This window comes from Parus major, chromosome 3 (genome assembly GCF_001522545.3).
Source record: "Parus major isolate Abel chromosome 3, Parus_major1.1, whole genome shotgun sequence".
Taxonomy (NCBI): domain Eukaryota; kingdom Metazoa; phylum Chordata; class Aves; order Passeriformes; family Paridae; genus Parus; species Parus major.
The window spans coordinates 3,677,138-3,747,505 of NC_031770.1; the positions used below are offsets into that span (position 1 = coordinate 3,677,138).

The 70,368-nt window shown below is 41.6% G+C and overlaps 2 protein-coding genes and 2 long non-coding RNA genes across 15 annotated transcripts in view; 2 read left to right on the forward strand and 2 right to left on the reverse strand.

Moving 5' to 3' along the window:
* The first annotated feature begins 674 nt into the window (after window positions 1-674).
* Window positions 675-52,529, forward strand: LOC117244123. Of its 10 annotated transcripts, none has more exons than XR_004496616.1 (13): window positions 1,231-11,955; window positions 12,593-12,835; window positions 14,674-14,775; window positions 16,120-16,173; window positions 16,465-16,544; window positions 16,729-16,921; window positions 18,290-18,358; window positions 28,821-28,921; window positions 35,268-35,394; window positions 36,060-36,152; window positions 47,149-47,224; window positions 49,569-50,876; window positions 51,966-52,529. It is a non-coding gene; the product is annotated as an uncharacterized LOC117244123 (long non-coding RNA). The 10 variants fall into 10 exon arrangements; XR_004496613.1 differs by having other exon boundaries at window positions 1,231-9,635; window positions 11,196-11,238; window positions 11,900-11,955; window positions 16,120-16,921; XR_004496619.1 differs by adding an exon at window positions 675-1,223 and having other exon boundaries at window positions 11,900-11,955; window positions 16,120-16,921.
* Window positions 52,530-56,898: 4,369 nt separating this feature from the next.
* On the reverse strand, window positions 56,899-65,864 carry FAM161A (FAM161 centrosomal protein A). 3 transcript variants are annotated; one of them, XM_015621879.2, is made up of 7 exons: window positions 65,704-65,864; window positions 64,298-64,545; window positions 62,685-63,866; window positions 62,070-62,237; window positions 59,971-60,070; window positions 59,388-59,539; window positions 56,899-58,767 (listed from the first exon to the last, which is right to left on the reverse strand). In XM_015621879.2, the coding sequence occupies exons 1-7, from the start codon at window positions 65,839-65,841 to the stop codon at window positions 58,146-58,148; spliced, it is 2,610 nt and encodes an 869-aa protein (XP_015477365.1). In that variant the 5' UTR covers window positions 65,842-65,864; the 3' UTR covers window positions 56,899-58,145. The 3 variants fall into 3 exon arrangements, with proteins under 3 accessions (XP_015477365.1, XP_015477366.1, XP_015477367.1); XM_015621880.2 differs by lacking the exon at window positions 62,070-62,237; XM_015621881.1 differs by lacking the exon at window positions 65,704-65,864 and having other exon boundaries at window positions 62,685-63,810; window positions 64,298-64,421.
* On the forward strand, window positions 63,145-67,220 carry LOC107201893. The gene is made up of 4 exons (XR_001520465.1): window positions 63,145-63,237; window positions 63,355-63,477; window positions 64,246-64,336; window positions 65,326-67,220. It is a non-coding gene; the product is annotated as an uncharacterized LOC107201893 (long non-coding RNA).
* Window positions 67,113-70,368, reverse strand: part of CCT4 (chaperonin containing TCP1 subunit 4) — a 6,090-nt gene continuing 2,834 nt past the window's right edge. The window contains exons 7-14 of the mRNA XM_015621882.3: window positions 70,199-70,331; window positions 69,726-69,865; window positions 69,415-69,511; window positions 68,995-69,105; window positions 68,600-68,730; window positions 68,273-68,507; window positions 67,631-67,744; window positions 67,113-67,328 (exon numbers count right to left, since the gene is read on the reverse strand). Of these exons, the coding sequence (XP_015477368.1) occupies window positions 67,311-67,328; window positions 67,631-67,744; window positions 68,273-68,507; window positions 68,600-68,730; window positions 68,995-69,105; window positions 69,415-69,511; window positions 69,726-69,865; window positions 70,199-70,331 (979 nt within the window). The 3' untranslated portion in view covers window positions 67,113-67,310. The remainder of the gene's footprint in view (window positions 67,329-67,630; window positions 67,745-68,272; window positions 68,508-68,599; window positions 68,731-68,994; window positions 69,106-69,414; window positions 69,512-69,725; window positions 69,866-70,198; window positions 70,332-70,368) is intronic.

Below are 70,368 nucleotides of genomic sequence, written 5' to 3' on the forward strand. Positions count from 1 at the left end.
CCGCCCTCCCCGCCCGGCGCTCAGTTCGCCCCCATTCCCGCCGCCCCCCCCCGCGGCTCGCACTAAACTTCGCCCCCTCAGCTGCGGGTCCCCTACGAGCAGGTCACACACGCGGCGGCGGCGACGGGGACTGAGCGCGGCGCGTCTCCCCCTCCTAATGCCACAGGCTCGGAACCGGCTCAAACCGGTTCAGACTGGGAGATTCCATCTCGGTTTAGTTTTCAGCCCATGGCGCCGCGGAGCGTTTGGAAACCTCGGAGGCTCCGCCCATCCGCCGCTCCCATTGGCCCCGGGATATGCCGCCGCGAAGGCGGCCGCCACGCTGATTGGTCGGACGGCCTGTCAATCCGATGCGCGCCTCGGATGGGCGGGGGGGAGCGAGCGGCGGCGGGGGGGGTGAGCAAAGGGACCCGCCCCCTCTCCAGCAGCGCTTTGCGCGCTAAGGGGGGGGCTGCCGCTCTTCGATAGGCCGAGCCGCGCTGTCACTCAGAGAGGCCCCGCCTCCATGTTCGCAAAGCGCGGGCGCGGGCCTGGCCGCGCTCTCATTGGCCGGCTGCCGTGGCGGCGTGACGCGCGCGCCTGAGCGCGGCTTTCGGGGCTGCGGCGGGAGGGGGGCGGGAAAGGCGCGGCCGTTGGGCGCCCCCGGGCGCGTGCCTGAGGTTCAATGGCGGGAGCGGGGCGGGCGGCCCCGTGAGGGGAAGGGGCTCGGGAGGAAGCTTGATCCGTGTGAGGAGAAAGGTTTGGGGGAGGGCTCTGTTCAGTGAGGTGAAGGGACTCGGGGGTCTTTCCTTAGTGAGCTAAAGGGGTTTGCGTGAAGGGGTTCGTGGGGGCTCACCTCACTGAGGTGGAAGGACTCAGCCGTGCTGGCCCAGGAGGGGAGTAGGTTCGTGGAACTGGCCCGTGAGGGGATGGAGTTTGGGGAAAACGATTCGGGTCGCTGGTCCGTGAGGGGAAGGGGTTCGAGCACCATCCCATTCGTGCTGAGGCGCTGTTTCTGAGGGCGTGCAGCGACGAGATGGGGGCACCTTCTGTGTGGGGACTGTGTGGCAATGGCGGGCGCTGCCCCACAGGTCTCTCCGTCTCTGGGCGAAGTGGAGTAGAATATCTCCGGTGTAGAGAGGGCCCTATGAGCAGCAGGAGCACCAGCCCCCGGTGGGTGCTTGCTGTCCCTTACCCCAGCAGTCCCGTGCTCTCCGCCGGAGCCTGTGCAGATTGCGAGTGAGGTGTGTGTCCCCTCCGGTAGGATGCCTCTGCCCATGGGGTGTCCAGCTTCCTGCAGCCGCCCTCCAAAGTGTGCTTCAGGCAAGGCTGGCTTTAGATTTATCCAAATGTCGAGCTGCGTGAGGTGTTTTAGGTAACCGGATGGGAACAGGGATGATTCTTGGGGTTTTTCTGTGGTGGCACAAACTCACCAGGCTATGGTTGTTCATCTCATTGCTGCCTGGAGGAGCAGAGAACGTGCTTGCCAACTTTCACGTGGAAAAGCTCCTACAAGTGAATGTTCTCTCTACCTACATATGCATATTTTTCAGTCTTACCTCCTTAATTGGAAAAGCCCTGGCTATAGAAACTCGGGACTCGCTTTTATGAGGAGGCTACTATTAGGAAGTATTTAAGAACCTTCTAGGAACAAACTTTCATTTTCATCACTTCAGTTGAAGCAGTTACTTTGTTTTTGGGATGGCATTGCAATGGTCAGTGAAACTTGTAGAAGTGATACTTTTGATTTGTGGAATGCTCTCTGGGTGGCTTCCAAGGAAACTATACCTTTGTTGAGGTGGTGTTCACCTGTGCTGCTGCTGGGGGTATGGGAGGGATGCTTAAGCACTTTTGTAGAGTTTTAAAAGGAAAAAAAAGTAGTGTTTTGTGGTGTGTAGACTGCTCGGGAGTAGTGGCTAAATTACAACTGGTGCAAAGTTTGTATCTAGCAGGCAGGTGCTGTGCTGTTACTATAGTAAGTCATAAGAAGGACACTTAACTAGCTTTTTGAAGCCTTTGTTGGCTTTCTAACTTCACAGATAGTGTGTTCAGCCATGTAGCTGCTGGATGGGGCTCAAAACCTGTATTTCTTCCATGGGAATTTTTAAATCCATACCTTCTGTCGGGCACAACAGTTTAAAGTTGGGCATCTGTAGTCACCCCAAAAAATTGCCAATGCAATGAAAACCACAATATGCTTGAATAAATAAATACAATTACACATACTTACACTGTTCTAATTGCCTGACCAATTCTAGGAGTGCAGTGGGGATTGCAGTCCCTCAATCTTCATTTTGTGGGTGTGTGTTATGTGGTTTCTTTATTTTCTTTCTGGGACAACTGGAGAAATCTTGTATTCAAAGACACATTTGTGTTTTGAGCAGAATCTCAGAGGATGCAGGCAGGTGTGGTGCCAGATCAGATCCTGTGTGATGTAATACTGGCTTAATGTGATGTATTACTGTGCTTAATTCCTCAGTCAAGTTTCTTGGGAAAATTTCTGCAGCATTTAAGGCTTGAAGAGCTGGAATGTGAATGGTCTCTTTTATATTTTATCACGCCTAAAAGGAACTGCATCCTGTTAACATCTATGTCAGGGTGGTAACAGTGCTTTGTTTAATTCAGCTTGTTTGTCTTGCTCTGGTGGGTTGGCCTTTGCAGAGTGACTGTAATTGAAGATAGCACTGGAGCTGCTGGGATTGAATTTGAAAGTGATTCCAGTAGAATGCACGGGCATAGCAAGCTGTTGGTGAGTTAAAAGCAGGGCTGTAACTCTAGCACTTAGAATAAACAGTTCCTATGTGTGTTTTGATGTTCTAGCTAGCTCTGGTGTTCAAAACAAACTGATGTAAGAGACCAAAAAGACAGATTCTTTTAACTCCTGCTTGTGCAGAGGGTTCACTTCTATTTTCTTTGTGTATGTATGTAAGAGACAAATGTTTAAACCTTTAAATTAGTTTCTTAAATTAATGTTAATTATTCTGGGAGTCGATGCAGCCTCACAATTTCATCAGGTGTTGGTAATGCCCCAGATTGCAATGTGGTTTTAATAAATTGCAGGAGTAACAAACACAGCAGGGGTTGGCTCTGCCAGTTTTTTTGCTAAATCCTGTGCTTGGGTAGGGGAGAGTTCCTGCCTCATCGCTGTTATCTCAAACAACACATTAATTTTTTCTAGAAATAGCCTTCCTATCTTTCTGCAAATTGGGAAAACCAAACTCTTCCCATCTCCCTTCTGCTAGGAGCCAGGTGAAGGCTGGTTCAGAAATTGAGAAACTGGCAACTCAGTCAGTAAAATGCAGCTGTTTTAGCAGGGTGGGTGTATCTGATTACAGCTTTTCTCCCACACATGCTGTCAGGAGTTGTAGTAAGCTTGTGCTTGCTGTTTTGTTGCCACTGTTCCCTGTCTGATGGCTCCTTTATTAGATGTTCAGTCTGGTATTTCGGCCTTGCTGGAATCAATAGAAAAATTTGCTTGGGTTTCAGGTCAGCAGTGTGGCCTGGTAGTGATAAAAGCTAACTGCACACTAGGCTGGATCAAAAGGAGCATAACCAGGACATCAAGTGAAGTGATTCTTTTTGTCTGCTGGTCACTCAGCAGCTGCATCTGGCACACTGTGCCTGGCTTTTGGTCCACCACCACAAGAAAGATGTGGAGAACCCTGTGCAAGTCCAACAGAGCCTGTCTTTAAGGTGAAGGGACTGAGGGAACTGGGCTTCTTCAGCCTGGCAAAAAATAATGGGTGAGGGTAGACCCAGCAGCACAAACCAAAGCAGGGAGTGGGTATGGGCAGAATTAAGTAACTAAGTTTTTGTGGTCTATTTGTTCTTCACAAGGGCCCCACAATTTGTAGAAGTTAACGTATTTTGAATGCTTTTTTAATCCCTGCACACACTATTTGGGGATGATGGGCTGTGCCACCAAGGTCTGAGAGTGTCACAAAATAAAAGCTATGTGGATAGGCAAGCAGTTACTTGCCTAGTAACTAGTAACTTATTAACTTTGACCCCAAAATTGGAGAGATCTTCCTTTTACCTTTTATGCAGTTTTTTTTACTCTTTAAAGCTTTTTTGTTTGCTTTTGGATATTCTTCCTGTAAAATTTTCCTTAGCAGATCATCTCCTATAGCTCAGTCAATTTGGTTTTTCAGAACCAGAATGGTTTTCTTGGGTGGTGTTGCCAGCATTAGGGGTTGTGCATCTGGGAAAGCTGAGGTTCTGATAGAGGAACGAGGCATACAAATAAGAGAAAAATATCAAGTTGGTGTCATAATTTCTTGACTGATGAAGTAGGACTTGTAAATGGAAAGACCAGGGAAGAGAATAAAATAGAGCTGGGAAAATAAGGCAAAGAGAAGGCAGGTGTTGAGTGAGGCTGAAGTGAAAGGAATGAGGCATTCACAGGAAATTGCCAGCTGTAAATTTTCAAGGATGTCTGGGCAACACACAACTGAAACAATCTGCTAATGTCGAGTGTCATTGTAAACAGCTCCAGCCTCCACCTCATCCTTCAGGAAAGGTCCTTTCCCCATCCATGTCTTTATGGGGGGCGTGTCCTGACTGCAGAGTTTTCATTTTACCACACTGTGTCCAGGGCCAGAGCTTTCTTCTCAAAGCAGGGAATGATTCCTTGTAGTTTCCACTTTCTCCTGCAGCTGTCCCACTTTGTTCTGGGATTATTGATGTGATAGGACCAGGAAATATATTTGGCTAATGAAAGGAATGCAGAGAATTTGTTCTGTCCTTCCACTCTTGCTTCGTGTCATTCTAGAAATGGCAGAACTAATCCTGCCTGAGCATCCCTCTTCTCACTGAGCATCTGCTGCCATTCTTAATTGTTTTCTTTTTTCTTTGGAAGAGCTTCTAATGTACTTTTTTTATTCTTTAATTACTTTTGTTTGACTCCACCTTTACCGTGTCTTTGGCCAAACAAGTTTTGCATTTAATTTCATTTATTCTTATGTGGAAGAAAGCAACTGTCTGTTTTGATGAATGTCCCAGATCAATGATTTCTGAGAGGCTGGATGTAAGAAGAATATTAACAGCATTTGCAGACGATCATAAGCCAGGTGTTACAAACACAAGTAGGAAGAAATAATACAACATAATCTAAAAATCTTGGAAACGGGAAATTGAATGTAACTGAGTGGAGAGAAGAAATAAAAACTGATGTGTCCTTGTGGGGGCTGGGGGGGGGGGTGGTGTGGAAAGTTCAGTCCAAGGGAAAACTTGGAAAATAGAGCTGAGGGAGAAAGTGGAGAGCTAATTAAATATTCCTTTGCTTGGTGACAGGGCAAAGGAAAGGACAACATAATTAGGGAGTAGCTGTGGGCATTGCTTGGAACAGCAGCAGGGTAGTGGCCTAAAGTAATTTCAAGAGCACCCAGAATATTTTAACTGAACCTGGGTATCTCATTATCAATGTGTTTTACACAGATGGGCACAATTTCAGAGACAACTGGTGATTATCATTTGAGAGAATAAAGGTATGAAATGTGTAAAACATGACTGAGGAAAAGCCAGGTAGGGATATATTCATCAATAAACTTCCTGAAGTGCTGATTGATGAATGTTTTGAGATAATTAAAATAGCCCTCAGAAAGGTTTAGGCATTAAGCTTCAAACTGTAAAATAACTTTTCATTGTATGTGCAAATCAATGAAAAACATTCTAAGAAGGAACTGGAAAAAAACACTGGGAAAAAAACTTCAGTATTACAAATTCTCCATCTGCAGTCTTTTAAAGATCCCATCTTTTTGATGTCTCATTGATAACTGGATTCTTCTGTTGGCCAAAGCTTTCTTGCCATATTCATGTGAATTGTGTTGATGCTGAATTGAGGTCAGGACACAAAGGTAAGAAATTTCCCCCTCCCTCTAATAAAGTTCAAATAAGTGAGTTTACAAAATCCTTACTGAAAAAAGTCTTTAATGTGGGGCTCTATGTAAACAAGTGAGCACAGTGAGATATGAATATTCCTTTTGCACTGTGTGGTTAAAGTAATACTCATAACTTAAGAGAGATCAGGTGTTCTTCAAGAAATGTTTAACTGTAATAAACTTGGCACAAATTCTGTTAGGCTCAGCTCTAGGAACAATTCTAGAATCTGCAGCTGTGAACCATTTTCTGTGATGCTGTGACTCAGTCAGGAAGATGGTGTGAAGTCTGCTGTGTGTCCCAGCAGAGCTGTTCTGCTGACACAGGGACTGCCATAAAGCTATGTTAATAAAATCTTGCAAGGAGGCAAACCCCAAGCTGTCACCCTTTTGTTAAACCAGATCTGGTCATCTCTGAAATATTCATTAGTTCTGGAAGTGTTTGGGTTGGTTTTTTTTTTTACTTTTTTTTTTGTGTTGTTTTGGGTTTTTTTAAATACCTGCTTTTGATACAATTTCTTAGCTTTATTTTTTGGTCTAACCCATTGCAACTTTTGAAGGACCTTAAGGGTTTGGCTTTTTTAAGGAAAGCTAGTAGGATTTGTGTTCCAAAATATCAATCAAACTGTAAAATTCAGGAATCTGGGCTAAAATATTCCATAGTGTCAGTGCTCCAAGTGCCATTTGCAGAGACTAGTGATTCTCCCCAATAAACTTTACACAGTGTTAAATCTAACAATTGTCTCTGGTCAATTGTCTGGTACTTTGGTCCACTTTGTATTTAAAATGGAACTGCTAACTTCATTGTGATAACGACTTGATTTGGGGCACTACTTGATCTTTCAGCTTTTGAGGCAATAATCTTCTCTCTCTAACAAGTAAAATAGCTCCAGATGGCAATTGAGGAATAGCTCCACTAAAGATGATTGTTTTGTCTTTAGTAAATTCTTGATATTCGCAAGGTTGGTGAAGCCCTGTCCTCTTTACATTTTAGTTAGGCATGTGATAACTTTCAGCCATTGATTTAAACTGGAAAAAAACCCACTTTGTATCCACAGGTTACAGTAATGCCCTTTCTGGAATAAGTCAGCCTCTTGCTCCCCTCTGTAGCTGGGACTGTGGATCACAGGAGATGAATGCCAGGGTATTAATGTGAGGGTGGTAGGTGTCACTTCCATGGTAATCAGTGGCTTTAGTGGCTGCCAAATTCATAAAGGCATCAGGATAAAATAAAGGTTATGGCTCCAAGTGAGACTGTTTTATAATTGATTTATCTGAGCTGTATAACTGAGCCTAAATTCCAAGGTGTGCCTCAGCAGTTCCAGGTGTTTTTAATGCATTGCCTTTACCTTCCATGCTGTCATATGTACAACTTGGCTATCCCTTCCCAGTTCTACAGTGAACAGCCTTGAAATGAAAATGTATTCCTCAAGTGATGAACATGGGGCTATAATTCAGAAACAAGCTCCTTTAGTTTGCTTCTTTTGGAAATCAGAAACATCTCTTTATGTTGGGAAAAGAAAGAGGTAGAAGGATGGAAGGAGTAGAAACCAAATCACTAAGTTTTTCTTGGAGAGGTGATACTAAGAAACAATTTGGCAGAAAATGCAGCTTTCAGTTTTGGGCAAATAACACTGTGCTGAAGGAAAAGCTCTCACATGCTTTTCAAGCTTTTTGAAGATGAGCTTGTAGCTTTTTGAATGTATGTAGTATGTACACAATCATCTTCCAATTCATTAGGATTCTTGGTTATTATTTTTTTGTGTTTTCACAGTGAACTTGATTTTACATATTGTTTTTTTTTTTCTGTTTAAGCTTTACCTGTTTTTTCACTCATTTCTCTATTTCAGTCCATAAGTTATTGTTCAGCCTTTGGCAAGCTGTATTTTTAAACTGCTGCTCTCTTCTGTCATACCTGTGACTAAACTTAGTCTTTGATCACGTTCCTTTGTGGCTGGTCTTTTCCACTGTGAAGGGAAAATTAGAACTAAAAAAATAGAACTTAAAAAAAAAAAAAGTATTTCTATCCTTAGAATCTTTTTTCCCCAGTGAACATCCTTTGGAGAATTTAAGGAAGCATCCCTGCAAGCTCTGTGTTCAGGTAGCAATAAGCAATTCTGTAGGTGGGGTAGAACGAGAAACTTGGCATCACAGGCTGAAAACAACAGGCCTGCCCCAGAAGCTGCCATGCATTCCTTGTGTCACAGAGGTCACCAGAGTCCCGAGGGGCATGTCAGCAACACCTCCCACGGCAAAAGCCAACTTCACTCCTTCCTGCAAGGTAGGATTGGGTCCAAATACCTCCAAGTTACTTCCCAAAATATGAAAGATGCTGGTGTAGGTAACCAATTTGTCTGTGGAATTTTGTCATTCCCTCTTTCCTTCCAGGACTGCAGCAAAGATGCTGCATGTGTTTTCTTCCTGGGGAATTAGACTTCAATGATTTGGGAAATGCAGGTCTTGAGAGCTGCCTGCACAGAGAAAATGGGTAATTAGAAGCATGTGTTGTGCTGTGAGTGTTCCAGGGAGCTGTCTGGGCCAGAGTGAAAGGCTGGATTAGCACAGTGTGACAGCACTGTGCAGATGTAAACCTGGGGTGCCTTTAACTGTTCTAACCTCATTACAAACTTAGTTGAAAACAGGGGATATTTATTCATAGAGTCTCCAGTTTGATGATTTTAACCCTGGCAGGATCTTAGATGAAGATCTATATTTACATATAACTTTTTGACCAGCCTGTTGTCCAGTTATTATTATAAGTTATTATCAGTTATTTCTGAAAACTGACTTTATAAAAAGTAAAACTAAAATACTGGCATTTGATTCCAGCTGTAGGAAAGAAAGGTTATGATTTAGTTAGGTGTCACCTAACAGCAAATTAGCCTTAAAACCAAATCTATCTAATATGTCCTGGATTGTAGATGGAAAAGGACTATGGGTTGGTTTCAAGACACCTGTTAGATACAATCCATAAAGCAGAAAAAAAGTTTCTAGGACAGTGTACATGAAATAAAATAGCACTTTTCCTCTGCCAAGTCTTTCATTCTTGCTCTGTTTAAAATTGGTATTGTGGGGAGGTAGCAAATGACTTTGTGGTGTGTTTCAGCCAAACATGCTAGTGGTTATGGCTGAGTAATGGGCAACTTTTATACTGATTTTTTGTTTGTTTTGGTTTTTTTTGGTGAAGGGGTTCTCAGAGTTTGAAATACCCTGTAAAATCTTGGGTTAAATAGAGATGCCACCTCCTCTTACAGCAGAGATGTGCTTTGTGCTTAATGCTTTCCCTCATGAAAATAATCAGCATGTAATGCTAATATTTTTAATATTAGTTTCTTATACAGAGGGAAGAAAGGCATTCTGCTTGTGCTACTCTAAAGATCACTCAAGTATGATCAATAATCCATTAGCAGGAATCTCTGTTCCATTTAACACCACTAACAAGTTTTTCCATCCCTTCCAAGTGTAAAGCAGGACAGAGAAGTAATCTGGAAGGTTAAACTGTGGAGGAAGTCAAAATAGCACCAAAAATAGCTTAATCTAAAGGTACTTAGCAGAAACCACATCTAAATCAGCTGTATTTTTAATGTCTTGTAAGGCTGTCTGTGTCTTCTGTGCAGGGGAATTTCTTCAGTAAATAGTGGAGTGTCGTAGCCATGAGTGCAACAAAACTGCTTTACAGAGATTTACAGCACCACACTCCTTGGAGAAGTGTGGATTGTATCCAGCCTGGAGGAGCAAGTAATGACAAAGGATGATACAAGTACTTCAGAGTTTTTAGCTGTGAGTGACTGGCAGGATGTCCAGCCCTGATGATTTAATAGATTAACTTGGTGAATTGGTGATCATGAGTTTTATCTAGTGTTGGTATGGGATTATCACTTTACTATCATTTGGGACAGCAATTTAAGGTCAAATCCTATTTTTCTCTGCATCAAGAATCCCACTGTGTCCTTATGCACAGGAAGAAATGTAGGAAAAATAAATCTTCCTATGGGTGTTACTGTTTGGCACAATCTAAAATATATCTAATAGCTTTTGCTTTTTTTTCTGGACTGAGGAATCAAGTTTGAAAGCAAACCAACAAAAGAGGCATTCATGGTTTGTTTTTTAAAAGCCACACATTGTCCTATCTTATTCAAAGCAGAATTTTTCTAATAACCAAATTCTGAGTCTGTGTCCCAAAGTTATGCAATAAAAACAATTGTCAGATCTATTATGATAGTCTAGACTAGACACAAAAGGGGAACTCTGGGGCAAACATGGAGATTTTCTCACGGAAAATAGCAGGAAGACTAAATTCTATTCTTCCTTTAAAAAAGTAGTCCAATCTCTAACCTTTCAGAATAGTTCAGTTGTTTTCTTGGCGGGGAGAAATGGCTGCAGTAGATTGTTCTAGAAGAAAATGTGCCATTGTCAGCCCTCCTCTGCTGGGTGGGTGATAAGGGCCTGTAAAAGCCCTGTGTTGTCTCCCAAGTAGTCCAGAAGCAAGGCTTTTCCTCTCCTATATGGATCCTTGTGTGTGTGAGATAGATTAATGGCTTGTCAGAGGAGCACAAACCAAGCTATGGAGTTGAGCTGGAATGAAATGGTTCTGTTTTCAGAAATCCTCAATGGAACAGATTTTCTAAATGGGAAACAAAGGCATCTCCTCAGCTGTGCTGCCTATAGTGGGGACCAAGGAACAGCACTGCAAGATGGGCCTGGATTTTTTTGCATCTTCCCATCCTGATCCTACACTTCCCTCTGCCTCCTGACCCCAGTGGAATGAGGTGCACATGAGGCCAGGACTGCCAGACCAGGAGAAGTTTGCTTAAAGCTCACTCTGCAGAACAGCAGTAATTTGTGAGCTGGAGCCCATTGCAGATACAAACTGGGTCTCCAGGGGGATGGGAATTTGTTCATGTGCGCTGGTATTTGGGTCACAAGCCTGATGGAAGGGGACAACACAACCCATCAAGTTTGGGAATGGGAGCTATGAAATGTTACAGCAGTGGGGTCATCCCTTGTGGCTTCTGGTAATTAGATAAAATTTGCTGAGTAACGAGGCCGTAGTTTCACATATGCTTTAAGCCAGCACTGAAATCTCACCTGACAAATGTGATTAGTTTTAACCTGGATATGGAGCACTGTGCATGTAGAAAACATTCTTTCCAGTAGGGATGGGTATTTGAACTAGGATTAAGTGGGAAGGAAGGTGCAGGACATGTATATTTCTGGATTCTGAGAATACAAAAAAAACTGAGGCGAAAATAAGACAATGAAATGTATCCGCTTGCTTTTAAAGATTTTTATCTTTTCAGTCTCTCTTACTCAGACCTTCTGCTGTACCTTCCATTTTAGGTTAGGTGAGGTCATTCCCAAGCCAAAGGCCACCTGATCTCAGGTAGTGATGTGGTGTTTGCTCTCCTTCCTTCACACTGAGCCAATTGAAGTACAAGGCAGTATGAACCCCACTCAGAAGTATACAGCTAAAAAGCCAAATTACATTCAAATACGCATAAAGTCACTTCAGATGTACAGGGAGATTTCAAATTATAAAAATCTAAAATTATGAACTCAAAACCTTTGAGTTCAAGGGGTGTAATTTATTTTTTTTCTACAATGCATGGTCTAGCATATTCTAATTTGGGCAGCACTGTTTAAAAGTTCATTAGTATATGTAAGTAATTAGCAGGCTGGCTTGATGGCATAAAGATTAAACTAAAGGTACGTATTGCTGATCTGTGGGATAGATATATAACCCATATAAACAGCATGCATGGATTGCTGTTTTTTTCCATAATTACTACAACTGTAACACTAAGAAAGCCACTAGGAAATAGATTTTATATTTTATATCCAAAAGCTATCTCAAGGCATGTGAGGGAGACAATGAAAATGGTAATCTTAATACAGTAGAAACCATGAAGGAGACAGTTCTGTACAGGATTTAGTCATTTCCCCCAACTTTTTATTTCTAGTGACCTCAATCTTTTTCTGTCAGTTCCACCAATCCTGTAGATGGAGTGGGAGTTGGCACTTTTGAATATTTCTTTCTCTAATAGGAGGAAGGGATGGTGAGAGCAAGGAAAAGAGCTTAATTGCTACACTGCTGCTGAAGGTAAGGGTTGCAGAAAATTACTTTTTTAGTAGCTGGGCAGGGTTGGTGGCACTCACAAGTTCTGGGTGCAGCCCAGTGATCAGCAGAAATGTGATGACTGTGTCAGAAATGACACAAATGTGTGGTGATGAGGCAGGCTGGAGGTCAGGAATCCAGGGAGTCCACTCGAGTCAGGCACAGCAGGGACAGGGCTGAGCACAGACCTCAGGGAAGAACCAAGGAATTCAGCCTGAGCTGAAATGTGTCAGTGGCCAGAGTGTGGGATGGGGGTCTCAGGGGAGGCTCTTCAGGGAAGTGATGCACTCAGGATCCAAACAGACTCTGAACTTCTCCAGATAGCTTTTATTAGCAGGATTGCTTTTCCTATAGGGGGGAAAAAAAGCCTGCTTTGCACTTGGATTGAACTTTAGCCACTTTAATTTTCACCCCAGCAGATCTCCCTGTTACAGGCAGATGAAGCAGTGCCAAGTGCTCTCACTGAGAACACCTGAACAGCACATTCTTTGTAGAAAGTTTACCCTTCCTATTAATTGAGGTTAATTGTAGCCTTGCAATTGCTACCCACAAGAGGAAAAGAAGAGAGTTTCTACCTCTGAGCTATAATTTGTATTTATATATTTTTTTACTGTGATTGAAGGTACAAGTTTTAGGTAGTTGAAGACACAGTGCACACTCAGAATCAAAGGCTGATGACATCCCCCCCCAGAAAATTTACCAAGTCAGAAAATAACGTAGGAAAAAAGTCTCTCAACATCCCCAACTCAAGTGAGTGCTGAGAAGTCCCTGAACTGTGACTTGCTTATGCTCAGTGCAGAAGAAATATTTTTGACCTGAAACTGTGAAGTCAAACATGTTTGCTACAGGACCACTGCAACAACAGGTGAGATGGTGGCCTTGGAAGGCATCCAAGATCAGTGTGTTTCAGGGAGAAGCTGGCAAGGCTCCAAAGAAATAGGTTTTATTTTGCTTTTGGGGTGCTTGTTTTTCCTCTGCAGATTGTAGCCAGCATTTATCAATTAAGTTATTTTGCATTTATTTTCATTGTTCTGAGACAATAAATTCTCAGTTGCAAGAGCTGCTAAAATACTCTAAGTATGGCATTTATTTCTCTTCTTTGACTGGAGAAAAGCTCTTTAGTTTGTAATCACTCTTTGAATAGTAGTCTGTGACCCAGGGAAGCTAATTTCAGCAGCAATAAAGGCTGTGTCTTTTGTGCCTTCAGAAAATAAAATTTTAAGGACCTTGGAAAATTTTTGGAACTTGACCAATCTGCAAATTCAATATGCCTATTTCTGTCTCCCAGCATTGGGAGAAGGAACCCCTAAATCTTTTCAGGGGCCTGGAATAACTTTTATTTTTAAACTAACTTCCCTTTGTGATGTAGTTCATATTTCTTTTGCTAGTAAAGAGAATTTTACTGAAGTTTTGGGAAGATAGTAGCTAAATGACTTACCTCTAAATCTTAATGTATGACATTTCTGTGATCTGGGGGGGGGGTCTGTTCAGCCAGGTTTGCAATTAAACAGCCAACAAGAAGAGTATTTTACTGCTGAGCTGAGTAAATCATCAGCTCCATCATCTTGCATCTAAAACACTTGTGAATCTAATAATTATTTTTGTCAGCCAGTCCTTTGTGCTTTCCATCTCAGCAACACTCACTGTCAAATAGCAATTTCACTTGTTAATCCTCCTCCTGTCTCCTGCTGAGGTTGTCTTTTTGGCCTATTTCAGATCCAGCATGTTCCTTCTTCTTTTGACAACGGGATTTGAGTTTTGTTCAAACTCAGTTTTTTTCCCAATTGCTTCCTTGGGGGGGTTAGAAAAGAAAAAAAAAAAAATCTGGTTTATGGAGATTCACCTATTGCAAATCTGCCCTTAGATTGACTCCTGGTGCAAAATTCCAACTTGCACTTTGAAGCAAGGTGTTAGGGATGTTGATGTTTTACAATTCACTTCTCTGTCAGCAGCATTAGGATCCTGGTCTACAAAGTTCCAAGTGTGTCCTGTAAATGTGGGTTTATAGTCTCAGTGCAGGCCTAGCCAAAGTGTTCCCATGCTCCAAGTGCTTTCAGGTTATCCATGCTCCAATCCATTTCTGTGTTTGTACAGACATCTTCATGAGGTACAAAGATACTCTTGCTGTAGCCATCAGAGAAATGTCCACTGCTACCACTTCCCTTGACTCCTGAAGATGCCCAGTTTGTCTGGTTTAGTTTGTGCTGTGCTTTGTGCCCCCCTCAGGAAATCCCCACTGACAGGATGCCTGGTTAGAAGCAAAACCTCAGCCCTGTGACCCTCCTGCTGCTTTTGAGAGGAGCAGTGGCGGTTTGCCGAGTCTGGAAACACATTTCTCTTATCTCCAGGGCAAGCACAGTGACTGTTGCCTGGTTCCACCATGGAGGACTATCAATGCTGTTCCATCTTGGTTACAGACATGACTAATCCCTCTTACTACTTTTTATTTTTTCCCCCCAGGACTGCCTATTAAGCTTTTTATATGATCATTCTCTAATATAAATCAAATGGAGGTGGGTTACTATAAACAGCCCTACTAGTAGGTATTCTCAGTGCAGCTCATTTCAGCAGAAGTGTGCTACAGAGAAATTGTGAGTTAGGTGGAGAGGCAGCACAGAGCTTCAGGCAGGAAGGAATTCACATGTCCTGGAGACAGACAGATATTTGCCTTCCTGTTCACTTTATCTCTGATTCCCTCCTCAGTCCTTTGTGGGTTGATCAGAACTGTGAAGGTTGCTGTCATTGCCTTCCTCAGCAAACCAGCCCTTCAGAGCAGGAGCAATTCCGTTCCGTGAGTCTTCCATGGTGAGTTTTAAGATGAGACGTACATAGTGAAGCTTTGAGTACAAAGGATGTAATCACCAGGTTCTCTAGGATCTCACTTCTCTAGCAGCAAACATGGCCAACAATCACAAGAGACATTTTTCAACTTGTTACTCCCAGACAGAATCCCAGAATATGGGTTGGGTTGGAAGGGGCTTTAAAGCCCATCTCATTCCAACCCCTTGCCCTGGGCAGGGGCACCTTCCCCTAGATACCCTTGTGGATATCTGAGCTGCTCAGGAATTGAGGCAAACAGCCCAGCTGTCCATAGCAGCAATAAAACTGGGGTATTTACCCTGCAAAATGAGGTTGTCACAGCATTGCTTTGAGACCGTGACACTAAATTTCATGAAGTCATGTGGCTGTGCCAGTATGATTTCTTTACAGTGGTGGGCAGGTCTGTTATTTCTGGGTTTATCTGTAAAACTGTTGCCATCCAAACCTTGTCTTGTCAAATGTTCCAGACTAAATTGTTGCAAATTTAATCAGTTGGGCCTTACACCTTAATCTGGGATAAGCAGGGTTTGGTGTGGAACAGTTCTTACACTGCTGGCTGAATATTCCCTGCTCTCCCCTTGTATCACATCTGAGTGTGTGGCACAGCCCAGCTTGGGTCAGCAGAGAACAAACCTGCCCAAACCAAATTTGCCTTTCAGATCAACCTGTTGAGGTGATCTGCACAATCACTGGGTCTCATGAGGGGTGGGAGAGGGAGAGGCAAGCACTGCCTGCTGCTTTGCCTGCCTGGAGTTGTCCTGGATTGGAGGAAGAAAAATAAGATGTTCTTCCTATGAACATTTTGGTCCAGGAGCTCCTGGCTTAATGCAGAAAAACATTCTTGCTTGTATATTCCACCCCATTAGACCTGGCTGTTTCTTTATTTTTCATAATTATTTGGTACATGACTTTCTAGTAAAAAATAATTAAACCATGAATCTTCACATTATTTACAGGTTTTCTCATGTTATTAAGCTGTAATTTGACCAAGAGATATGAACATAATTTACCATATGATTGCATAGCTTTTAATGTATGCTTCTGCAGTGAATAGCAGCTATTAAGCTAAGTGGTTTGCCCTGTAAAATGACATGATGTCATAATATTTCTCTGAAAATACAGAATTAAGTATCATTAAATCCTATAATTAGGTAGCTATAGGTTATATTTGCAACTTCAAAAATGGAGCCAGGCAGCCTGATTCCTCTTGCTGTAGTATTCCAGGAATTTTGTCAAAACTGTACAAGAGCAAGTGGTGTGCTTTATAGAACATGAACTGCTTCCCCAGCCCTGTATTTCAGTGTAATTCCCTTTTTCTTCTCTTTCCAGGAACTGGGGTTTTTCAACATGTTTGTAACAGCAAAGCAACTGCTCCAGGAGTGTGTACGTTCTTTTTTGAAATAATAAATCTCATTTTAGTGTCTATTTTTCCTATTCTTCAGAAGTCATATGGATTTCATAGATGATAGTGTATGATTGATCATAAAATATTGTTTTTTTTGCTTTAGACAAATATTTAGTCTTTTTTATCCTTGACAAGTTTTCTTAAAGTTTTTGACAGGTTCTATTTTTTACTGTTTATTTTAAATCTTTATCTAGTTCTAAAATAAATAGTTACTTCTTTTTGGTGAATTGTATTAGTTCTACACCTTTAATTTATTTTCTTATTTTAAGGCACAGGATATTTTATCAACTGCTGTAGTTAATTGATGTCTGGTGTTTCCCCTCATCTATATTCACTTTTTCCTGTGAAGGTATGCAATGTACCTACATGTATATAATATAATTTTTGTTCGGTGCTATATATATTTTAAGATATATATTATTTATAATATGTATTTTCATGTATTAATAGATATCTCTATATATTAAGAAATATAGATTTATATTTTTTAGAACAAAACCATTGATTAAAAGCTTATATCTCTTACACTGGAGTGATGTACCACCGCACTGTTTTGAAGCTGACGGGTGATTCTGTCCCTCTGAGGCATTGCCAGGACTCTGCTATGGATGCAGTGAAATAAATGCTTTGTGCCATCTACTGGTGCCGCTGGGAGCTGCGGGTCAGCCCGGAGCCGGAGTTGTGACGGACTCAAGCGCGCAGTGTGGGAAAAGAAGGAAACTCGCTGTAAATAACCAGAATGATGTTTATTATTTTATGCCTTTAAGTGCTAACTGATGTTCAACACGTGCTAATTAACTCACGCATTAACCCTTTTCTAACCCCTGCCTTCCCAACCGTGCCCTAAAACTTTATCCCTGTTTTTATAGACCCTGAAAACATTTTGTTTTACAGATAGGTCAGTCATGTTTTAACGGAGTGGAGCAGTTCAAGCTGGTAGGGTGCACTGTGAATGTGGTTTGTAGAGACCTGTTACTCTTTCTATAATAACTCCTAATTACAATATATGTCATGATCACTTATAATTAAATATAACTTCCTCAAACTTTGTCCCTATGGGTTTTCTCTGGTGTTGGTTCCCTTGTTAAGCCTGGAGTTGCAAAGCTGCTGGGATGGGAGACTCCAGCCTAACTCAGTGCAGGGCTAAATAAGGCCTTTTAGCTGAAACCTCTTTGTATCCTACAGCCTCATAATAGGCTATTGTATTTTCTGGGGTTTTTATAAGGCTCAGATGTCACACTCAATTCTTGGTTGTTTCACTACCATCAGTGTTATCACTGGTGTGTTTAATATATTCGGTGTACATTGTGATTGTAAGTATTATTTGTTCTTTCTTTCCTCGTTTTTACTTATATATCTCTCAGGGGCATAAAGAATGGATCCACAAATGCTCCAGCAAACTTCTAGTTATGTTTGTTCTAGGTAAAGGGAGAAAATCCAAGAAATTATTAGCAGAAATACCCAAAATAAAAAAAAAGACAAACCACCAAAAAAATCCAAGCCCTTTCCAGTTTAGAATATTATGTGCCTCTGTATCATGTTCAAGGGTCCTTCACTTACTTTCACACTGAGGAACTCATTCCCAGCTGAAGTGTAGCCTGCAGGAGAGACACCTGGCCTAGAAATGAGGATTCTCTTGGCCTGCTTCAAGTAAAACACAGTTTACCCTGTCCAGAAGGGAGGTATTTTCCTCATTTGTAAAAGGCTTTTAGATTTCTTTTGTTAAAAACACTGTATAAACAGCTGTATAATGCATTTTTGTGCTGGTTTTGATACATGTAGCTACTGACCTAATTGTATATACTTTGAGCAATTGGATGGGTGGGATATTAAAATAAATTAATTTGGAATTATTTAAATGCATATGTATGTATTAAAGCATGTTACCTGCTACAAGCACAGGTACAGAAATCTATACAGGAAATTAGTTTGACTTTGTATTTCACTTCAAAGTGCAAATATCAATTCAAACAGTACTGCTTTCAGAAAAGCAGAATTTTAGCCAAGTATGAACAGGTGAATTAAATACAATGCCATAGAAAGGTATTAAAATACTCAGCTTTTTAATATTTAAATTTTTTTCTTCTCTTGAAGGTAAATGCCCCAAACAATCATCCTTGCTTTTTTTGTGACTAATTGCTACACCTGGGAAAACTAACTGCAGTAAGTGCACAGTTAACATGAATTTTTATGGGGGGAAAAATAGTTAATTATTGCAACAGTGGAGCTACTATGATCAGAGCAGTGACTCATGCAAGTGAAGCATATAATTGTCCATGTAATTTGTTTGAAGTCAGCTGGGTTCCAAGATTCTTGTTCCTGTGTGTAGCTGCTAATTTTTCTTTAGTTATTTTCCCTTCAAAGTCTGCTGGAATTTGCTGCGAGGTTGTTTTTTATTTTATATTATTGTTAGAAAGATATCAAGTTATGTCTGACAGGCTTAGAGGGGAAAAAACTGCTGCAGCTCCACGTCCCCAGCTCCTATCAGGAGCAAGGCTGAAAATGATTCCCATAAGATTCTGGCACATCTCACAATTCTATTGTTTAAACCAGAAGAAGCTCATGATATTTATATTCCTTCTTCCCTTTTTAATGACTTTTGTTACTACTCTTACACTCTGTCATCTGTAAAAGGCTGTGAATTTGGGTTAGAGTCACTCCAGTGGGAAGTATTGTAGACTGGAATTCAAATCTAACCTACTTTGTATTGCTGGAAGAAAAGAGCACACTTTTACTCTGGGCAAGCTGGAATCTGCTGCTTACGATTGAAGCAAACTTTTACTTTCTTTGATATACTGAACACACTTTGTCTGCAGCCTCTAGGAATCAGGAGAAGATGGCTGTGGATGATCTAATATTTGTAGGTTTATACAAACAACTTTTAGTTCAGATCCTACTGTATCCCAATGAATTAAAAACAATGTTTTAAAAGAAATTTATGCAAATGGGGAGTGCTTTTCACTAATAACTTTGTTTCTTCCAAATTCCAAATATATTTTATGTTCCTCTGCATTTTGATCCTAAAGTCACTCCAGGACACATGAGTAGAACTGGCACAAGTCCCACAACTTCCAAATGCCATATGTACCTATACCTGTAAGGTTTTCATACAAATCCCACACTTTATGGGCTTGTGTCCATGCAGAGCACACTTGTCTTGCTTTTGTTCCCAACACAGGTGAGTTGATTTCAAGACAATGTGATAGTAAATATTTCTTTGTGACAGGAATTGGCAGGTTCTGTTTAATTCCAGCAGCAGGGCCCCAAGGTCCACTATTGCCATAAAATCACCTGCAGAAGGATTTGGGACTCTTAGCAGGCTTTCATCCTGCTGAGACAAGAAAAGAAGTAACAGCCACCAGTTTCTGACCTAGAGTAGTCAGCACTCAGGTTTTCTAGTCTTCAGAGGACATCATGGTGGAGACAAGATAAGATACTGCAGGAGGATATGAAGAGCCAACTGGAATGACTCTTAATGCCTTCTATCATTTAGTCATGAGGTTAAAAAATAAGGAAATTTTCCTTTGGGAGGAAAGGTGATTTGATAATACTGGTATAAAATAAAGATTACTATCAGTGGTGAAAATGTGCTCTTAGAACAGAATCAGTATTTCTGGGCCTTATGGGAATCATTGAATCTGGTGATACAGAGTCTATTAATTATTGTGGATCACAAACAAGTAGGGAAGTTTTTCTGGATACAAGAGTTCCACCTTGTATCCACAGACAAAACTCTGGGCTTTGACATGTGTTTTTCATCCTAAAGGAGCTCTGTTGGAGGGAAGGGATAGTAGATCCTTGGATTGCAGGAAGTCTCATGCTGTTCCCCCTGAGTAAAACATTCACAGCTGGAACTAAAATCAAATGGAATTAATCTCTCAGGGTTATGTTTTGTGTCTGAGAACACAGTGAAGGCAACACACTGGCTATGGTAAAGCACTTGATACTTTTCTACTGCATAAAACTAAGCAAAAGCCAAATCTCTAGGGCCTAACAAGCTTGGATCAACCTCCTGAAGCCTTGCATCAAACCCTCCTCTCTGTCTTGGTGTCATCCCTGACACTCTGCTCATTAGGAGCAAACTCCTCCATCCCTCCACTGTGAAACTTGCACTTTATATTTTGCTGCCTTCTGTACTGACTGTACAGCCCTGCTGTTAGCACCAGTACAGGAGTGATCCAGGCTCCTCCTTTGACCTCATACGGCTTCTGTTCCTGCTTTACCCAGCCAGGTCTTTGACATGCCTCCTATGGCACTGCCACCCCTTTCCATGTTCCAGGACAACAGGGAGCAGATAGCTGGCCTTGAAATCCCAGCAAACTCGGAGTCAGGCTTCTCTCTGCTGCTGGAATTTATAACCTTAAAGGAGCTCAGCACAGGGTCCAGCCCTTTGTGCTTCTGAGGAAGGTTTGTTATGTTGGAAGGTGAGAGAAGGAAAGGTGGAGGATCACAGAGGAGTGAACATTTTTTCAAGGCAGACATCTGATTCTCTTGTTCTAGACTTGAGAGCAAAACCCTCTGCATGGTACAGACAGTGCTAGGCAGAGGCTGGCTGCTGTCCCTGGGGGTCTGGCAGAACAGGGAGCCAGGAGCTGGATTTCCCACAGGTCAAAAGAGAAAGTTTGGTGGTAGGAAGAGCAGGAAAGGGAGAAGTATGTGTATCCTTCCTCCTGAAGCAGTCTTTTAAAAACATAACAGATTATTTAAAAAAGCTGTGTGAAGGTAAGACATTGCTACTCCTTCCAGCAGAGGTTTTGTGTTTAGGGCCCCAGTTTGCAAAATCAGTTTCAGGTCCACATGTGGCAGTTAGGCCAGAGAACTGATGAAAAGATACCTGTTCTCAGTGTTGTCTGTGCTTGACAAAATAACAGCCTGAGAGCCTGATTCTCCTTGCTTTATGGTGAACACAACACAAACTTCACTCCAAGCTGCATTAGGGTCTCATTTATTTGCAGCAGGAACTGTGTAACAAACCACCTCACTCCCGATTTCCTCTCCTGATGGAATTCTCACTTCTCTGTCTCACCAGCTTCACCCTGGCTGCTGGAATGTGCTCGAGCACGGCCCAAAGAGAGGGGCTGAGCTGGGAAAGGTCAGGGCAGCCTGGGGCACAGCGAGGAGCCGGCTGGGCAGTGGAAAGTTACAGCCCTGAGCTCCTGCAGGAACTGCCCCGCTCCTTGGGAAATGTGATACCTGCTCGGCAGAGTCCGTGTGGAAAAGGCTGAGTGCTCTTCTTCGAAGTGCTCCTCTTGTTTGAGGGGAGGAGGGAGTTCAGGGTGATCTGTCATGTGTCTTTACTAGAGGAAATTTGCTTTAATCCCCCTAATCTAAATCTGCTACTTATAGTGCCAGGGATTGCAAATATTTGTGCTTTATCAGTATTTCTTTACTGAAAACTGTCATGATCTCAAGCATGATAATTGTGCATAAAAATGATAGCAAGCATGACTCAGTATGAGAAGAGTGATGGACAAAAATAGAATGGGACTGGATAAGAATTGACCTGTCTTTATTCCTTCCCTGTCTATTGCATCAGAGCCCGGAAACGCAGCTGGGCAATAATATTTGCTAGCAGCTGTTTGTGTTTCAGAGGGATATGCAGTGGGAAATCAGTGGTAAATACCAGTGTAAAACTGTCTTTCATCCACAAGAAAGAGCTGTTTGTCTAAATTTCATATGCTGGATGTAATGTGGAATTTCTTTCTACTTTTGCTTGGAACTCATTCAATGGTGTTTAATTAATTTTACATCACATTCTAGTAACTGGTATAAAAAAAGATCAGGGTGAAGGTTCATGACAACAGTCCAGCTATTTGGCACAGGTTTTCTGTAAACAAATCAGTGAATTGTTCAACCAGTGTGAAGTAAGAATTCCCCAATGCCTTCTGAATGAATGTGCTGCAGTTACAAGGAGATTTCATTAACTAATGTGAACCTCCAAAAGAAGATGTAGTACAGAAAGTTTACCTTGTAAAATGCATGTTGCAATTGTAGATGGAGCTGTGGGTCATGCAGCATGTTTTGGGTCTGGTTATTTGGGAAGGATGAGTTTTTCCTTACTGTAAACTGACTGTTCTGCTTATATTTCAATAATGCCTCAAGCCTTATAAAACAAGGAAGTGACCAGGAACTTGCTGGTCTTGGGAACCCTGTGATACCTGAAGCAGCAGTACTCTGGGCTGTCATGGACCTGAAAGTGGTTTGGCCATTCTGTTAAGAGACACACAAAAATATAGATATATTTTATAGTGTTTGAAATACCAGCATGTCTCTAGAAACTTTTATCAGAAAAGATAAGGGTTGGAGCAATTCAAAGTTTATTAGACAAGGCACGTTGTCAGTTCAGGGTGACTTTAAAGTACAGGGCAATCTGTATGGTTGTAAGTCCTAGGAAGTGCATTACTCACTGATGACTAAACTCTGACACTGCACAGAGACAATTCAGAATTTGAGTTTAGAGTATCACTAGAGATGTGATTTACAATGCTGGTCAGAACAAGCTGATAGCAGCCATGGAAATGAAACGATATAGATAAGCTTTGGTAATATACCCCACACTATCTTGCAAGCTGCTGAGCATTTAGCACCTGCTTGCTACTGTTTTTCACATCCCTTCACTGTGAGAGGCCATGTGTTAACACAGAGTCTAGCAAATGACTCAGAAATGACAATCTTATGCAATAACTGCAGCATTTCAAATGTTGCTTTGATGCTTTCAGTGCTTCTAACGTTCTGTTCACACAGGAAGTCAGGCAAGCTGGTTTAAGTGGCTGCCCAGCTTTGTTGGTAATGGAAGCAAGAGAACATCTAGACAGGAACCCAGCTCCAAAACTCTGTGCTGTCCATGAAATTCTCAGCTTTAGGTCTTCCTCATGAACTGCTCCATAAAATGCCACGGTGATAAGGTCCATGGATTAAACCAAGTGACCATATTGAGAAAAGGCTGAGACCTACATTCCAGCCTTGTTCCTGATCACTTGACTGGACATGAAAAGCTTTTCAGGAGCTCTCTTCCCATATCAGTGAAAGAGAGAAAAGCCATGTTCTGAGCTGGATCTGTGTCCTCATTTAGTTAAATATCTAATCATGCACTTTCCCATGAAGACTGGGGTAACGATGACATTTGTCACTTCATTGTGACATCTCAGTATGTTCAGGAAAGTGTCTTTTCTGAGAAACTTGCAGGACAAAAAAAGTTCACACACAAATTCTGCACTTGGGAAGCTTCCTTCTGTGTGGAAATTCTGTTCTCTAACAGGAATTAGAGTTATCTATCCAGTTACCTCATGTGGAAAGAGAACTTTTACTCAGCAGGCAGATGGCTAAAACGCAAGGAGAGGGATCTCCTTGTTCTCTACATCCTTCTCTTTTGTGGGCTATACAGCCAAATTATTCCTCCATTTTAAAACCTAGTTCTCAGTTCTGGCTGCACCTGCACCAGCACAACTTTTGTGTGATATTAAATGAATAAAGGAAGATATGTCAGACTTGCAGCGTACAACACTTGGAGGTGACACTGAGACATGAATGTGTAGTTCATTAATAAAGGCAAGTAGGAGGATGATCTTCTGTTGCTCTTTAGAATACCTTGGGTAGGCTCTGAGAAGGCAAAGTCTTCCTTTTTCATAAAGCTTAAACAGTTCTAGATGCCTTTAAGACAAGAATAAGCAGCAGGTGAGTGTTGCTTTTCCTGTTCAGACTCCCCTTGAGATGCCAGGGATTATTTGTGATGGCTCTTTCAATGGGGCTGCAGAGCCAATATTAGCCCAGGCTGCTCTCAGAGTGCCTTGGATACTATCAGTGTCCATGGAGCTGTTCAGTGTGAGCCTGCCAGGCTGGCAGTGACTTGCAGGGCTTGTTTAGCATTCCTTGAGGCTGCAGGAGGTCAGCTCCAGCAGTTGAAGAACCCACTGCAGCTCACAGGGCTATGTTTTGGCTATGGCTTGTGCTTAAAATTCATCCCTGGCCAGTAAGTGGCTACAGATTAAAGGAATAACACACTGGTACTGATTAGGAGTGCTCTGTGACCTACTTGGGACAGCAGAAGGGATCTACCATCAGGCTCAGCTGGAGACTGTAAAAAATGGTTTGAATTTATCCCTGTAGTCAGCCCATGGTATGGGAAAAGAAATCTTGCTGAAGGCAACAGATTGTTTCAAAGTTAAAAAAAACCAAAACAACTACCAACAAGCTATATGGATTTGGATGGACAACTTTGTCTGTTAAACTGGACCCCCACACTGAGAAAGTGCAAATTTTTCTTTTTTTAGGAGCTGGTAACTATATTTTTTTTCCCATTTGACTCCAAAATGAGTATCTTGACTTTGGTGGGTTTAAAACAAACAATTGGAATATATGTACTTGGAGCCAATTCTATGGTTCTAGGAAAATCAAAGTTGGTTCATACAGTTTGAGCTTCCTGTAGGAATAGAAAATATTAGTCCCCTGGTAGCACAGCAGTGTATGGCTGTATTGAAATTGAATTTATTGTCCCCTGAGCTTGCTGGGTCACAGTGTGTACCACAGTGCTCTAAATATCCTCAAACTTAACACTGGGGTGGCTGCAGGGCAGTGAAGGAAAAAGAGGAAGGTCAGGCATGTTCTGCTTTGATAAACCTGACACAAAGCCTGTAGGGAAGAGACAGTGATTAAAAGGATCCTGGTTAACTCTGCATGGCCCTGTGGTGGGCCTGTGAAGGAGCAAAGCCTGGGGTCTGTCTTCTTTTTAACTGGTGGTGCCAGCTGGAACTTTTCTGTTAATTTTAGTATTAGATCCCCACATGACTGTGGAGTTTGATGTTTAACTGTATCATGTGTCCCTTCTAGCAAACTCTGAAATGACTGAATAAAAGCATAGCCACACAGGAGTAACTGGAATTTTGATTTTGTTGGTGGTGTTTGGCTTTTTTTGCTTTTTTTTTTTTTTTTTTTTTTTTGTTGAAGAACACTATAAAATCTTTTGCAAATTGTGAAGAAATCCAAAGGGCTGCATGTGAGGCTTTGCTGCCACTCTTTTCAGCACAGGGCTGATATTCTGCAGCTCTGGGCATTGAGTGACTCGACATCCTGAGAGAAAATGCTGTCCTGGGCAGGGGGGCTGCTCCCTGCATTTAAACTGAGAGCTGCCTGACCCACCCAGGTCATTTTTTATTGAGATTACTCTTGGTTCTGGCAGAGTCAGCTTCCCTTTCTCCTGAGCTGGCTGTAGCACAGCTACCAATGACCACTGTCATCTATTAACTTCATTTTTGGGTGAAAAGCTAAAGAAAGCCTTAATCTGTGTTCATGTCTGTGTCCTGGCCAGAAATGCTACTGAGCCTGAGATTAGTGATGTGTGCATTTTGAAAGCAGTGGGTTGAAGGCCCAAATTATGAATTGCAACATTTTTAGGTCCTTATTTAAAATATATCCCAGCAATTTCAAGGGAAAGCAGCTCCCACAGCAAGCAGTGCAACTGTAGGAGACCCATTTGTGTGTATGTAGTTGGATCCAAGTAAAATTAAATCCAAAGTGGCAGTGGCCCAGGATGAAACTTGATGCTAGTTGTACATAAATAGCAGAAGGACTGTCATATGACAGGCTATAATCAATAAAACATTCCTGTTGGGACTAATCTGCATGTCAGGTGTCCTGACTGGGATGGAGTGCTGGCATTGCTGTGCACCCTGAATTAAGAGTAGTTCAGGATTTATTCCTTACAGAAAATTAATTTCTATTTCTTTTCACTAAAAGATCTGGACCAAGCAAAAGAATTAAAGGTTCTGTGGTGTAGCTGCTAGTTACTGTATCTATAGCTCTGATAAAATTATGTGTGTGTAGAAGTGCATTCTTTGAGTAAAATTGACCTTTTTCCCCCTAAAAAGAAATTTAAGATCTTTTGTTTTGCCTAATTAGAAAACAGAGCTCAGCCTTGGTAGATATTATTTGTGGGTTTTCTTCTTTGCACAATGTCACGTCTGGAATTGTTCTGACACAAGTGTGTTCAGTAGATAAGATTTTTTAACTTTTTTTTTTTACAAAGAACAGTTTGGTGCTCTTTGTGATCACAAATAGCATGTTGAGAACTTGCTGATTTTTTTTTTTGTAGATCCCAATTTCTAATAATTTGCAGCTACAATTGCTTGTAGCTCTAATACTATAATTATTTCTGAAACTTGACATGTAGGGAATTTTTTTCCTTACTAAAATTATGTAGAGCTATATTAGAATGATAATGGGAAAAAAGAAGTGGTGGCTGCAAAGGAAACTGTAGAACCAGGTTAAGAACCTGGGTTAAGAGGGAAGGTCTGTTAAAGGCTAAAAAGTGCCAGATGTGTGATTTCATTTAAATGAAGAGGAGGAAGTAACCTAAATAGAGGTGTCAAGAAGATGGGCACCTGAACCAGAGCCATAAAATATTCTGATAGAGAACACTTTGTGCTTGTGGGAGTTCCACTGGCTAAAGTCAGTGTGATCAGATTTATTTTTAAAAAAATCCCATCTTCCTTTTCATTCTCATACAGAATTTTGTTACAGGAGTTTCCTGTAACAAAGTTCCAGTCTTATTGTGTAAGTGCTTGGAGGGCCAGGGAATTGTATGAAAATTGGTACATTATGAAAGAATATTGCAGGGATTTTCCTCCAACTTGATAAGTTTTAAAACTACCAAAATGAATTAATTTTAGTTCTCTACACCAAATAACCAAAAATGCCTGCACAGAGAAGTGGCTCATGAGATGAGCCCCGTTAAGAGCTGCCCCTCCATGTGACAATTCCTGCTCTCCCCTGGCTCTGGAGATGTTTTTGGCATCCTGCAAGTTTGGGGCTTGCTGCAGCTCCCAGCTGACAGCTCCATCTGCAGCCACTTCTGGCAGGAGGCAAAAGTTTTCAGTAATTAGGACAGAGTGAGGCAGTGCAGGAGCTGTTGTGGTGTTCTCTCAGAATATCCAGTGTTCTCCTCTCTTCCCTGTGCTTGTTTTTCCCTGTTCCACAAGGGCTGGGTGAGGCTCCTTTGGAACAGAGCACAGATGAAGGTCCCTGGGACCTTGAGCTCTTCTCAGAAGGGAACAAATGAGGCTCGAAGGGTGCTCTGACTTGGACCAGGCAAGAATTTATCAGGGATTGGAGGAATCCTTGGGGATTATCCAGCTAAATATTTAGTTACTGCAGAAAACCTTCTGTTCTCATTTATACCACCATTTATCATTTTTGCTGCTGAGTCCTTTGTTTAAGACTAAATTTATGAGACCTTCTATTAGACCCAGTTTCCATTTGGAATCCTGAAGTATCAAAAGCAAGAATTTTTTATTATTATTATTATTGTTTTATTTTATTCCAGGCAATGCTGCAATCTCTTCCCTGGCCCTCGGAGCACAGTGCCCCACATCAGGCATTATTTACAACTTCCTTCTCATCCAACCAAAGAATCCCTGAGCTTTATTTCCTCATTTCCCTTCTCTTAATAGTCCATTTTCCTTCTCCACCCTCTCACACTGCTGTCCTGGCATTCTCTTGCATGTGATATTTATATAGTTCTTAGCTGTAAATGGATTTCTTCTGGAGCTAGAATGGTCTGGGAATTGCATTACACTCCAAGGTGACTTTCCCTGTAGTTACAGCTGTGTTCCCTGTGCTAGCAGGCACCAAAGTCCTGGCTCTACCCTGCTCTTGTCATCTGATGCATTTTTCCTCTTAAACAAGGAATTTCCTTGAAATAATTGTTATTTTTAGCCTAAAATCACCTGACAATTTCTGATGTCATGTTGTGATTCAGCTCTTTCATCCAAACAGGTGAAGAAACCGTTGCTGTTTTACGGCAAAACTGTTGGTGTTGAATTTAGAAGTCTTGAGCTTCTGGGATCGTCACAGATCTCCTGGGATGAAATCCTAATATAATTCTGAAAGAGGAATACAAATTTAATTAGTGTAATTTGCCTTTAAAAGTTTTCCCTTTCATGTGATAATCTGATTAGAACTGAGGCACTGTTTCATATTTTATTACCCACACAGGAGAGGTTTATGCCAGGTTCTTGCCTCATGTTTGATTCACATGTTTGTGAACTGTTGGTAACTGGGAAAACATCTCAAAAGGATTATTTGCATGGACCTTTCTGAGCCTCTGTTTCAGCATTATTAATATTTCTCTAGAAAGAAACCTTTTTCTAAAGGTTCAGAGGCTTTATTTTGTTTGGATAAACATGTAACATTTCACATCATTTCCAAAGTGCAGCAAGAACATTTCTCTTATGAAATTTTTCTTTTTTTCTTTATGAATTGCCATGAATAATGATGGAGTTGTGACTCTGCAGCTCAGTGTCAATCCACTGCATAAACTCACCTGTGCTATTGGAGAGGTCAGGGTGGTGACTGAATAATAACTTTTTTTATTCTTTCTAGGGAAGATTGGTTTATTTTACAAATTTCAAGTAATATTTTCAAGCTGGTTTAAAGAAAGCATTTGGGTTTGAACCTTAGATAAATGACAGGCATTTGACCTCAGGTGCAACCCAAACATAAACAATACTTGAAGTGAGGGGGAATCAAAACTATATTGGCTTCAAATTGAAAATATTTATGTGAATACTTGCTTCTTCACAGTGTTGCATTTTTTATGAACCTGTTTTGTCTCCTTAAATTTCTTTGTCAGGACAACAGAACACAGTGAAGAACATTTCAGTGGAGTTACTGGAGGTGATGGGCCTGACTCAGCATGACTGAAACTTGTGAAGAGTGATCATCTTTGTAAAAGTTAGTCACAACAGAACTGTCCAAATCTTATTTGGGTATCTAAGAGAGATGAGAATCCCTCTGCTTAGGCTACAAAAGTGGTACCACTCCATGTAGCAGGGAAGAATTCCACGAGATCCAGAGTTATTGTGTGTGTTTCTGGTTTGAGGCCAGAGATATGGGTGTGCCTTATCCCACGGCCTTTATTGCAGGCACTGTGAGCTTCTTAAGGCAAGAACAGGGTGTTTGGAAAGTCCTTGGCATGTTATGGATCCTACTGGAAATAATAATAATTAGGAAAAAAAAATTTTTTTGGTTTTTAGCATGAGGCAATCTTCTTGTCAAGTGTGCTGGGGAGAGTGCTGACAAATTGAGTTAAAATACACTTACATTTGGTGTGGGATCTGAAAGTGTTAAACCTTAAAAAAGTTTTTGTGCTACTGAATTCACCCTTCAGGGAAAGTCACTGGAAGGCTGGGACCTGTTGATCAGCACAGAAAGAAGAAGAGCACAGTAAAGTTTTGAGCATCTTCTCCTTAGGCCTCGAAGCTCTAAATCCTGTGAGAAGTTTGGGTTTTGCTGAATAATGGAGGTGATAATGTTTCATTCCCTGCTCAGGGTGCAGCTGCTGGGGCTGGCATTGGGATATGGCTGGGAAATGGAGAGGAATCCAGAGTCCTGGGGATCTTCTGACTCCTCTTCTGCTTCACAAGACATTTAGAGAAGCACCTTTTCTGCAGCAGTAAGGATGGCACGTGGGTGGAACTGTGCTCCCAGAAATGCTCTTGGAGCATGTGGGATGCTGGGCTTTGTTTTTCCCTCTTGCCTCCTTCTTCCTGTGCCCACATCCATTCTCAGGTAAACAGGGCTGTGATTTCTCTCTCCCTTCTCCTCTCTGTAGAACTGGAACATGTGTTCCACTGGGCACTTTCAAACTAGGTTAAGGGGTTGTCTGGTGCTGAAACATCAAAATCATGTTGTGACCTAGTAGGTAAAAGTGGGTTTTGAGGCAATGGTGTGATTCCAGGTAGTTCTTGTGGAACAGAACTGAAATCAGCCCCTTGGATCTTCCTCCTCTGGGAAATTATCTGTTCTAAGGTTGTGCCAGCCAGTTGTAAATGTTGCTACTTGTTCACATTACCCTGCAATTCCTTCATTTTGGTCTTCTGCTTGACTGGGGCTGCTGCATAGTTCTGACACAATTGGTTGCATCTCAACAAGCGTAAGGAAAAATTATTTTCAGATGTCACCAATCACCACATTGGTTCATACAGACCTTAACTCCCAGTCCTCAAGTGCTGTCATTTTTGACAAAATAAATGGGGTGTGTTGTTAGCTGTTCATTTATACACAAGTTTGTGGTGAGAGAATGGGGGAAATTTTGCGCACATCAATTTTAAATCCTTTATTTAACTCTTATCAAACAACAGAGAAAAGGATTCAAGAGAATAAAGTTCAGTGGAGGGGAAAATACTGATGGCTTGAGGTGTTCATTATCCCTAGATATGACTGTGTTACCTGCTTAGTGCTTCACTTTCTGTATGATTCTGAGCCTGTAAACCTGATTAATTTTCACACTGAGAACTGGAGCATGTGTAGTTTATAATTTTATATACACATTTTATAGCATGAGCAGTAGGTTCCCTCCAGCTTGCTTTACCAGTACTGTTTTTTGCATGGCTGGAGTTTTCTTGTTTTAACACATAATCCCTTCTGAGATGAGTAATGACACAGAATATTGGAGTGGGTTTTTCCCTGAGCAGTCAAGGACAAATCAAAACAAAAGAAATGTGAGCAGTCACACCCAGTGTTGCATATTTTGATCATTATATACAGGGCACTGCTCTTGAGAATACACTTGGAGTCAGTCTGTTATTTTCAACTTCACTGCTTTTGATGTGGCCAGAACTGGATTTAAGATTTTTAGTATTTATCATTTGTAATATCTCTTAAACACCAGTTTAAGGGAGATATTCACACAAGAAGTTCCCCTGGTGTTCTATGTGTGCACATCTTTGATTACTTGGAGGTTGGGTCCTTATGCTGTAAGGCATTGAGGTGCTAAGCATCCCTTTTTTCTCCAAAAAAACCCCCATCCCAACAAACCAACTTTCATTATCACTTTGGAATAAATAACTTTTCATATCACTTCTTTAAAAAAAAAACCCTTTCTTCCTCCTGTTTGATTTTGTCAAAGGCCCAATTAAAAGTGGCATTCAGTGGTCACATTTTGAGATCTATTTAGGCACAGAAAGACACCTCAGAGAGTTTTCAGAAGTGTTTAGTATTTGTAATGTTTTCCCACATCCAGGTCTCTTTTCTGCTGCATGGAAAACAACCCCTGTTGAGAGAAAAGAGCAGCTGAATTCCAGTGACTCTCTCCCTGGAGAGTGTGAGGCTGTTAGAACTTGTTCTCAGTTTCAGCTCAGTAATTCAGTGTTTACTTCCCTGCTCTCTGGGATCCTGAGGAGGAAGTACATCATATGTGTGTAATTTGAGTACCACTCTCTAGTCCTACTCTTTCTGTCAAGACTGACAAGAAAACTGCTTTAGATCATGGAGGAGCTCTCAAAATCATTTGGGCTCTCGTGCAGGGATACTCCCTGTGTTTATTTAACAGCATTTCGAGTTTCCAAAATAAATTATTTGCTGAGAGAACCCTGAAATTTGTCTGTGATAAATGTGAACCTGAAGACTTCCCCTGAACTATGTCTAGCATGAACTTTATTCACTGTAGGGATCATGTTTATATAACTGAAATTTTTGACAAGATTTTTTAGGATGTAACATTTTGTTTCCCATTACATGAGCAAAACAGAATATTGATTATGAGAAAAACTGAAGGTTTTGATTTACAATTTGTTTGCTGCTTCATTTTTTATTTTCATTATTCAATATCCTACATTTACAAGTGTTCAGCAAGAAGTGAAACACTTTAAATGAAAGATTGTTCATAGAAGTAAATAAAATACTGGCAGAACCTTCCTCTCACCCTGTCCATGGGTGTGTCTGGCAGTGTGCACATTTACCAGATTCATTTCCATCAAGATAATTAATTGCAGAGTTTTGATGAATTGTAGTGTGACCAGAGATGGTAATTGTTGGTAAGTATCACCAAATTTGTGAGGGTTTTAATTATTATTGGGTTAAAAATACTAAGAGTTCATATTAAAACTGCAGTTCCAGGAATTTGGTGATTTTTTTTCCCCCAAACCATGTATCTGGCATTTGTTATTTGTCCTTTTATACTGACAGTGTTTGTAAACAGTAATGCATCTGTACAAAAGTGTGCACTAAAAATATGTCATTAAGGGTTTTCAGCTTCCAACTCTTTTAAATCAATGCTAGAATAAACTTGGCAGTAGATCACAGGTTTGTTTAGAAGATGAGGCTGAGAATTACCTACAAAATGATCTCTTTAGCACAACCCTTAATTTGTGGGTGTGATTTCTAGTGTCAATAGCCACCAATCCTCTTCTCTGATTATGTGAGCACAGCTGCAAGGTGCAGGCAGGGATAGTTGGTTAAAGGTAATAAAGACTTCATGGCATTTTGCTGGTGGGGCTTGTGGATAGTTGCTCTGCTTCTCCCAGAGGAACCACAGGAAAGCATGAGAAGTTTTGAGAAATTCCAGAATTCAGGTTTGAATAAATAATTGCTCAACAATTAACCTACAAATATTTTGCTACATGTCAAACTTCCTAATTACCAGTTTGCCACACTACAAAGCAGACTGGCAGCCTATCTGAAGTACTGGAAAGGCTCTGAGCTTTAAAGTTTTATTGTATTGGGATGGTCAAACAGAGCCTTTGTGCAGAGCTGTCACCTTCCGTGGGTTTAGGAGTTCACAGAGGTTTGAAATTTTAAGGTTGGAACAGCCGCTGTAAAGTTGGGTGATGTCACACTGAGTGTTTTGGATGTGAAAGCCCTCTGAGCGTTCAGAAGCCTCTTAAATGTTTGTACTGTTCAAGCTTTTCAGAAAAGCTGTGAGAGCCTCATTAAGGAGCTGCTACTCTGTTACAGAGGAAGTTTTGCATGAGAGTGGTGAGCAGGACAAACAGCAGCAGCTCTGAGGCAGCTGTGAGCAGCCCCTTTTAACCTCATTGCAGTGTCACTTACACAATGGCCATTAATAAAGTTAAACTTTGACAATTGGAACACCGCTTGTTTCTAAAACTGAAGAATTAAATCTTAGCCTAATCTGATCCCCCTGGCTTTTTTTATGCCACACCACCCTCTGGCCATTGCTGGGGAAGACTCCTTCTGGAAGAGCAGGCATCTATTTTAATTTAAACTTTAATATAAGAAGAAAATACCTCAAATATATTTGTCTTTACATTTTGGTCTTTAAACAGAGAAATCTGCTGACGTGTTGTAACTTTACTTGGTCAGCTGAAGAATTTATTTTGCCATTGGCTGAAGATCTGTGCCTTTGCAGGGTTGCTTCAGTGGCTTAGCACATCTTGCAAACACTTCACTTTCACCTTTGCTTGCAGCAGCAGTGTCAGTCACTGCAGCCTGTGAAAACTGCATGGAAAATTCCTTCCAGTGCAGCCATTTGGAAAAGATCCCTTTCCCCTGCTAACAGAACAGATCCCATTCGTATCCTGGAAGGAAGGACTGCTCCAGAACAACTTGTCTTTGTTTCAGTGGCAGCTTTGGGTTCAGGCAGAAATTCAATTCTTTTCTAATATATCATTTACACGTTTTGGGGTTTTTTTTCTCACAGGGATGATTTTCAGTGGTAGCACTGGTGGGTTGGGGTTTCTCTGAGTTCTTTGAGCAGATTTATTAGTGATGCACAAACCCATCACTTTTGTTTTGCTGTGACGTTGCCTGTATCTACAGCCACATGGAATCCAAGGGCTTTGTTTGCAGTCTTGGATTCCAAATAATTTTGTGCTTTCCAGCATCCTCAGAAGCCAAGGATATACAGAATCATTTGGATAAGAGGGAAAAAAAAATAAAATCACAAATCAGCCATAAACTGACAATGGCACCCAGTGGTCATTTACAAGTGATTCTTGAATATTTACTTTGTGGTAATAGGCACTGAAATGTCTCAGGAAAATATTTTTTCCTCTTATGCTAATTTACTTATTCTGTTTCAAAGCAATAAGAATCTAAACCCATAAGAAGTTCCTATAACAACAGTGACATTTTGTTCAAATCATCACTTCAGCAGTGGGCCCAGTGGTGAACACAAACACAAGGACTCCTTATTTTATTGGAAGAGGTTTTTTGCAAAGAGTCCTGCATTATTTGCAGCATGTTAACTCTGTTCCAGACATTTTGCATCCTACCTGATAATCATAAGTTGTGACATGAAAGAAATACCAAAATAACTGCAACTCTGACTCTTTTTCTGTTGATCTCATGAAGGTGTGTGCTCAAGTCGGCCACACCTGATCATATTGCTTGGGAAAGCAAGGGAGCAGAAATAAATGCCTCAATTAATCATTGTAAAAAAAAAATCCAGATCTGTAAGCATTTTGCCCAAGTGAGGAATTGAGGATTAAACCTCAGGAGCAGCCAATGCTTTAAACATTTCAATGAAAAGGTCATGTCCAAGTGGCTTGAAGCCAATATCACTTATCCTGGCTTTTGTATTCCCTGTCAGTCACAAAGGGGGAACACACACATGCTGGAAAAAGGTAATTGTTGCACATTAAAGCCTCATGCGAAATGAAAGAGCCATCAAAATTCTTTATAGTTGCTTGGCATGAGTTCTGATAATGCAGAGTTCTCTTTTATTAGTATTTTAAAATGCAGCCATCTACCACAGACTAAACAAAAGTCCCCCAAGACAATAGGAGCAGCCAGTGAGTAGAGTGTCTGGAGCTGCTGTGCACAGCTGGAGCTGGCAGGTGAAACACAGGCGCACAAGTGCTTGTTCAAATAGGAAGATTTAGATTTCTTTTACTTTCCCCCCCACCCTGTTTAAGACCACCTCATATTTTAGCTGCAGATCAGATTTTTTTTTTGTTCTGCCATATTTTAAATCTATCTACCAGCCTTTATTTAACAGTGAAACATCTTTTTCTCTTATTGGGAGAATAAAAAATGCCCAATTCCCTGGTGCTGCATGGTTGCTTATCACAGAAACTTAAAAAATAATAATGATTAAACTTATTTTTCGTGAAGCTCACATGCAACAACTATTTTTGACACATTATATGTGATAACAGCATTAAGGCATTTATAAAAGACATGTAGATAACTTTCTGGAGGGTTGTGCTGGAGTAAGTTCCACACCAAGGAGGAATACAGGACATTTTCTTGCAGTCATTAGACATTGTGCAGCTTCACTTCTTGTTCCATTTGAGTTTTTGCACAGGTGTTGACCCCTCTGTGCTCCCTGTTTCAGGTTCTGTTGTTCCTGGTTGAAGTCAATGGGTGCTCTTAGTGCACACAAAAAATGCAGCCCAGGGAAGCATCCACCTGCCCAGTCCTCAAGGAAATGTCAGATGGGAAGAGGCCTCCTAAATTCAGAGGTGATTATTTTTGCTTTGATGCTTTTTAGTGTCTTTGTTGGCATATTCTGATCAGCATGATCCCAAAATAAAACTAATTGAGGCTGACAGATGCTGTCACACATTCAGCGTGGATGGAGTTCACTGAGATTTTGCAGCTTTAAGTTACCTAATACAGAAAAACAAAAAACAACTGCTAAAACATTATCAGCAACTGCTTTAACTGAAAAAAACCCAAAATGTTATGCTCAAGTATGTAAATGCAAGATATTTTCTCAACAAAGCATTGAAATAAAATACCAATAAGAAAAATATCTTAAGGAGAATGTTTGAAAGAAATCACAAAAATGTCAGCTGGACTCAATTTTTCTACTTGAATTTCTGCCAAATCATTCCAATTTTTGTCATTTCCCTTTTTTTTTCCTGAGCACTTTTTGATTCAGACAACTGTGGAATTTCCTGTTCTGTTTTTGTTTTGCTACTGCAGCTAAAGCAGCCAACAGCCAAGGTCACTGTAGAAAACCAAACTTTCAGTAAAATTTGAACAAATACGTTCCCTCCCCATGTTTGCAGTTTCTGTTCTCTGACCCATTTCCTTTCATGGTGTTTTGGTCTTTCCAGAGTCTGCATGTTCACTCATCTTCATGTTTCTTCTTGACCACAGTGAGCCCTGTTTTCCTTTGCAGTGCCTGTTCCAGTGGGGGATGTGTATTTTTAATTATCTGCTGTCCTTAGTTGAAGAGATTTGTCCCTGCACTATATAAGTGTACTTCTGCTTGGTGAGTACCCATGCACAGCAATTTTATTAAAATGGTAATTTGCTTTCTCCAAACATTTGTAGCTATCACTGCTACATCTGTAACAGAAATTCCTGGGTAAGAGTGCTTGAAACTAGTCCAGGGTTGCTTTAATTTTTGAATTGTGCCTGTGCAGAGATCAGTTTCAGATTTTAAAGAACTTTTTCTGTAGATACTGAGATTCATTTTTCCTGACACTTTTCCATAGCTAATGCCCTCAGCAGTGGGAAATAAGAACACAGTATGATGATGATGATGATAACAATAATAATAACTTATTTGTTTATCCTTAAGATACAGTTCTTTCTGTTTGTTTTCAAGATGTTTTTCAAAAGATAAGAAGACCATCTGGAGAAGAGATATTTGTTAGTAATATAGTTTAAATATGGATGTTTATCTACCAGTGTTAAAGCAACTGTTGGGAGGTGGGAGCCTTGAAATATTTTTGGTTCATTACTGACTTTAGGCTCCCCCAGAATTCAGAGCCCCACAGAACTGATCCAAAGCCCTCAAATCCTTGGGATCCCTTCCCATAGCCTTGGTGTGTTTTGGAGAAATTTGCACCCACAATGTTCTCCCTTCCTGAGCAAGGGCAGGTCTGACAGCGTGTTTGGGAGATACCAATTCCTAAATTTCCTTTGTCTGGGGCTGCTTGGCCAGCAGCATCATTTATCCCAGTTTTAGGAGAGCTGTTAAGCTTTTTGTGGGAATCAGAACTCAACCTCTTACATAAGACCAACGTTTTGTAAGAAGAATTGTGAAAAACTGGGTAAAAAATGCACCCAAAAAGCTGCTTCTCCAAGTTCTGGTTGTAACTGCTTGGAAATAAAAGCAAGGTGTTGTACTGGATTCTTGGGCTTTATCAATTGCTTGTAATTGCTTAAGCACTTGGTGCTGAGGAATCAAAGTATTTTTCTTTTAGTGCTATTTTTACATATAAAAAAGGCATCTCTGATAGGCAGCAAAAGGATTTTAACTTTTACTGGATGTGTCAAAAGAAGAAAATATCCCTTAAGCCACTGGTTGCTGCCTGTATATTAATTCTTAGCAGGTTATTTCTGTATCATGCAAGTTAAATTCATATTCTGTATTTGTTGCTGAGGAATGGTGCAGTGATAATTGTGAGTTTTTGTGGAAGGGGACTTGTAAGTTCTTGGGGGCATTTCTGTCCATAGCTGAGTAGAATTGCAGATTATGCCAGCTTTTCCAGTTGCCAACAAAATGATGGATCAAGTTCACAGCACAAGTAGCCTGTGAAGCAGAGCAGGAACTGCAGGAGAATGGTCTTGATACCTACAGGTTACAAAGGATCTGCTTTTTAATAAAAAGGTGCAAAACCTCTTTGAACTCCTGTGCCTGTAAATAAATCCCCTGAGCTGAGCAGGGGTGTCTGGGAGAGAGTGAGGACTGGGCAGGACTGGCGTGCCTGGGGACGAGATGTGATTCCCCATATCTCACTTGGGGTCAGCAAAGTCAAATAAGGGAATGGGAGATGGGGAGAAATGTCTGATACTCCAGGCATGCTGCCTGCCAACATTAAGCAGAGCTGCCCTGAAAAAGGATTTAGTAATTTGCCCTGCTGGATTTGAGATCCAGTGTTTCACTGGAAATTGGAGCAGTTCATTCCTTAATCAGAATGTTTTGAGTGGAAAGTGTTCCCCCTGTAGCCACTAAAGTCATGCAATAGGAGTTTTGCTGTAATGACTCTAATGAGGCTAAGATTTGATTGCACATCTTCTAATCCCACATTTCTGGTCTGATTCATGGCTCCATTTATTCCTGTGTGACCTTCTGGAGCCTGGAGGAGGCAGATTTGGCTTTTTGCCATATTTGTCGGCATTAGTGAAAACAGCATCTCTAAAACTTCTTGAATTCTGGGTAGTTCAACAGAATATTTTAAGCACAAGAGATCTGAAAAACACTGATGTGCCTAAATCATTCTGTCATTTAAAAAATGTGTAGTTTGAGAGCATTTTGGTGTAGTGTTTAGCTTGAAGGATGCCACTAAGAACTTCTTAGTGCTTGGTTTGAGGAAAAAAGACTGGGAAGACAGATTGCAATCCTGAAAATTGATGAAGCAATTGCATAATTAAGCTGTAGTTAATAATTGTTTGTCACTAGGCATTGTCTTAGTTATAAAACCTGCCTTTAAATTTTGGGCTTGCAGCATTATTTTGCCTGATAGTAAAATAAATGGAGCTGAGCTTGATTTAGGTTCGGTGCTTTATTGGGCTAGGATAGATGAGATGCCTGTTCCTGAAATATCGAAGCAAGAAGGTGTCTGAGATCTTTGAAAATAAAACTGTAGGGAGAAATTAGAAGGAAAAGCTGTGTGAATGTCTTATAATCACAGTCAATGCTTGGGAAAACTATTATTTTTCTTTCTAGTAGTCTTTAATAGCATTTATACTGTATTCTGAGGTACTGTTTGGTAATTTGAAAATGCCAACTTTGCTGTTTTATGGTGAAAATTTTCATGCTTCAGTGACAAATAATTTTCCCTTTCCCAGCTTTCTTTTTTCAGCCAGGAGCCTCGTGCAGCTCGTTGCTGTCTGTGAACCTTTTGTAACCAATTCTGAAATTCTTCAAAGCACACTCAAACCTTGTCAGCCCCGGAGCTCTTTGGCAGGACAAAAGATGCACATGCAGAAGTGCATAAGGTCATTTGATCATTTTGTGTTGCCTTCTGAAGGGGTGGGTGACCCTCTGAGGGCTGGGCTGAGGTGTGAGTGCTTCACAGTGAGATGAAATTTCACTTTATAACTCCTTGAGGATACGTGGATGTTTTAACTGCCCCTCCCCTGCCTTGGGTATCCTGTCCAAACCTCATGTCTGCTTCTGCAGGGGACAAACCTGTTCCCCACTGCTCCTGCCATTGAACAGAACAATCCAAGGGATGTGTGCAAGCACCTGCAAAACAGGCAAGTCTTTAAGCTGGCTTGGGTTGGGTTTGAAATAGGTTCAACAGAATCTGCCACCTTAACATGTTGAATTCAATAGCACAGAAAAATTGCTGTGCCTGGAAAATGAAAAGCTTGATCTCAAATTAACTCCTGTGTGTTCAGCATCAGGCAAGAAAAAAAAAAATCCAAATTAAACAGCAGCATGTTTCTCATCCAGAAAATTTTTGACTAGAAATGCCATGAGCTGATTTTTTGAATCATCACACCAAGTACAGGTCTGCATGTAAGGCTCTGGCCAGGCCAAACTCCAAATTTCAGTGAACTGCATGTTAAATGGAGGGGTGTTTGTTCTGAATTTTCCACATATTGAAGCTGTGCTGCCTTTAAATTCTGTATCTTTAACAGGGAATTCTGTGTCAGTAATGAATGGATGAAAGTGGGAAGTTTGAGGACAGCATGCAACTAGAGAGGCACAGACACCTTCTGGCCCTCTTCAGGAAATCTCAGTCTTGTCTGGTACAATTTGGCTTTTTGAAACATTTTTCTAGTACTTGTGGGCTGAAAGGGATTTTGGTTACTGTATCTGGAAAACGCTGGGATGAAAATTACCCTGGAAAGTCCTTCTAAGACCTTTGCAAGTAAAGTTTTCCTTTGTCATATCATCAGAAAATGCTGTGTAAGAGAATGTTTGCACCTGCTGTGTCTCCCATAACTGTCCTGAACTCAGCACTGGATTTTGTGTTCCTATTTTTAAAAGCCATCTTGCTAAATAGGTACAGAGAATGTTCCCTCTGGAAGGGGAAGGGAACAGCAGTGCAGCATTAGGGGAGCACTGTGAACTTGGAGTGCCTCATATCAGCTGAGAGTGCAAAGGAGGCAGATAAGAGAGCTGAATAAATTAGCATGGGTTTTGTGTGCACGATACTGACTTGCAACTCTGGCAATGTCATCGAGGAAAAACTCTTTTTTAAGTCTTTCATGTAGTGTGAATGACCTGAGGGAGGGCTGGAATCCTCTCCGAAAGAATTTATCTTACCCACTGCTTAAGATGGAACAGATAGACCTAAGGAAAATACCTTGCTTGGCTTGCAAGCATTGGAATAAGTGTCTGCAGAAAGAGATGGCAAAGCAGGGATATTGCAAGCAGACTTGTGCCTGCTGCCTGCCAGCTTTGGAGTCCCTTTATAGAAGCTAGCAGCCTTGCCTGGAAAAAGAGCCAAGGAGTTGTTACAGCTTTGGAGAAAGCTGGGAAAACAAAGAGAAGGGAGAGCCACGCAGAGCTCCTGTTTGGACAAACTGCATATGATTGGGCTGAGTGTGTTCAGGGAAAGAAGTGGGGAAAAGGAGTTACAGCTTAGTGGTTCCACCCCCCTCCCCTGCCTTTTTTAATACGCGTTCAGCGGTGATTCACTGCAGGGCTTGTCTGTGCTTAAACTTGCCTGCTTTAATTAAACTGATCATTTAAATTGATGTTAATACCTGAGTGTGTGCAAGCACTCAGTACTTGGATTTTACAGAGCTCTGTGTGCCTCTGTAAAGTACAAAGCGGATTTAACCAGTCTGATGAATATTCCCAAATGTATTTGGAGAGTCTGAATTACCAGCAAGCAGTTTTTCCCATTCTTTCACTCTGTGTGTGGGTAAATGTTCTGTTTTGGGAAGTGTGTTGCGCTGACAGTTCATTTGGGATTATTCATGACTGCAGAGATTCATTCTGAAACTCTGGAAGTAGTAGGAAGTCTTTTTGTGTCTTTATCTTTGAGTCTTTTCTTGATTTATGTTGACTTCTGGGAACTGGGCAGAGATACTGGCCTGGAATTCCAGGGAAAAGGAATTGCTTGCTTAGATTTGTTTGACATTTTGTAGTCTGTGTGCATATAAAGGATCTAGAATCTGTCATTGATTTCTCCTCCAGCATGAGACTGGCAAAACTGCAGCTTGCTGCTTGGCAAAATGCTGATCATGATGTCAGAGCACACACACACACACCCCATCTATATATATATATATATATATATATATAAAAATGGAAGTGGTAGCTACATTAAATGAAGTGGCTTTTAAGGGAGAAAAACAATAATGAATCTAAATAAATGATACAGAACTCCTCTAAAAGCATCATAAAAATATAAGAAGGTAGAAGCGTAGGCTGTTTCAGTGGTGTGATTTAAGAGTGCGAATCCATACGAGATGAAATATTTAGAGCTGGAAACTTGTAGTTGCAATGAATATTATCAGGTGAAAACAAAAGTGGAGAACGTGGAAAAGTTCTCACCACTTGTATTTGTAATAACATGGGGGAGTTTTATGCCTGTTTGTCCTGACACACGTGCATGTATCCAGTGTTAACTAACAAAAGTACATAAAAGTACTTTATAGTTCAGCTGCAGGGTGGCAGATGCACAATAGAGTAGGAGAAAAGGAGCAGCGGTAGCAAGTTCTGGGTGGTGTGAGTGGAATCGTTCCAATGTGAGAAATATTTTCATCTCCTATTAATTTGACTGGAGGCTGTTATTTGATTTTGTTTGTTGTACATTTAATGAGCATTTCAGGAGGGAAATTGAGAGGAAAGCAGCTGTGAAAACGATTTCATTTTTTAATATGAACCAACCTAAGTTGTAGTCTGGGTTTGTCTGCCACCACCATCAAAAATAATAATTTTTCTTTTGAGTAAAGAAAATCCCCAGCGGGGCTGTGTTCCACAGGGCGTCTCATCCAGTGAAAAAGGCTTTGGAAAGGATCTCCACGTTTTACTTCCACACGAGGTAACTCGCAACAGGACTGGGAGCAGACAGACCTCAGCCTAGATCGTGGAATGCACAAAGCAGCTGTTTTGCCTATAAATAAACCAAGAGCCTCTTCTCGAGTGAGGCTTTTTTCCCAGATATGCCATGGAAATGCGGTGCCGCTTTAACTGCTGGTGTTTAGAGTTTAAGTATGTGGCAGTAGCAGCATTCACATTCTGGTGTGTGAAAGTCACGCTGGCATCAGGTTTCAGCCTTATCGCGTTGGTATCACGCTGTGGTGAGACCACTTGTGCTGCAAGAGTTAAATCTGTCAGCCTTTCTCTTCCTAATCCCCCCGAGTGCCACAAGGTTATATTTTAGGTAAAAAGCAAAACTCCGCTGCCGTTCATCAAAAACATCTCCGTGCACCACTGATTGTTTTGTTTCCATCTCTTTGTAAATTCCTACATATTTTTAATAATTTAACAGATAATTTTACTGAGAGGTGGGGTGTGTGGAATATCTCTTTGATCTCCTTGGTTGGCTTTTTTTTTTTTTTTTTCCTCTTCGGTTTGTGGTTTGGTTTTGGTTTGTTTCGTGTGGTTTTTTCCTTCTTGTTTCTCCTGTGAATCCGGGGAGAAGCAGCAGTAGGAATTTGCAGGGATCTTGTGGGCTGGCTCAGCGCCCGGGGACAGCGTCTCGGTGACCTGGTGGCTCTGCTCAGCCCTTGGCACTCGCTACCACCAGTGACTCAGGTTCTTGCACCTATTTAATGCCGTAAATCCGCCCTTTGGTTGCCCCCAGAACAGAAGGCTCCCACTTTGTGTTCCCCTGCCTCTGATCACCTGTTCCCAGGCAGGTGTTCCCACTCCCGCTGCATCCGCGCTGCTGGAAAACCAGCGGTTCTTCTCGATTCGGAATAAAGCAGGAGCTGGGGATGGAAACAGCCTGGCAAGAGGAGAAAGCCCCGATAGCGTTCGATCCCCACGGGGCAGAGCCGCAGCTCCCGGGTCCCGGCGGGAGGGAGGAGCAGCCGCAGCGCCGGGAGTGCAGCGACTGCTGCCGGCCAGGGCTGGCAGATCCCGCTGCCTTTCCAGGGGCTGGCTCGGGGCCACGGCTGCAGCTTCTGGCAGCTCATCTCCTGATTGCTCGGCTTGGAGGGAGGCGAGAAGTTTGTACCCCGAGTCCCTTCTCTCTCCTGAGCGGCAGCTGCACACCCAGGATGGCACAGCGCCTTTTAAAGGAGCCTCTCAGGCAGTTTTGGACACAAGGCACGGCTCCTCCTCAGAGGAACCCTGAACGACTTCACACTCTCTCCCTCTGTTCGCTCCGAGGTGTGAACGCCCCCTCTTCTCAACAGGATAGCCAATCCCAAAAATAAATGAGGAAAAAAAAAAGTTTTAGTTCTATTTAATAGGTCTTGGCGTTCTTGTATTTCTTTTGTTCCTTCCGAGATTTTGCGCTCACTTGGAGGAAAATTTGAAGGGGTGGAAGTAGATGATCTTTAAGGTCCCTTCCAAACCAAAGCATTTTATGATTATATTTCTTTGATTTCTCTGTCCAAAATGGTAATCCAATTCTTCCTTCTCTGCCTTAAGAAAACCAACCAAACCAAAAAATCCACAGTTGATGTTTTTCTCAGTTGAAAACCCCCAAACAACAACCAAACAAAAATAAAAACAGCCACACAAACTACACTAAAAGAAATACTTTAACCATAGTGGCTGTTCACACAGGCAGTTCTAGCCAGGTATTAGTTCTAAATTTTATATTAGCTCAAAGAAGGTTCTTTAAGCTTTTCTTCTAAGTTTAGCCACTCAGATCTCAGAATGCAGTTTACATGCTGGCAGTCCTGTCGTCAGAGGGGTGATTTGTTAATAGAATATCCATTCTGTTTTTTCTCTGACAAAAGAGCCCCTCCTTCTCTGATACAACCTCTTGTGGCAGAGGTGTTAATGACGGCACTTTTCTGATTACAGTTCTGCATAGCTTGAAAGGGTCTTTCAAACAAACCTGCTCTCCTTCCAGTAACCAGAGGCTGCAATGGGCCAAATTTCTGCCAGCACGTTTTTGCTGTGCGAAAAGGCATTTCTGAGTTCTCTGCAGCTGTGTCCAGCCAAGCCTCGCTCGGGACAGGCTTTTGCTGGGGCTGGCAGCTGTGGCTTTCATTGCTGGCCAGGGAGAGGCTATTGAATGCTCTCCCTGCACGGGGTGTGCACAGGGAAGGAGGCAGTGCCCAGGCTGGGGGCTCAGGGGAGGAACGATGCTCTGTTGATAAGGTAACAGGCATCTGCAGCCTCGGGGGAAACTTGCCAAAACCTTTCTCCAGTAACTGCGGGGAATTATCTAAAAATCAATAATAAAGGCGGTCACCAGGGAAAAGGAAAATACATCTTCAAGGGAAGCCAAATTCTGTGAATGCTTCATGAGAGCAATCATGGCAGGATCTAGGGTAATTGTGAGGCAAATCAGATTGAGGAAAATTGTTTTAAAAGGGACCCTTAGCTGACAATAAGGACCATATGTTCTTTCTTATCTCTGCAGAAATAGCCACCTTGTTTAGCATATTGACCCATGTGAGTAGCTGCCACAGTCTTGATTTTTAGCATTTACAAACATACTTGTAGTGAAAATAATAAATTGCCCTATATGAATACGTTAAATCAGTTTTTGTGGCTTTAGCCTTGTTTCACCTCTACTAGGCTGTGAAGTGTGTCATTGTAACCTGCAACACCAAGGAATATTGGGATAAATTTCCTGAAGTCAGTGGAACTCTTCTTTTATGCCAGGACTGATTTTGGCTCATCTGTTGTTCCATGTTCTTCCTCCCAGATGGGCTGGAGTGATGATGTCATCTCCTCTCACAGCACTTCAGAACACTAATTTGGTTTGTCTGTGTTTTAACACTTTATCCTTCCAGAAATTGCTCTGAACACTGAAATCTTGCTTTGTCTGCAGTGCTGTTCCAATCAGGAATATCAGCCATCAAAGGAAGCTCTAATTATGTCATTTAATGCTGCTTTAATAATTGAATCTGGGTAGGACTTCAGAAACACTGACTCTTGTTTTGTTTCTAGGGGCAGGGTTTGTACTCAAGTTACTTCATCGTAGTGTTCAGGAGCATCACACCTCAGGATCCCTGAAAAATATAAGAGATACATCAACCTCCCCATAACTGGTGACCTGTAAGGCATTTTTGTGGCCTTTTAAAATTTCTGCTTCCACAGAGTAAGAGTTCATAGAAAGTTAAGCTGGGTGTTTTAGAAGACATCTACATGCTGTTAAAAAAATCTGTCAGAAGGGGCAAGGAATTGTGGTTTATTTTATTTTTTCATGACTTTGTTCTGGCAACTGTATCAAATCCAAAAAATTCAGTAACCAGCAGTGTGAAGATCAGCTGGTTCCATCTACCCCTGAGTCTTCCCAGACCTGTGACATTAGTAGTAGTCTTTCCTTTGCCTTTCCTCCCTCTCTCCTGTGCTCATTTCAAAGATTATTAAATAAAATCAATTTCAGCCTTCCCTTAGCCTAATGCTTTCCAATTTTTCTCTTCCCTGGCTCAGTGTGTCTCATCCTACAGGGATATTCTTGTGTCCATTTTAACCAGCTCCTTGCTTCAAGTGCTTTCCTGAAGTCCAGACTGATGAGAAAAGTGATTCTTCTAAATATAGGTAATAAAATAAATCTAATCAAAGGCATGTGTCTGGTTAGCTGAGAACTGGCCTTTTACAAATTAGTGTTATGTTATATTGGATTAGGATTCAATATTCATTTGGCTGGGACACTTCCCTACATTTTTGTTCGGTTTCTGTTGAGGATACAAGTTTGACAGCATTAGGAATTTTTATGCAAGGAATTTCCAAGCTTTCTACTTCTGACTCTAGCAATTCTTTATGTAATATTATAAATATTAGGTGCGTTAATTTCCTTCTTAATTGCAGAACTGTACCTCATGAATCCCTAATTTTATTTATTCAGATTCCTTAATTTCACATAGGCCGAAATTGCACCTGGATCTTGGCAGCCAGACAGCTGGGTAGAAAATTACTGATACAATTTTAACACCTCAGACTTTGACAGAGGATATTGCTGGCCCAAAGGACTTATTTTTTAATTATATTAAAAGAAAACTTTGAAATGCTTGTTTGTTTGCTGAAAGCCATATTGCAGTAAGGAGACCTGCAGGTGAGGTGTGAATCTGGGCTTTGCCACTTCCCTAATAGCAGGAGTTTTAATAAAACATTAAAGCATTGATTAAGAGGTACTGTTTCTATTGAAATGTGCTGTTCTTAATTCCTTTTCTTTTTCCCTTAGGGGGAATTAGTCACACTGTAGTATTTTTCTGAAGTAGATGGTAAAAACACTGATAAAATCAATTTGGAATCAAGGCTAGGTCATTATTTAAATTTATGATACTGGGCCTATAAGGCTTATTTTTAATAAGAATGTGACTTTTTCTGCCTTTACCACTTAGATTATAAACTCTTGGGAACTATTTTTGCACTGTAATTCCCAGCACAGCCTCGGGCTCAATGGTCATGAGGTGCTTCTGCTCTGTGGGTGTGATTAAATCTGGTGATTTTGTCATATGCAAACCTCTTCCATGCACCAATGAGAATTTGGATTAAGATTCCAGAAGTATTTATTTCATTTAGCATCTTTTCAGGAGCCCAGTCCTGCTCAGGGTGCTGTCAGGAGCAGTCCCATGGAAACACAATTTGGGATCTCTTAATTAAGGAAGCAGAACTTGGTTCTTGGATGATGATCCACTGATGGTCCTGCCAGAACACTCTTCTTTATTGAAGTGCTGCATTCCTTGGGCTGCCTAAAGCTTTAACAGGAAGTGCTGTAGAAATAAAAAGATCATTTATACATCTCCACTTCAGCATTCTCAGTTTCAGGTGGTTTTTGTAGTGTACTAATCCTACCAGTATCAAAACTTACATTTCTCAGATTTTTTCAGCTCCCTTGGAACCTTCTTTTTATCACTTCTTCTGACTACACAGGTGTGTCAGTCAAGTGGGATGGATCAAAAATCAAACTGTGGAGACCTTCCTATTTCAAGGTAGTGCTTGTCAGGCATAATGTGTTGGTTTTTTTCTGTGTTCTTGGCAATATTTTTGTGGCAAATTATGAAAACTCATAGGTTTGTGATGGATAGGTGGCTTTACCCAGGTGAGTTCACCCAATTCCTAACTGAAACTTATTCATGAAGAAAGTCTTACTGACTTTACCAACAGAAAATCACCTCTGTAGAGAGTATAAATTATGGTTCCATGAGATGTATTGGATTTTGTTGTTATTGATCTAATGAAAACCTGTATTGATCTTCTGCTATTTCTGTTTTAGCTGAAGAAAAACTGTGGATTTTATGCTCAGAAGGATCCAAGAGAAAAGAAAACTTGGAAATTAAAATGAAAGAAAGGTAATAAAGCCAAAGTTTTTGCCATTACATTAATTGTAATTAAATTGTGGTTGGTAAATATGTCTTTTGTTCTTCCTAGAAATAGCAAGCAGGGGCACGTGCTGACATGCAGCTTGTGCTACATCTGAAAAGTGAAATTCTGTTCACTTCAAACTGCTGTTCCTGACTTTTACTGGTACAAAATGAGATTTATAAAAGCTCCATAACACCAAAATAAATGTGAGGCTGTTTGTTACTCATGAGGAACAAGACTGTATAAAAATTCACCTTAATTCTGTTGGTGCTTATTAATTTTATTTTGTTTTGCTTCTGGGGCCCACATTAATCTGTTACAGAAATCCTAGTGTTTCCTTCATCTTCTCCTCAAAAATTAAGAGTTATATTTCCTTTTCTGCTTTTATACCTGCTCTCTGTTGATGTATAAAAGAGAAAAAAGCGTTGTTTCTTCTGTTCCTCTGTGAATGCTTCTTAGAGAAAGAGGTTTACTACCTTAGTGAAGAGCTCTAAAATTGTGTGTTTTAAAGTTTTACTTTTGATAGTACTAGAAGAGAGTAAGCTGGCCAAAAAACCCCAAATTAGTTACCCACTTCAAAAATCCCACTTTTTAATTATGTTTGAGATGAAGTGAAGGGTTAAGAGAACATAGTATTGATAGTATGGATTATATCTGCTAGGTATATTTTGCTTTTTAATAGATATTCTTAGATATTCAAACATGGCAGCTTGCCAACATTTTCACTTCTTGATGACATCAGTGGTAACAAAAGGCCCACAGTGCATTATTTATTTGGTCTGTTGACAAAACTGATTACTTGGAATAATACCACTGAGTTTGTCTCGTGCTGTGAATCCCATCTTAATAAAATATCTCTTCAAGGAATAGGTGAGGTGAAAGTCGCATGTTCCTTCCTGGAATGTTTGCAAGCTTTCACATCCTTAAGAAAATATTTTCTCCATCACATCAAGTAAGTCTTTTTGCACAGTAGGTGCCAGCTTTGAACTCAAAAAGAGAGTAGTAAGTAGATAGTGTGAAAGTTAAGTATTTTTGTGCCCAGCACTGTATTCCTCTTTTAAGACTGTGCTGTGCCCCTTGCAGGGCTTTGCCTACATCTCCTTTAGGTGTGGCAGTCTGGAGAGGGGAATGCTCAGTGCCACAGGCTCAGGGTTGGTCTGCCCATGTCTCAAGGGATTTAGCCCTTTAGTCCTTGGGACCAGCTTCCCTCTAGTGGTTGGGATGCATCTCTTGGTGGGCTTGATCCAAAACAAATCCAATTTGCATTTTTCCAGAGTACTCCACATGTGCGAGGCCTGTCAGCCCAGCACCTCAGTGAGTTGGGGATGTGGATGGATATTGTTTCTGCTTTAGGGATGGAGGAGCAGAAAGTCAAAGTCACTGTCCTGCCACCCCACAGTGGGTCAGAAAGAGAAGCCTGAATCCCATTTTCCTGCTCAGTGGCTTCTGAATAGTCACTGCATCCACCACCTTAAACTTTGTACACCAGGCCCCTGCTCATTATAGAGGAAATTCCTAACCCTGTTCCCTCTCCCCTTTCCCTCACAGGTGTTAGACCCATTCCTGAGAAGGAAACAGCAAAAGAAAGGAATATTTAAAATCCTAAAACACTCTGGATTGCCTGTGAATGAGACAATATTAATTATACATGTAGCTGTGTGTTTAGAAACTCAATAAAACTCTGCCATTTCTCAGTGATCCAGAAGAACAGCTTGTTCTGTAAAAGGCATTTTCTAACTATAGACAGGTATCAATTCCATTATTGACTGGATTGATTCCTTCCCCTGCTAATGCATCTGCTGTGCTGATAAGGTGACTCTGACCTGTAATCTTCTCTTCTTTGGTGGAGGGGGTGAAGAAAAGTGGTGTTTTTTCAGGGTGCTGTCAATGTACAGGAGCTGCTCATCGGTGCTTTGAAACATCAGTTGTGAAAACAACTGATCATCCCCAAAGTTCCCTCAGTTCTGGTCACTCAAGCAACACACCACTCTCTTCTATTTCTTCCAACAGCCAGAGACATTAAGAGAATGAAAGCAGTCAGTCTTGGATACTCCCTGATGTTATTTTTGTCTCTGACTACAAAATTTCATTTATTCAAAAGCTGACAAGTTTTATGTCTTTGTGGGGATCCTCCCACTGGAATGAACTCCAGGTTCCCCTTGCCTGGGAAACATTTGCCAGAACTGCTGATGTGATTAAGCAGTTGGGAGGAACTCCAGTGCAGGTGAATTCCAACCTTTGGAATTCCTTGAGGGAGTAGTTGGAGTGAGTGTGAAGCCAGTCTTGGTTTTTTTTAAACATGGTTTAAATATTTTTTTTTTTATTTTAAAGGATTCCAGAGTTTTGAAGATGCTTGTAAATCATCCCAGCAGGAATATTAAGCATCACAGTCTTAAGAGCATTCTCTTGGCCAGAATATTCCCCTACAGCTCTGGGGAAGAGGAAAGTTGGGAAGGAATGCTAATGGAGAGACAAGAAGTGAAGAGCTGCAGTCTCCAGCAGCCTCAGTGGAGAGGCACAGAGAGCTCTGAGTGTGAAACTTTGCTGCAGATCTGGAGAAAGATGGATCTGCTCTGTATCCCTCACAGCTGGGGGAGGCACTCAGCCTTTGGACATGGAGAGTGCTGTGGCTGCCAGCAGCTCGCTGCTTCAGGATGGAATCAGCTCTGCACTTGGGCAGAGCCAGGGCTGGGGAAACACAGATGGGATGTCATTAACATTAATGGACTGGCTAAGGAAGAGTTCTGCATGCTGACAAGATAATGTACAGCTTTAATATAGCAAATTTCTACAGCTGGTGGGGACTCTGGTGCCTTCCTTGTGGAACGTGCTCAGCTATAACCTTTATTTTCACTGTTTAAAATGAGTCCTGAGGAAGATGTGGGTGAGATCCTGTTCCCTGTTTCCATCAAAGCACCCACTTCTCTGACAAGGACCTGACCTCCCACCTCACTTTTTCAAATATTGCTCAGACTCCTTTTGCTGAGCAGAAAACATTTAGACTGTTGTTCAAAATGAATGCTTATCAGGTGGTGTCTTTTCCCCTTCCCAGAGCAGAGTATTAATTAAATTGGAGGACTCAAGGGCCTGTTTGGAAGGGATTCTGGATGGAGAGGAAGTGCAAACCCAGAGGACCAACATGAAATGCAGCCAGATGTTCTTCTGAAATGGAAGAGTTAAAAACCCAAGCTGAAAAGGACAAAGAAAGGTAAAAAAGGAGAAATCTTGACTCTGGAAAACACGAAGCTGCTTATCTGAGGAGATGTGGATGTGATGCCAGGGTGGGGCAGTTTTCTCTCCAATTCCTGTGCTTCTCTGAGGTGGTTTGACTTTTGAAATATAAGAAAGAAAAGTGACTTGCTTGTTTGTTTCCTGCACTGGGAAAGATGGAATAGGAAGAGGGGACAGATTTTGCACCATTAATGTTGCAGGAGTAGAGGAATTCCCTTACTGTCTGTTGATATTCAAAACAGCATGAAATGGCTTTGTAGCTTTTTACTGGGAAAACTAACAGGGAAATCAAAGGACCATATTAATTAGGAAAGAAGCAAGAAGCCTCAATATGAATTTTGTGTTTTTTTGGTGTGAAGAGCAGCACTATGTTGGTGGTGGCAGTGAAGATGAGTTCTGGAGATACAGGTAAGATATCCTAATGCTTCCATGCTCTCCAGGGATGTCAGTTTGCAGATCACAATTCTGGTCTGGGGCTAAGGAGAATGGATAGATTAAAAAAAAACCTGAACTCTAACATGTCAGATCCTGAGAACTGAGCTGTAATTCCTGTGGAGTCAGTGGTAGGGATCTTCCTGAGAATAAGTGCTTGGAAATGTGCTGTTAAGTGCTTTTCTGCCACACATCCTCCTCCTATGAAGCTGGGATCCAGGCCTGATCAACAGCTGGTCACTGAACATCTGCCCCAGTGCAAAATGAACAAGTTTATCCAGAGAGCTCAGATGCTCCAACAAGTCAGCCTCATTTTCCTGACCTGCAGAGCTTTCCAGTGCTCTGGAGCACTGGAACATGGTTGGAATTGTGCTCTAGGAAAATGTTACCCCTGCAGCAGCTCTGTTAACCTCTAGCAAGTCCCTTGAAGCCTGCAGTGCTGGCCCAGGCAAACAAAGCACAAGCTGCTGTAGCACATTTGTGCCAGGGTTTCCTGATTCCAAGAGCAGTCAGATATGGCCTAAAATGAACCATTGTTGTAACAATGACAAGAGAGGCTGGGGTGAAAATCATGTTATTTCCTTTGGAAAGAAAAGAGTTCTATTTTTAACTATTTTCCCCTTAATCTTACTATTTTGTTCTACCAGTGTTTATAGTAGAGAGTACAATACCTCTCGTTGTGATTGTTCTTTGTGTGACTGGGGTATAAGTAGATATTCTGCAGCAAATTGTCTGGAATACAGAGTCCAAAGAGATTATGCTGCAGGAAGTTCTAAAAAAAACCCCAAACCCTTACACAATCCCCCACTCACTCCCTCCAAAAAGCCATAACCCAAACAAATAAAAACCCTAAAAGACTGTCATAGCTCCAAAATAACTGTAAAAAATGTGTGCTAGGCTTGAAACAGAAGTCTGGGGGAAATGATTGTCAGATCCCTCAGTGTATTTGAGAACTGATTTATGTACATTAAACAGAAAATAAGAAACACACACTTGGGCTGTGTTTGTGTGTTCTCACTGAGATAAATGAACAGCTCCTCTCCTTTGCTTCCCCATCTTTATTAGCAGTCATCTGATCTTCCCTCCCCTTCTGCATCCACCAATCCTCACCAAAATGAGGAAAGAAGAAAGAAAGAAACAGAAAGAACTTCTGGTGTGGTCTGCAGTGTTTTCCTGAGATTATTTCTACTATTTCAGCAAGCTCAGTAGAGTTACTGAATGCTCAGAAAGACTTTTTGATCTGGACTGGACCAGCCTTGGACTCCTTTCAACAGTAAGTAGGCAGGAGAGAGGAGAGGGACTGCTCCCTGTCACCTGAAACAAACTTTCAATTCATTTCAAACAGTTCTTTGAAACCACACACTGGTAAAGGATAAAAAAATTCACAGGTACTTTATCAAGTATGTCCTTCTGCCTCAGCCCTTTGTTCTCATTTATGTATCCACAGCCATCTATGCACAAATTACAAATAATTTATCAGGTTATAATCTTTTCCATATTTTGCAGAATGCTGCCTGAAGGAAACAGCAGAGCTGGAGGCTTGTGTTGAGTGGGTGATGTATGAAAGGGGCTTTTGGCAGTGAGTTAGGATGGAGCACAACTCACAAATAAAAGGGAAGCAGATTTTCAGCATTTCTCTGCCATTGTTTAGATAATGTGTTTTACTGAGGTTTTGATTAAACTGGCATTTAAAGAAAAATCCCCAAATCTAACCCCATCATGGAAACTACCTGCTTCTTGCAAGATGATTTGCCTAAGCAGACAAATTGCAATGATTGCAATGTGCAGCTTCTTTGGGTAATTTTGTGCTCTGATCTGAGAAACCTTCAGGCATCTCATCTACAGACTTGACTCTTTTATCCTAATATTTGGCCCTTCCAGAATTTCTTTTACTTAAGGAATTCAAAGCTTTTTACAGACTTTGTTGAGTTTTCTTTGTCAAGACACAAGACTTGTGAGAACAGGGTGGAAAGTAGGGAGAGTGCTGGAAGGTCCTTAGGTACCTGGATGTTCCCCTCATGGTTTCCCTGCCCCTTCAGCTGCCAGCAGTAGCAGGGAATGGAAATTCTTTTGGGATGTGGCAACTCTGACTCGAAAAGAAGAGTTCTATTCCACAGAACCATCTTCCAGGGTGAATTTTATTTTCATTTAGTGTTAAATCCAGTGCAGTCACAGGTAACCAGTGCAGCGTTCAGCTGTGTGCCCTCCAATGGATTTTGGAATTTTCCACATTTTGGAAGTGTTGGCTCTGCCTTAGGGTGGGAGTGCAGAGAGCTGAGCTGGGTGTGGTGCTGCCAGCGAGGTGTCTGAGAGAGAACTGACTGTTGCATAAAAATGAACAGCTTTTTCCTAGTTACCCTTTACACAAAGTTGAATATTACCCAGGAGTTGTGTGGCTGGCTGGAAACTGAGGGCTTTTTCTGGGCAACACTGAGCTGCCTTTCAGTGGGAAAGGGAGGAGAGGGAGCTGTGGGAACAGGAGGGGCTGTGTGCCAGTTCTCAGGGTCAGGAACAAGCTGGAGCAGGCAAACAGGTACCCAGCCAGCTCCACGAGCAGAGTTAAACTCAGCCTCAGCTGGTTAGGCCTGAATTAAATCAGCATTAGCAGAGTACCAGGAGAAGGAAGGCTTCACCCAGGAATAAGCTGTGGGTCTGGTTAACAAGCAAGGGATATAGGGAACTCTCGCTGCCCTGGGGAGTCTCACAGCTTTCAGTATCACAAACTTTATGAACCCATTGTTAGGTTAGGGTTATCCCATTTGTTAGGAGTGTTTTGCAGTGGCACCACAAACAGCCTGTGTGTGTCAGTCAGGTGAGCTGCAGCACTTTGGGCCAGAATTCTGCTGTGCAATGTTTTTGGTTAGAAAACTCTGAGTTCAAAACCCCAAACTGGTCCCTTTTGAGTGCTGTTGCCTCACACTCAGCTGTTTGTGTGGCCCCCAGTGTCAGATGTGAGTAGCTGGGATGGTGCCCTTGGCAGTCCCAGTGCCTTGGGGTGTTACAGGATGGAGCTCCCCAGAGCAGAGCTTAATCATAATGACACACACTAAAAGCTGATTTTTTTTGCTTTTACTACTTATTACAAGCATAATTTGTGTGTCTTTTACCCATCTTACAAAATGTGGGATGGCACGGAACACACATTAAAAAGTGTGCAGCAAGTTAACCTGACAACCAGGTACACCTACAAGTGTGGAAAGCTGTGCCTGAAATCATCTGAATAATGTGGTTTGTAACAATTCATTATCCTGGCAACCAGAATTGGCTGGCTTTGTTGGTAGTGTGGTTGTTAGAGCTAATCAGCAACCTGCCTAATCTTACTAACCTTCTTATTGTAACCTGCCTAACTATTGTGTAATCTGCTTATGGCACTAAGCCCTGACTATTAGTAGCAAGTTTAGAGCTGTGTAGGTGCAAATATTCTTGTTTTCAGTCCTGTTGACAACTGACTTTCCTGGTGTTTGTGCTGGTGAAATTAAACATGGTCTCACTTACGGTGTTAATTATCAGAAAATAAGATTATTTCTTGCTTGTTCACATCTGCCTCTGTGCTAAAGCCACAGAAGCATGTGGGGGATTGTCCCACTGGCTAATCCTGGGATGCAGTTCCGTGGGACACGGATCATAACTGGCCAGAAGTGATGGGGGATGTCCTGCTGTCCCTGTCACCTCCTGACCTTCAGCCCCTACGAGTCTCTTCATGTCTGGGTGCTTTGCCTTGTCCCTGGCACCCCTGATTTCTCTGCTCCATCAGATTGCTGTGATTTCAGTAGTCAGGAGAGACAGGAATTTTTCTGGTATTTTTAAGTCTCGGTTCATTCCTCAAATACCTGGAATTCCTATTGAAGAAAGAAGCAATTTTGAGTTTTGCTGGAGTATGAAGGGTTTTTGTTTGGTTTTTTTCCGTAGTCAGGTAATTACCAAAAGAGATGTAAAACTATAATTCCACTGAAGGGTGAGGAGGACAGACACCAAACTATTTTTAATTTTATCTCATATCTAATTTACCTGATTTCATTATTTTATTGTTTGTAAGCCAGCAGCTGCCATATCTTACAATAATGGACCAGACAGTATTCCTGGAGAAATGTATTCTGTATACAAAACTCATGTTTGACTTCAAGCTGTGGGCAAAGGGACAGACACACTGTTAGAAATAATTTTTAATAATATATCTTGATCTTCAGAGTGCCTATTATCTCCCAAGCTCAGGCAAATGTTTTGCTTGCTGCCATTAGAGAAGCCTTGAGGATTCTACATGAGACCATAATTCATTCCAAAACAGGGATGGCTTTAAACATTTTCTTCAAGAATTTGAATTATTTTGTTATTCTCCTTATCTGGAACAGTTGTAAAAGGTAATGATGTAATAATTTTTTCCTCAAAGGAAAAGAGAATATAACCTGCTTGGTGTTGTGATAACTACATACAGGAGGGGATGGCTTCTAGAGGAAACTATATTGTAAATACAAAAAGTGCTTCAAAAAGCCCAATATCCCAAACTTCTGGCTTCTTATTTCAGAATATAAATATAATTCTTATATAGAAACACTATTCTTGCACTTCAAAATTATTTCATACTACAGTTCACATGCAAAGTTACCCCCTTCTTCCCATGTGGTATTTTTAATCCTTTTTTCAGATACACCTTTCTCATTTTCTTTGCAAATTTTTGAGCTTGTTCCTACTTTTGTGCTGTGGCCATTAATTAAAATATTAAAGACAGAATATTCAATAATCTGTGAGAAACTTTCCTATTCCTCTGCCTCCTGCTAGGTGGCTTCCCTGAAAGCATAACTCATCAGCATTTCCCCTCTAATGAGCTTTGTGCCTTAAAATGCTTTATTACATCATCTTTGGATTTTGATTTTCATGTTGAACTTTGGGATTTTTTTCTTTAAATGTAATTTTGGGGATTTTTCCAGTGCTCTCATCCTGTTAGTTATTCTGGTTAAATCTAGTTAAATCTTTCTCCTTGAAAAAAAAGGAAAAAAAGAGGTCAAATCATGACTTGGTTTTTAGGCCAGAATATTTTTCATCTCCTGACAGGTGTATGTGGCTGTTCTTTGTTTGAAATACTTTTTACTGCTGTACTTTTATTCACAAAGTTTAATTCACCCTGACCCATCTGCCTCCATTTCTGTTCTGTCATCTCTGATTTTTCTTTGCTTTTTAGTTCCTTATTGGAATGTTTATCCCTTTATGTTTGTAATGCAATTTCTGAACAGTTTTTTTGACTTTAAATCTCATTATCCTCCCCTTCTGAAAAGCTTTGCTGCTCCAAGTGATTTCCATAAGTGCTTCTTTTAGTACCTCAAGGTTTGATCTCCCATTCATGAGGATCTTTCTTTTCCTACAAAAAAGTTGGTTTCTTTAAGATCTTTTCCTAGTATTTTATGTCCTGGAAATCTTGGGAAACCACAATCAATTGGATCTCCTTAGTCCACACAATTCTGTTTTCCTTTTCCAGAAATGCTAAAAAAGCTGAGGCATAACCTCCAAAAGCTGTCCTAACTCTTCCTGTTTATGTAATATTTATCATGTTCATGAATTCTGTTATTATTTAGGTTTATATTTAAAATATTTAAAAATTTGGTGACAATCTAAATTATACACAGGTTCCCAACTGTGCTGGTTTTGCTAAACCCCCTACACCAACTCCTAAAACCTTAAAAATGCATCAGTTTTGCTGCTTTAAGTTCAGAGGAATTTTAGTGGTATTTTTAATCCCTATCTTAGTAGTTCCACAATTAAATATTTGTTCTTTGAGAACACTTAGACTGCTGTCAAATCTTAGAAACAGGTTTGACTTTTTTTCCCCTTTGAAATCACTTCAAACTATCAGGGAAAAAAAAAAAACAACAACCCATAACTTAAGATCTCCTCTGCCTTCTTTCAGAAAAGGAATTGATTTCCTAAAGAGACACCAGTCATATGTGATTGGTAATTTTACAACTCTCCAGAATTACAGAATACTGACAACCACAAGCAAACTTCCTTGTGGAATGAGAATTAATATTTTCACAGACATTTTATTCAAGTTTTAAAAAAAAAAAAGTTTCAAATTCACATTTAGCTATGTTCACACTTCATAAATAAATAAAAGTAAAAATGCTTAAAAAACTTCCTAACATGGAGAAACCATGTGACAAAATAAGGAAGAAAAATAATAACAGATTCTTAGCAAGAAAGTCAGTAATAGTAGGAGAAGTACTACTGATATAAGAGAAAAAACAAATCCCCAACATTTTTTTGTGAGTTTTTTTGTGGAGCAGCTGAAGTCCTGAGTAGCCAGCGAGTAAGAAGAGGTATTAAAGCACTTCCTTGCATAGTTTCATACAACTAGAGTTACCTGAGGTAAAAAGATTCCCCTTTTCCAGGGATAAAATGGCAATTCCTGCTCCAAAACCTCCCCTGGCTTTGCCTCACCAGTGGCCAGTCCCTGAAAGAAGCAGGCACTCACATTCAGGCAGAGACAGCAAATACAACTTTGCACCAAAGTGGACACAAAGGTATTTAATTAGGGCAAGATTACTGGGTCTTGGTTTTTAATTTACTTTTTTATTATTATTTTATTAATCTCTTTGCAGGTGTTTCATATGAGGTTTTTGCTCTGGTTTGTGGGTGGAGGCTTTTTTCTCTCAGTTTCTCTCAGTTTTCATGAAAATTTTGTCTATAAGTTGGTTTTTTTTGATGACATGTAAGAATTAAGCACCTGATTGCCATTAATTTTCTCTGAAAATTGAAACCATACCCTGAATTTATTCCTTTCTTTCTTTAAATCCCATTCAGTAATTCATATTACTTTGACAAGCTGCTTTGAGTTCAAAAAGGTTTTTCTGTCCCAAGAACAGAAAATTCACTTATCTCAAAAATATATTATCTATGAACAATAATGTTAACCTTTTACTATAAGTCAAATTTATTTTAAAATCTGAGCCCTTAGTAGTTACACAGCACACTGTGTAATTTGTTATTAAACAATGAGGTTGCAGCTCATTTTAAGAAGAGATTCACTGATGTCTCAGAAGAGTGCAACAAAGAAGGTTAATACAAAACTGAATTATTTTCTTGGTGAAAACTACTAATCTGAGCTTTCTTACTGGAAAATGAATGGAATTCCTGCACTGGCAGGGTTTTTTAAGCTAAGAGGTAAAAATTCCCAGAATTTTGGATGTGTAGCAAAGCACCAAGTTTTCCTCCCAGGCAGCAGTGGGAGAGGTTCCTGAGTTCCAGCCCCTCCTGTCACTCCCCTTCCTCATCGCTGGGCTTCCCCTCGAAATCATCGCTCTCATACTCCTCATCCTCATACTGGAAGGCACCCTCAGCTTCAGGGTCTGACTGAGCTGCTTCATCGTCCTTGTGGGACCTGTCAGACCCAGAGCTGGCTCTGGACTCATCCTCCTCCTCCTCCTCTTCCTCCTCCTCCTGGGAATGGCCCCGGGATGGGCCCGCCTTTGCTTCCTCTTCTTCCTCCTCCTCCTGGGAATGGTCAAGAGACAGGCCTGCTTTTGCTTCCTCCTCCTCCTCCTCTTCCTCCTGGGAGTAGCCAAGTGACAGGTCTGCCTTGTCTTCCTCCTCCTCTTCCTGCTGGGAATGACCAAGTGATGGGCCTGACTTTGCTTCCTCCTCCTCCTCCTCCTCCTCCTCCTCACTGTGCCGGCTGGATTCAGGCTCCAGGACATCAGGGCTGGCTCTGGCCTCGTCCCCATCCTCCAGGTCACTGCCCTGCTCATCTGGGGTGGAGGTTTTGACACCTCTTCCCTTCTCTTCCTCCTCCTCCTCCTCCCAGGACTGCTCAGACTGGGGATTGTCACCAGCTGCTTCCTCAAAGGATTTCCTTTTTTTCTTTTTAACCTTGATGATGCTGAAAAGACAAATTGCATGTGGGGTTTTATTTTGTGGGAAGATGCTTTCCAGGAGGTGTTAAACCACCTTTATGCAATCCTGATAAAGCCTGGTAGTCTTGGCTGGGGTGGAACTGGGAAAAGGGGAGGGGGGAAACAAGAGTCTCTTTTTATGCTAGAAAGTAACTCATCAATATTATTTATATATTCCTTTTTTTTTTTTTTTTCTTTTAAATTTCTGCTTCCTTTTAAATCATAACACCCAATAGATACTAAAAACTATTTTTAATAAGGTTCATTTAAAAAATTTAAAATTTAAAGGTGGTGACTTAGAGCAACCTGCCAGAATTTTTGATGAAAGGAACAAACAAGAAATGTTTCTCTTCATTTTTCTTTGAAGTGCATTACATAACATAACATAACCAGTTTGGTTAAGCAGCTCTCCTCTGTTTTACAAAATAATATTTAATTCAGGAAAAACAGTCAAAAATACATACTAATGCTAACATACCATATAGTCAAATAATTCCATGGGAAATACTGAAAATCATTAAAAAAAACCTTAAATCTATACATGAAAAATTTTCCAGTTATTAGATATATAGTGGGTAAAAAGAGAAAAGCCTTCACTCATCTGTACCTTTGTCTGACAGCCACAGAGGTAAAATCTCTAGGAGTGGAGAACTGCAGTGATTTGGCTGCTCCTCCTTTCTTTGAAACAAACTCTGGGCAGATCCCCAGTGCTTTCAGTCTGTTTGAATAATACTTTTCTGCAGCTATTCTGGCATTTTTCTGTAAAGAAAACCCACAATTAACTGTTATCTTTTGCATTAAATGCCTGGCTTTTGGTACTTTTATTTATATGAATCCTCTGATTCATTAATTGCAGCTGACAAGTGGAAATTATTATTCACTGCAGGTCAGAATGGAAAACAATACTTGAAAATTTTACACCAGATTTTACTTTTCTGTACCAGCAGTGTTTGGTTATGGTCAGAGTTACTCATGTTGTAAGTGAACCTGACACATTTACAACAATTCTCTGTTCCCTGTGCAAGCATATCTCAAAATTTACTGATATTTATATGGAGATGGGGGCAACAGAGATTGAAATGGAGAAATACTGCCCTGAAAAGTGTTTTTGAAGTATCTTCTAAAAATGTCAGACTACAAATGTTTTTTCTATCACTCCAGATTAATTAGTAGTTCAGAAACAAGGCAACCTGAGTGACTCTTTCAAAAAGCAGTGGCATTTGTTTCACTCTTTCTTCCATTTCTTGCAATTCCTTCAAATATTCCCGCCTTCTCTGCTTCTCGTTGTTCCTAAAGGGAGCAGAGTATGAGAGAAATCATTATTAATTTATAGTACAAGGAGTAATTTTGTACAGCAGTTAAATTGTTCGTAACAAATTGAATCTTGTCATACTTCAAGATACATAAAAGATCCTGAATTCATCTCTGAAGGAGTCACTCTGGCTAAGCAGAGGCAGGTCCTGGCTACTGGAGTTAAATAGAGGCTGAGTTTGGATTCTGGGGGATTTTTGGTAAAAAAATTTGGATACTTAGGGTTTTTTCCATGCTGATTTCATATAGATCTTCCAGCTGTTCTATGCAAAATTAAACAGAATACACCATAGGAGAATAAGAGCATTAAATAAAAATCAGTACTTTTAAAGTCTGATGATGAGAATTTTGCTGCTTTAGCAGTTGATCCATCAGAGAGAGGTGGCCACGTTCTGGATCATGGAACACTATCCCTGAGTCGGTTTGTCAAGGACCCAGACAATAGAGCAGGATAATGAACCTGTTGATTCTTAATTGAAATGATCTCTGGGATCACAGGGAGCACTGGATGATCCAGGTGGAACAGGCTGTAACCCTTCCTCAGTGGGGGACAGGCAGCCCTGTGACTCTGAACTGGGCTCATCTGGCATTGCAGGTCAGGCACCTCAGGGCGAGGATGAGATCAAGGGGTGACATTTTACACTTCTGTTTCCTCCAGCCTCTCTCCCAGACCGTCTCTGACCTCCTCACCACGTTGGGAAGTGAACTTCTATGTTGCTCCTTGCTTTGAAAGAGCACTGCCACTGACAGTGGTTACTTATTGCCCAGCTCTGCTGAAATGAGCATTATCAGGTTAAACACTTGCACCAGGGGAGTCACCTGGCTTTTTACACCCAAACAAGAGCTCCTGAAATCTGATTAAACTGAGCACTGCAATGTGAAATTTGCTGTTGAACAAACTCCAATCACATCTGCAGTCACCTACTGTCTCTTTAAATTCTCCACCTGCTCTGACTCCTGTTGTTTTCTGCTTCAGTCCCAGAGTCAGCAGATCACGTGCTGGAGGACATACGGATTATAAAGCTCCTGTTATTAACAGTATGCCAGGCTACTGGAAATTAGGATTTGTGCTTGCTGCCCATGAAGCAACAGGGGCAGAGCAGTCAGTGCCTCTCACCATCCCCACATAACAGCACCTTAAATTGACAATACTGCAGCAGCACCACTGAGCCAGGCCAGATCACAAACCTCACTAAAGGCTTCTTCAAACAGGATTAATTTTTTTTAGGATTAGAAAAGCAGATGGGGTTAAATTAGCCCCAAACATGAGGCCAAGCAGCAGTCATGGGGTTAGAACTGTGTCAGAGCTGGAGCCATCTGGAGTGGCAGCTTACAGCACTCTGAGAACGCCCTGGTGTTCCTCCCTGGGGACTCAGTCACACACAAACAGCCTTTGCACTGCATCTCTACTCCAGAGAACCTTGGATCCCATTCCTCCTGAACACCAGCAGCTCCCTCAGTCCCTGCTGCTACACTGTGAAGTTAAAATATTCCTGCTTTAATTTCCCTCTTCAGTGGGGACCTGCTGGGACAAAGAAGTGAATTGTTAAATGTTCACTGCGGCATGGAATCTGTGCAGTATCCAGCTCTGCAAGGATATTCTGTATCCACACTGTTCCCTTTCCTCTCCCTTTTTATAACCTTTTCCTCTTCAGCTGATACATCAATGGAGAAAACACAGGACTCTCCTGTTACTGATCTATAGTAATCTAATACGGAATATATATATTTCTACCTGCTACATATTTCTATACTCTGAGTTCAATATAGGCTGGCACAATTTCCCAGCTGAAATGCTAAATTTGGCCACTTTTTAACCAGCTGCTTGCACCACGTTTAATTTACCACGTGTAAGTATCTAAACTTAGACTAGGTTATTTTTTTACACATTGTACATTTAGCATACAGTGCAATCCCAAACCTCTCCTTCTCACTGCTGAATGAGGTGTTCAGGATTCAGGGGAATGCAACAAAATACCTGAGTGTTTTTAAGCTGGATTTAGACATCTGAGCTAGGCTCTGATGTGGGTCATTGGCCTCAGCCCGAGCCATCACAATTTTCTGGAATTTTTTCGTTCTTTGTTTCTGCTTGGTTCTGTTCCTTTTTTGTTGTTCTTCCAGCTTTCTCTTTTCCTCAAGGGAATTCCTAGTGGGGAAAATAAACTAAGGCTGAATTAATTTTAAATCTAGAGCAAGACTTCAAAGGAAGCTTTGGCAACGATGATTCCAAAGAGGAAAACAGGGTGAAAACAGGGTTGCTATGAGAGGACACAAGGTATGTGCCATTTTAAGGGATTCAGGATATCCTGGGAAACAGCAGTCATTTGTCTTCTTAGGGACACGCTGACAAAAATGCACTAGTGTTCCTCTAACAATAATAAATACTAATTAAGCCCTGTATTTAAATATTTTAAGATTTCTTTTATAAGCTTTTAGATTAGCAAATTAAATTCTATATTCACCGCATGGAAGAATTAACTACATATGTAGAAGTATCAAAAATAACACCAAATAAAATACCAAATATATACTAATACCATAAAACCCCCTTCCTTTTCTGTATCTAGAAAGCAGAGCATCTCTAAGCAGTCACCTTATGGCTTGTAGCCGTCGTCTCGTGGATTCAGTGTTTTTGGGAGATTTGGATTTTCCTCCCAAGAGAAATGGGTTTGCCCCTGACTGCCCCATCTGAGGTTTCCGTCTCGGAGAGGCAAATGGCCACCGTGTCTCCTTCAATTTTTCTTCATCCTCTTGAATGTCCTTCAAGATCTTGTCCTTTTTTGAGGGAATGTATGAAGTACAAAGGTCGAAAGGCTCACAGACCGTGAGGGGTCTCACTTTCTTTTTTTTCAGGAGGCGTTTCTGGAATTTCTCATGTAGGAGTTCAAAATCGGGAACGCTTGGTTTGACCTTGGGTTTGTGTTCCGGTCGCTTTGGTTCAGTGCTCTTGTGTTTCTTTTTTTTGTTGGTCTCTTTTAAGGCCAGTCTGCTGTTGGGTACAGATGAATTCTGTAGCAGCTCCTCAGCTCTCATCCTGATCCTGATTTCCCTGCAGAGCTCCTCCTCCTTTAGCCTGTCATTGAAATCTGGACTATAAACACATTTTGGGACTGGCTTCGCTCTGAACACTTTGGTTTTATTTTCAGGTAGGGAAATGTCTTTTAACTGCATTTTCCTGATTTCACTCCTTTGCCTCTCTCGCTCAATGAATTTGAATGGCTTTTGGGAAGCCAGGAGCTTGAGTTTGCACCTCTCCTTCACAGACCTCCTGCGCTCCTCGTTCTGCTGCACGATGTCGTGGTAGAGCGGCAGGAAAACGGCGGCGGGCACGGGATTGGCTCGGAATTTTTTCTGACACTCTGCTTCCTCCTCCAGCTGCTTCTTCAGTAAGTGATTTTCCAGCTCAATCTGTGACTTGGATTTGATGTTCTGCTCTTTCTTCTGAGCTTCTCTGATGGTCATCTGGAAAGGCTTGGGCACGGTGACTCTGGGGGACCACACTTTGTGTTTCTTGCGCACCTTCCTGCCTGTTGGTGAGCTGGGCAAGCTGTGCTTGGCACGGGAGATGTAGTCTTCCAGACAGAACCCATCCCACATTTTTTCAATCTGCTGCTTAGCAAATGAGGATGATCCAGTTTCACTGCCGTTTCCTTCAAAGGCTAATTCTTTGTCAGACTCGTCGGATACGCTTGAGCCCAAGGGATCACTCAAGTCTGAGTCTGAAAAGGATTTGTGTAGGTTAAGAGGCTGATATGAACTCTTGTCCCAAGTTGGCCTTGAAAATAAAGGGGAAAAAAACAAACTTGTTTTGAGCTAGTCCAACATCGATGCAAAGCCGGTGACTTCCACCTAAGGAATCATCACTAGAAACAAGAATGAGTGGCTGAGAGGGGAGAGAAGGGAAAAGAGCAGCTCACAGGGCACTCAGAGCAGATCCTGATCACCAAGTCAGCACCTCCTGATTGGGAAAGGCCCTGTGCTTTCCTAAATGTGCTGCCCAATCCCTGCTGCACACCCACCTCTAAACCTCACAGACCATTAGCAAGGTAATCAGCATTTCTATCATCAAAACTGACTTTTTTCTGATTATCTGATTATGAGAGATGGGGAGTGTAACACTTTCCAGCCCAGAAACACACCCTGCTGTTTTACAGCTGCCTGCAGAGAATTTGGGAATCTTCAGCTAAAAAGTGCTCCCAAACTTACCTACAGCACTTTGGAGAGGCATCATTGCTCTTATCCAAGGTTTGTACTCCTTTTAAATACAGTTTGTTCTGATACATACTTTCCAGTTTTGCCATGGTCTCCATGTGGGCATTCTTCAACTCTTCCAGCTTCAAGTAATACTCTTGATTTGAATTGTACACTTTGGAAAAGTCTATCCACTCGTCACAGTCTCTCTTTGGAGGGCTGGTCTGCTCTCTGCTGGTATTTGAATCCAAGTCAAAGCCAACCTAGAACAGATGTTAGTAAATTTTTTTTCTGCTAGAAGGAAGTGGAAGGTTCTTAATATTACTTTATCTTAATTAAATCTAATGAATGGTAAAGTAACACAAATAGGGATACCTGTAAACAAATGTTAATGTAGAAGTACGTGGAATAATCATATTGCATGTTAATTTATATCCTAAGGGTCCTATTTAAAGCCTGTAAAATTTCCCTAGTCTGTCCTGTAATCAATATGTTTATAACAGGAAATATGATCAAAAGGACTTACCAAAAGAAAAAAATTAACTGTTTTGTAAAGTATAATTTTTCCTTGATTACTATGCAGCTCTAAAAATGCCTTTATTTACAGGCAAACAGAACCTTCTCTGCCTCCTAGTTCCATAACCACTCTAAACATAAGTCCTTAGAGATGTGGTGCATAAATGTTTATTCCATTTCTATAACTTACTGTGAAATGAGAGGGATTCTGCACAGCTTATATTTCCAATACTGTTTGGCAGTTCTCAGCTGTGTGCAATTAATATTCTTTAAGTATTTTTAAAGCTTACACAAGGCAGATAAGTTACTAAAGCCAGGTTAGTCAAGCATCACAAAAGCTTCATATTGTTCTTAGCAGCATGTTTTAAAAAGTCATTTTTAAAAATGTTTCTTTATAAAAAATTAGAGTACTACTTTTCCACAGAGGGGTATTTTAGTAAGCTTTGACATTCCAACAAAACCATCTCATTTATGTTTTGTCAGGTTTTTACTGCAAAAATATCTTTAAATATTTTTTTTTTCCCCAGCAATGACCAAATGCAGTCGGAATTATGGGATCGAAGCAGCGAATTTAAAGAACCTCTAGCACCTTCCACCTCCCTGAATGTGCCGCTGCCACCAGCGTGTATAAACCCAGTTTCTTTTCTGGATCGCCGGAAGGACCCCGGTCCCTTTCCCGGTCCCTTTCCCGGTCCATTCCTCCATCTGCCGCGGTGCCACAAGCTCATTAGAGGATCTGCAGCAGGGCCATCTGTCAGGTGTCCCCGGTGTGTGTGCGTGTCCCTGGTGCCGCAGGGAGGCCGGGGGAGCCGGAGACCCCTCTGCGGATGGGCTCCGGGTGCGGCCGCCGGCCCCGCGGCCCCGCGTTCCCTCCCCCCAGCCCCTCCCGGCCGTGCCCGCGGTACCTGCGCGGCTGCGGGCGGCGCTCCCCGCTCGTAGAGCGCGGCGGGGGCCCGTGTGCGGGGGTCGAGCGGCGTGCGGAGGCAGGAGGCGGCCAGGAGGGCGGCCCGGTGCGCCTCCTCCATGCCGGGCATCCCGGGCATCCCGCGGGGCCGGGAGCGCAGCAGGGCCGGGGGCGGCTCCAGCTCCGCCCCCGCGGAGGCGGCCCCGGGGCGCGTTAACCGCCCGGCCCGAGCCGCCCCAGCCGGGCACGGCTGAGCCCAGCTGCTCCCCTCCCGCAGCCCCTGCGGGCTTTGGGGTAACTTTTTGCAGCGTTTTAGTCGGAACCTCCAAGTCTCGCTGGCGAGACCACGTTTTTTCCAACCTCAAGTTATTAAAAGTTTCTGCCATCCTGAAGCTTGTACTTCAGGTAAGGGCAAGGCTAAACCGGGGTAAGCAGGAACATTCTGTCCTAGGAATATTCTATCCTAAACCAGGATAAACAGCAATATTCTGTCCTAGGAATATTCTATCCTAAACCAGGATAAACAGGAAAGTTCTGCTTCTACAAAGAGGCATTAATGCTGGATGAACCTATTTACTGTAGTAAAATTACAAATACTTTTTGTGATGAAATCACACAGGATAGTTGTCGTTTTTGTCAAGAATTGTAGCTCTGTGATAATGGGGGATGAAAGCTTTAATCATAGTACCTGAACTCAGAGATCATTGTTGGATGTGACCCTGTGGGGGTAAGGCACCATTTGCAATTTTAAACAATCAATGAATTGATGCAGAGCATTAGTGCCTTAAATCAATTGTCTAATTTATAAATTAGTAGTTGAGTTATTCTGTTTGTTCTGCTTAGCAAGTTACAACAGCAGCATGGTGGAAATTTACTCAAAAGCTCCAGCTCCAACCAATCGTGAATGGAAATGTGAGAAGAAATGGAAGCAACACTCTCCTTTAAACATTAAGAGGAATGAGGTTGTTTCAGTATAGCAAAAACAGAGATGAAAGGGTTAATTCAAAATGTCAGGCTAAGAATTAGAAGTTGGGAAGCTAATTTGCATTATTAAATTACTTTTGACTTCTCAGCCAGCTTTGGGAAAACCCATTTATTCTGGGAGCAGGGGGAAGAAACCGTGAACACCCTTTGTAGGGCTCTGGATCATGTGATGACATCAGGAATCCCTGCAGACATCAGGAGAGCAAGGAATGTGATGTGCTCCCACTGCAAAGATCCTCCTCACCTCTAGCCTGGCAGCACTGAGGACGGCAACACCACTGCCTCAGGGAAAGCTTTGGGAGAAGCAGCTCCAGGGGTGTTTTTGGAATGTATCAGAGATGATTGGCTGCCTTAGACTTTTTAGCCATGGAGTAAAGCCAATATACCAAAATGTAAAAAATTCAAACAAAATTATACAGCAAAGAGTCAGGTAGACTACTGCATGTTTATTGATAAAACAGCATTTTCTTTTTGAAAACAAACTGTTTGTAGAGTTAAACCTGATCAAAGTACATCAGTCTTGGTGGAGCTTAAGACAATTCACACAGGCGCTTTTGGTGAGGAATCCATATTCCAGCTACAGGGCAGGAGCTCGAGGCCTTGGTCCCCACCTCTCTGCTCAGCTTATCCTCGAGTGTTCACCTGCAGGGAGGACACACAGTCAGGCACAAGAAATCACAGGATACATCACAATTCCTTCTTTGTTTAAGGCTTTTAGTGACACTAATTCCTTGCTTTATGGTGCTGTATTTGTCATGGTTTAGGGACAAGTATTCATATTGTGTTTAATTTTAGCTGCAGTTATTAAAAGGCTGAATGGTCTCAAGTAGCACACAAACTGAGAACACACAGTTAACTGCATTTTGAAGCACAGCAAATGAATGACAATATCCTGGTGCTTGTGAAGGAAGGATAACCCAAACCACGATGCCAGCACCACTCACCACATCATCGATCTTGAGAATGCTGCGCACGGTTTCTGTCGCCAGGGTCAGCGCACTCAAAGACACCAGCAGAGGCTGCACCACCAGCTCCTCCAGGATGTTGGAAATGCCACCCTAGGGGAACAAGGAGCCTTCACTTTGTGCAAGACAGACTACAGTCACATTTAGCATGTTTTCTTTCAGCAGAATCCTGAGGAAAGTCAACTCCTAGACTATCACAGGGCTTTCACCTGTAAGAGGGGGGCATTACAACACTCATCTCTCCCCAAGCATTTGACATATCCAGTCAAAATGAGCCAAAATAGGAAAGGTCAACAGTACCAATTGAGAAAAAGCTGTGGTGCTACTTCTGATTTATGACCACATTCCACTGCAGATCCTACTGATGGATCTATTGTTGTAGCTGAAACACTTCTGTAAAGACATGAGATGTTTCTTGTCCTGTGGATACAGCATTTAGTATCTGGTACTATCAGTGCTCAGGGTGAGCTCTTGTGAGAACAAGCTGTAATTTCCCTCTTTTAAGGAGGGGATTTCCCTAAATTTCCCCTAATTTTAGGGAGGCTACCACTGTGAGACACCACCTTGCCCTCTCCCTAGTCCTAGGTTAAGCATTTCCCAGGTACTCTAACCCCTCATTACCTTTCTGACGTTAATGCCAGCTGTTTTCTCTCCTTGGGCATGTCTGTTTCTGAGCTCTGTAACCGTGGAGATGGGATTGAGCCCCGCGTTCTCAGCCAGGGTGGAGGGAATGACCTCAAGTGCATCCCCGTAGGCACGGACACAGTAGGACTCCATCCCCTTCAGCGTCCGGGCGTACTCGTTCAGCCGCAGCGCCAGCTCGATCTCCGGGGCTCCACCGCCAGCAATCAAAGCCCTGAGAGCACAGAAACAAACATCAAACCTCACCTAGAAGTGCACACATGATCAGGCTTTGTGTGGTGCTAATTAACCCAACTGAGACATTACCTTTTCTTCACTAAGCACCTTATGACACACAGGGCATCGTGAATGGAGCGCTCGGCTTCTTCCAGGACGAGTTTGTTGGATCCACGGACCACGATGCTCACAGTTTTCCCAGGGTTTGTGCAGCCTGTAATCTAAAACATAAAACCAAATACCGACACTGGGGAACAAATCAATGTTTGGGACAAAAAGACACTGCCACTGGCACTTTGGAATTCTGTAACAGCCCTGATGCCTGGCCAAGCAAAACCACTGCACTGCCAAAGCCAGTGGCTACTCAGAGCTTAGAAATAGGTACCTAAATGTAGTAAATTCCATGGTAAAAAACATCAAAGGTACCACTTACTAAAATAAGAGACAGATGTTGAGTAGGTATTAACATTGTTTCCCTCACTCACCTTTATTAGTTTCCCAGAACCGTTCAAATTGACCTCCTCTGCCAGCTCAGCAGAGCCCAGCATGTCAGGGGTGAACTGGTCAATGTGAGCCACAGGCTTAGTTCCAATTGTCTGAAAAAATAATGGGAAAAGAAATTAATCCAGAGGCTGACTGCACAGTCAGCAAGTACACTGCATGTTGTTCTTTTGCAAAGGACAGTAAAATGCACAAGGGACTGTAGCTTTTACATTTGTCCTGAATCTTTCTATAGAAGTGTGACTGCTCAGCAGAGCAGGAATGTTTTTTAGGGAAATGTCTGCTCTTGCATTATAGTCAAAACATGAAACCTGTGAAAATGTCACAATAAACTGGCCCTGGCTGGACAGATAGTTTTGGGGTAGACTTTAAGTACTGCTGCTCATTTACATGACCCACCTTACCTTACATATAAACTCAATGTCCTCTCTTTCAATGTCTTTAACCACCATGATCTTAACTTTGTTCAGAAAATGGAGGGCCAGGTCACTGAGAGCATCCCTGAAAATGAAAGGGAAGGAGTCAGGTCCCAGTGCTCACATTCTTCAGAGTACAAAGTAAGGATGTCATCAAACTCAAAGTACAGCCAGTGCTGGTGCTTTCCAAAGGTACTGTTACTCTGCCAAGTGTGACTGTGTTTAGCTTCAGTTTTCCAAACAATTCCAACTGTGTCCCCGAGCACCCGCAGAGAGCCGGTGCCTGCGTGTCAACGTACCGCAGGATGGACTTCTGAATGAGCAGCACATTGCACCCAGCCTTCTTGATCTGCTTCACCAGGTTCAGGATGTAGGCTCTCTCCTCACGCAGCACTCTGTCCATTTGAGCATAATCAGAAACAACGATCTGGTTGTCCATCTATTTCAAATAAAAAAGAGAAAAGCAAGTGTCAAAATGTGCCACGTTCTTCAACGTACGATGCTGTCATTCTAAACAAAGAAGCTTAACAGCAAAATGCTGTTAGAGACAGTTCAGGTAACACTGAATTAAACATAAACATAATTCAAACTTCATTTATAATTTAAACAATTCTTTTTAAACCAACTAATTTTTTTTAGGACCCAGCAGCCCTTTGCTCTAGCTGTGGCACAGAGTTGACCCCACAGTATCTTACAAAAAACATCTGTTACTCCATTTGTTTGTCCCATGTCCTAGAGCATGAGGCTTTGCTCTAGCCACAGTCTGACTTACATCTGTCTTTGGAGCAGACAAGCAGAACTGAATGAGGCCAATTTTGGCTTTTTCCACTCTGGTTACGCCGGTATTTGCCACCTTCTGAGTCAGGACGAGTCCCTCAACCAGTTCACAATCATCAATTGTGCCTCTGGAAACAAACACAACCCATTACTGGAGCACTCTGG

Bases quoted from the DNA above. Each gene is read 5' to 3' on its own strand.
- FAM161A (XM_015621879.2), bottom strand. From the start codon at position 65,841: ATGCCCGGGATGCCCGGCATGGAGGAGGCGCACCGGGCCGCCCTCCTG. The intron at 64,546-65,703 runs GTACCGCGGGCA...CATCTGTTCTAG, and splicing joins CGCCGCCCGCAGCCGCGCAG to GTTGGCTTTGACTTGGATTC. The intron at 59,540-59,970 runs GTTGCCTTGTTT...TTTTCTTTACAG, and splicing joins TTTTTGAAAGAGTCACTCAG to AAAAATGCCAGAATAGCTGC.